At 38.2% G+C, this 72,089-nt stretch overlaps 5 protein-coding genes and 2 non-coding genes across 8 annotated transcripts in view; 5 read left to right on the forward strand and 2 right to left on the reverse strand.

Annotated features, from left to right (window-relative positions):
• Positions 1–2,202: 2,202 nt before the first annotated feature.
• Positions 2,203–8,009, reverse strand: LOC104240958 (probable beta-1,3-galactosyltransferase 14). Of its 2 annotated transcripts, none has more exons than XM_009795865.2 (7): positions 7,508–8,009; positions 5,659–5,811; positions 5,505–5,587; positions 5,304–5,403; positions 4,153–4,266; positions 3,223–3,365; positions 2,203–2,658 (listed from the first exon to the last, which is right to left on the reverse strand). In XM_009795865.2, exons 1-7 carry the CDS (start codon positions 7,861–7,863, stop codon positions 2,570–2,572), a joined length of 1,038 nt encoding a protein of 345 aa, XP_009794167.1. In that variant the 5' UTR covers positions 7,864–8,009; the 3' UTR covers positions 2,203–2,569. The 2 variants fall into 2 exon arrangements, with proteins under 2 accessions (XP_009794167.1, XP_070011630.1); XM_070155529.1 differs by having other exon boundaries at positions 5,505–5,582; positions 5,678–5,811; positions 7,508–7,935.
• Positions 8,010–9,055: 1,046 nt separating this feature from the next.
• LOC104240957 (uncharacterized) lies at positions 9,056–12,094 on the forward strand. Its single transcript, XM_009795864.2, has 2 exons — positions 9,056–9,393; positions 10,982–12,094. Exons 1-2 carry the CDS (start codon positions 9,298–9,300, stop codon positions 11,825–11,827), a joined length of 942 nt encoding a protein of 313 aa, XP_009794166.1. The 5' UTR covers positions 9,056–9,297; the 3' UTR covers positions 11,828–12,094.
• A 9,008-nt stretch (positions 12,095–21,102) lies between these two features.
• LOC104240962 (uncharacterized) lies at positions 21,103–21,441 on the reverse strand. Its single transcript, XM_009795870.2, has one exon. It carries the CDS (start codon positions 21,439–21,441, stop codon positions 21,103–21,105), a length of 339 nt encoding a protein of 112 aa, XP_009794172.2.
• Positions 21,442–34,956: 13,515 nt separating this feature from the next.
• Positions 34,957–35,063, forward strand: LOC138876638 (small nucleolar RNA R71). The gene has a single exon (XR_011401981.1). It is a non-coding gene; the product is annotated as a small nucleolar RNA R71 (small nucleolar RNA).
• Positions 35,064–35,309: 246 nt separating this feature from the next.
• TRNAD-GUC (transfer RNA aspartic acid (anticodon GUC)) lies at positions 35,310–35,381 on the forward strand. The gene has a single exon. It is a non-coding gene; the product is annotated as a tRNA-Asp (tRNA).
• A 16,865-nt stretch (positions 35,382–52,246) lies between these two features.
• On the forward strand, positions 52,247–56,049 carry LOC104244313 (extensin-2-like). Its single transcript, XM_070155581.1, has 3 exons — positions 52,247–53,652; positions 53,983–55,613; positions 55,723–56,049. The coding sequence occupies exons 1-2, from the start codon at positions 52,362–52,364 to the stop codon at positions 55,572–55,574; spliced, it is 2,883 nt and encodes a 960-aa protein (XP_070011682.1). The 5' UTR covers positions 52,247–52,361; the 3' UTR covers positions 55,575–55,613; positions 55,723–56,049.
• Positions 56,050–68,750: 12,701 nt separating this feature from the next.
• Positions 68,751–72,089, forward strand: part of LOC104238332 (extensin-2-like) — a 3,569-nt gene continuing 230 nt past the window's right edge. The window contains exons 1-3 of the mRNA XM_070155599.1: positions 68,751–70,160; positions 70,491–71,884; positions 71,994–72,089. The exon at positions 71,994–72,089 is cut by the window's right edge and continues 230 nt beyond it. Coding sequence (XP_070011700.1) covers positions 68,870–70,160; positions 70,491–71,845 — 2,646 coding nt within the window. The 5' untranslated portion in view covers positions 68,751–68,869 and the 3' untranslated portion in view covers positions 71,846–71,884; positions 71,994–72,089. The remainder of the gene's footprint in view (positions 70,161–70,490; positions 71,885–71,993) is intronic.

The following is a 72,089-nucleotide window of genomic DNA, read 5'->3' on the forward strand; positions in this document are numbered from 1 at the left end:
GTTCACGAGAATCCGTAAACCTTGCATTAGATCCACCCATGATCTTGCGCAAACTTTCCAACATGTTGCCGCACCTATGTTGGATCCTTAAAAAATGTACTATTTTTGAAGGATTTGACACGCATACGATGATATTTTTATAGAGTTCGAGCAACATAGACCTGTGTGCAAGTCATGTACTCATACTTACGTTTCAGTTTATGTGAACGTATTTTCTAATTGTTTTGTTTAAAAAATAATAACTTCTTTTTAAATTTAAAAATAATTTAACTTAAATTTCTTATTTTTCCCTCAAAAGTAAGTGTTTATAGACATACAAATGTTATAACATATTTCAATACCTCAAGCTTTAAACTTTTTTGGGCGAAATACTTAAACAATCCCTTTAAGTTGTCCCCAACGATCAGACAAACACCTTAACTAACCCCTTTACCATTTAGACACTTCAAATAGGCTACTAAGTGTGTCAAGTAAAGACATATTGCTTATGTGGCATATGCGTGTTTACTAACAACATTTTGAGCGTGTGAGTCATTTTTTTAGTACATCATAGGAAGTGTAACTCACGCATATGTTTAGCTGTGCGCGGGTGTTTACTTGACACACTTAGTAACCTATTTGAAGTGTCTAAATGGTAAAGGGGTTAGTTAAAATGTTTGTCTGATCGTTAGGGACAACTTAAAGGAGTCGTTTATGTATTTCGCCAAATTTTTATAACAGATATTCAAGTAATTGAATTGTTTGTGTATTAATTTTGATAATAATTAAAATAAATTACAAATGAATTACAGTAACATAAAGCTATGTGTAATCCTTCTCCAAGAAAGGGGGGAAATTCAAAAATAGCCAAATTTACAATTGGTCGTTCAAAAATAGCCCAGTTTCAAAAGTAATCGAAATTTAGCTACTTTTCATGTAAAAATAAATCTGAGCAAAAACACTGTTCAAAACTCGAAAAATACGCCAGTATATTATACTGGAGTTCCAGCATAAGTAAATATGATGGAGTTCCAGCATAAGTACACTAGAACTCCAGCATAATATACTGGAGTTCCAGCAAGTATAATTGTCCAATATAATATACTGGAGTTTGGAGCACCGGTGCTCCAGTCTCCAGTATATTATACTGGAGTCAGCAAAGTATACCGGTTCAGCATAATATGCTGGAGTTCATACACAAGTGCACCGAACTCCAGTATATTATGCTGGACCGGTCTCTGTTGTAGCAAAATAGTGGTTATTTTTCATTGACTTCGTAAACGCTGACTATTTTTGAATGATCAATCCGAAAACTGACTATACCGTGCTATTTTACCTAAGAAACTAATCACCTGTTTTGCCAGCCCAATAATCATTTTGTTTAGCCCAATAACCAAAGTTGGAGGCCCAATGACCCACTAGAGGATGAAATGTCCAGTCCATAAGAAACCCAATCTTGGAAGTTTCTGTGGGCTTGGCACATTTTGGATCTTGGGTGTTTGCACAAATAGGACACTTTGGTACCATTATTGATTTTTTGATCTCGTTTGACCCATGGGTAGTACTTTAAGTTTAACAAGCATTGACCCTCGCTTGCCCCATGGGCGACGCATTTGATTCTTGACCGTAAATATTTGCCCATGGGCAAGCAGGGTCAAAAAATCAAGACAATCCATTTTCAACGTCACTGAGTGTAATTTGTTATTAGATCTTTAGGCAACTTGGCCAGAGTGTCTGGAATATAAAGGTGGCTGATTCAGTAGGTGTGATGTTTGTAGCTTTATAGCACGTTTGGCGTATTAGCACTTACTATTTGCAAATCATTATGTTCAATCTTGGCTAATACATATAAATATTAAGTAATATTTTCATCTTATAATTTTGTTTCTCATTAGATATTTGGATGTTAACTATACAATGGAACTGAAGGAGGAGCTTTGCGTTGCGATTTGATTAGTTGATCTGAACGGGTGGTGCTGAAGACTATGATGATCGTCTAAACCTCACGTGACACACCATACAAGTAATGCCTCCAAATCTTAAGTGCATGCACAATAGTCGCCAAAAGCTACAGAATCTTAGTCACTTAATATAGGATATACTCAAGCTTTTTGGCAAAGGGACAATTTTTGTTAAGAACTCACATAAAACTTGATTAACATGAATGAGAATTTAAGGCAGACAATATCATGCTCTAAAAACTAGGCACAGAGCCACAGACAGTAACAAATAGAGAATCTCCTTTACTATCAAAATTCTGATCACTTTGTGCAGCAGTATTACAACAACACTACGCCTCAATCCCAAGCAAAGGGGTTGACTATATGAATCATCGATCACTGTCCATGTAACTCCATATAAGTTTTGTGCAACATCGGTGGAAATTTTTTTTTTCTTATATCTACCTCATAAGCAGTGGCCCTTCCCCGGATCCTGCATGAACGCTGGATGCCGTGTGCACCAGACTGCCCCTTTTTTCTTTGTGTACCTCATAAGCAGCTTACAAAATGAATAAATGACTTTCAGTGGAAACTAAAATCCAGCGGTAAACATTGACTAAGCTCATTAGTCCGAGAAAAAGCGGATGGATCTATTCATCATCTGATGGTAGAGTGGGACTTTTCGAGCAGATGTCGTTTGCATGAAGTTCCAACATTTTCTTCTCGGGATTACACAGACCTAAAGGATAAAATCAATGAAAGAATGCTATCAGATAGTCAATGTATGAAATCTTATCAAATTACTTGCAAAGTCATCTAGCTGGTTCTTCAATGGTGCGCTAATCGCACCAGATACCAGGGAAAGTAATGCTTATGGAAAAGGAGTTATACTACCTTGTTGGTTGACCATACTAAACGAATTTTGGGCATCTTGTATAAATGTCATTTAGTGTTTCATAGAATTTCGAGACGAGACAATGTGCAAGCAGAATACAGAGATCAGTGATGAAGAAACCAAGTGTCAAAATAGCCAATATATTTGTACATTAGCCTTGGAACAAAATCACATTATAAGAATGTTGCTAATAGTACATGTTGGATATTCTTTATAGCAATATGTGTACCGTGTATAGGAAATAGACCAAATCAAACAGTTTTTCATCTGAATTGCAAACGCTCGAATTTCATCATCCAGGATGCACCCAAGCGAAAATATTACTGTATTTGCTATGTGTTCCAACACAATTGAACACCACGAAAGCATATTGGATTGGTTCTTTTAAAGAAAGATTAGAGGACAGACCTGAACACTTTGGAATATCCCACACGGCAATAGAAGAAGGTGTACACTCTGGTTCACATAGTTGCTTATTATTCTCATGATTGACGTTCATTGCAAGCATCCAGGCACCAATGGTGACGTCCTCATTGCTAAACATTCGGAAACTGAGAATTCGTAGAAAAAAGGAATAACTAATTAGTGATCACTCCCTTTGACTAGAAACAAGCAGAGGCAGAAGGCTCAATAAAATAAAGAAATGTATCCCAGAAACAGTGATTTGAAATGATAGGCAAAAAAAGTGCATTTGAAAGGATATATCCAGATTTTTACAAATAAAAAACTCGTGCTAAATCTAGTTTAGTACTCTTCCAAAAGTTCATATATATTCCCAACTTAAGAATTAAAACATATCCAGATTTTTACAAATAAAAAACTCCGTGCTAAATCTAGTTTTGTGATCTTCCAAAGGTTCAAATATATTCTCAACTTAAGAATTATAACTGCAAAATGTACTGAAAAATTGTCTGTCTTCGATAATTCTAGTTTTACAGCAAAATCATCTAATCATGTCAAAAAAATTGCCTGCGCATCCTCTTTCAGTCTTTCTTCCCTATATTTTAACAATGCTCGACTTCCAATCAGTAACCTTAGCTCGGATGAAACAAGCTACTCCATTAGTTACATCTTTTAAAATTTCATGTTACCTGCACGGTGAGCTTATTTCAGGACCCTCTTACTCGATAAATACAGAAAGTAATAACCATTACTCAAGTTGGAGAAAAAGAGAAGCAGCAATTTGTGAATAGTTAGCAGATGTTCTTGAATTAAGTTTTACATCATAAACAACAAAAGCTTCCTCCTACTGCTATAGACAGCAAAAAAAAATTTTGGATGACAAAAATTACTTCAGAACAAATGAGTGACAGAAATATTTGAATAAATCGCACTTGCCTGTTGTTCCTCAGGGCAACCAAACTTGCAACGACATCAGCAGAGAGAGCATAAATAGGACCATAAGCATGCAGAAAATACTCCTTCCCCAGAATAGATGAAAGTGGTTCATACCTGTAGTAGTTGTACAGATTCATTGAGACAATACTGAGGATAAGAACAACAATAAACCTGATAATAGACAATACAACAACACATTTTTTATTCACATTTAGTCATTGGTAAGTATTCATCTACATCTTCTTTTTCTCATCATTGTCACAGGCTCCACCGCATCTATTAACATAACAACTGCTAATGATCATATTGTGGGTTGGTTGCTAATGATCATAAATAAATAAGAGGGGGAGAATACCTAAAATGAGAATCATAACTTCAGAAATACAATTTTGGGAATGAACTTGGGCATCTTGTTTTAGGGACATAACATTCGTTAATATTATTTATGCATTTTGTATGCCAAATTGGGAGGCGGGAATCACTTCTAAGTGTAACAAGCTTAAGCTTTCGTGTCTTGATTGTCACTGTGACTTTAGCCCTCAAAGGAAAAAGAAAAAAAAGGAGAAGTGGAAAAGGAAAAGTGAGAAGAATATAGTACATTCTGAACAAAGAAAATACCCACACATCAATAAAAATAGAAAAACCAACATAGAAAAAGGAAGAAAAACTTCTTTCCTATTTCTCTCCCTCTATTTTGTTACCTCAATTGGTTCTGATTTTCCCTGAGAAAGAGAAATACCTTTGTCCTTTACTCAAAGTTTAGTCAGAAAACCTTTTATGTTAAAACTTAAAATTAATGTTTTCATCTCTCAGTCTAAAAGAAAGAAAATTAAGCTTCTTTCCTGTTTTTCTCACTGTATTTTATTACTTCAATTGGTTCTAATTTGCGGTTCAGCCAGAGAAATATCTTTGACATGTACTCAGAACTTTTACCAGGAAACTAATGTTGATCTTTTCCAAGGAATGCTTCTCTCAGTATCAGTCTGCGTACTGATACTGACATAGGAAGTTGATGTTAAGATACGAAGTGAGAACAAGACGTGAAATTGACATCACACTAATAAAGAATACAAAAATGATCCACTGGATTCCATGCAGTACATTTATCTTGCCAATTATATCAGCATATAGTAAGCTCCTCTCAGACTAACCATTTGAGCTTGGGGTCAGTAAAAACTGGACCCTTTTTCATGCAACCAACGTATGTCTGTGAGTGAGACCTCTCTTTGGCCAAGAGCAGTGAAAGCCGATCTGTTCAATGGAATATCAGTTCATCAAATTTCTGTTAATCATTTCACATAGACCTCAAGTAAAGAACAAGAAGAATAACAAAGCTTCATAATTCTAGCTACCTGGCCGTAAATATATGTCATCATCAGCTTTGACGTAGAACTCGGAATCGTAAAGTGCATAGGCTGCTTTGAAGAAAGCTAAGCTGTAAAAGCATCTTGCATAAGTGTAAATCACGAACGGAAGGAAGTAATGAAAAATAATGTTAGAACTAACGTTTTGTATGGGAGCTTACTGTACTCTTCTTCAATATCTAATAGCACAAAATCATCATATTCTGCTACCTCTCTCCTGAGCGCTGACATCTTGGACTTATCACTCGTTTTACCAATAACAAATCTAAAAGCCAAGCCAGTGGATTCTTCTAACCTGCAATAATCATTCAGTCGATTCAGTAAAATATGGTCAAGCAGATTTCACAAATATACATATACAAGTACGTGACAGGACAACTACATATACATATATAGGAGACCTGGTTATTGCAAAAAGCTAGAGATAATATTTCAAAACTCAAGAAGAAGAGCTGAAAAGTGAATAGACAACAGGGTAATTTATTATAGAAAGTAGGAACTTCTGAAAGATTATATCTGGATTTCACGCAACCGTGATTCAAGTGTCTGCAGAAGTTAGTCAAAACATAAACAACTTTCTACAAATTTACTCTCGAAAGTTCTTCCAGCCAGTAAGTTCTTCCTTTTTCGTTTGTCCTTAAACTTAATGACTCTACAGTAAGTACTGTGCCATATTCCTTCCATTTTAGCACACTTTATATAAGCTACTAATCTAAATAGCCAGCACTTGACAAACGATTCAGAAAACTTGAACCTATTTGAAAGAGATTTCATTTTGGTTATAAATACAACAAATAAGTATTCCCACCATATCTTGCCAATATTAAAATATTATACAAGGTGTACTTTCCATTTTTAGAACAACAATATCAACCACATACTATAAGTATTCCTACTGCATCTTCGTTCCTAAAGCTACGTAAGCACAAAGAATCTGGCCTTTTGTTTTCATAAAGAAAATGTAGCTACGTTAGGCTTTCAAAGTAAAAAAGAGAAACCAAAGTTGGAGTAGAGAGAGTTAAAATGTGTCTATCAATCAACCAATAACTGATGTAGCTTGTTAGCTATAGGTTCAACTGAACCCAATATTTTTGACGCTAAACATGAATATAGGGAGTATGTGAAAAGCCACTAAATATTAACACACTATTACATTCTAAAGCCATAGAACTTTAAAAATTGAACTTATCACGTTTAAATCTTGATCCGCCTCTGCAATCAACTACCACTCAACCCAAACTAGTTGGGGTCAACATATTAATCAATTCTGCTCTACTCGCATCCAAGAGCGAGATCTGAAACAAAAATCTTATACCATATCCTCTACATGGAGTATGGATTAAAGAAGAGGTAAGGTTCTATACGCCAACGGTGTAACAAAAATTTACACAGTCAGGTCATTTAACTATAGGTAAATCTCTATAAGCATTAATTAGTAACCAGCTAAAGATTGTAACTAATTTGTTATCATGAGTTAAAATTCACTAATTCAGTTAAAAAATTCTTTAAACTATCATGTCCTCCCTCCGTCCCAATTTATGTGATGTACTTTGACTGGCACGGAACTTATGATCTAAACAACAACAAAAACAACTAGAAGCCCAGTAATTTCCCACAAGTAGGGTATTGGTAGGACAAGATGTACGCAGCCTTAACCCTACCCTAGCCTTACCTCTACCCTAGAAGAACACAGAGGCTGTTTCCGATAGGGGAACTTACGATTTAAAGTGACTATAAATATCTCGTTAAGGGTAAAAAATGAAGAAATGCAGGGTAAGGCTGGGTACTATAGACACTTGTGGCCCTTCCCGGATCCCGCGCATAAGGGAGCTTAGTGCACCGGGCTACCCTTTTCTTTCTAAATATAGAAAGATTTCGTTCTTCTTGGACAAACTAAAAGAGGAACTAAAAAAGGAAATTGCATCACATGAATGTATAACTTAAATCCATTAGAGAATATGTACATTTAGATATAGAAAAAAGGAAATTACTTTTGAAGCCCTCGGTGATCAGAGGGGAACCAAGTCTGCCTTAACGACCGCCGGCGAGCAACCGATCCAAACCCGGTCTGAATTCCAACAAAACCCATAACTTTTTGCCTCTTATATTCTCCATCAGAAAGCCCATTTCCTTCACTCAAAGTTCCATCCCAAAGAACAGAAACAGATCTGGGCTTAGCATATTTACAGTTGTATCCTAAACCCCGCCTCAAAATTACAATAAACCCAGAAAAAAAGCCAGTAAAAATGAGAAGAAAACATAGGATTAAGATTGTTGATCTGCGGGAGTTGGGGAAGTAGTACGAGGAGGATGTTCGGGCCGTGAAATTTTTTGGATATGAAGGCATTTTGAGGTAAAGGATTTTTTTTTGAGAATTGAAATTTAGAAGTTAATTTGAAAATAAAATGGTTATCTGATATTGGTTTTTAAACACTCGCTGTAGTGGAGATTGTCTCTTTGTTTCTGTTCTTTTGTCATCCAACTAAGCTAGTCGATTTTTAAAAAAAAAATTATATGTATAAATAATAAATAAAATTAAAATAATATGTATAAATATAAAAAATAACATTGCTTGAGACGAAGTACCTAGAGTGCAAGTATAATGTAGTGTCAAGGGGAGTAGATATAGACGTGAGGCTTAATCATAAGTCATCTCCAAGAGAGGATGAGGAGATTGACGAGGATATCACACACCTATAGGGGCGGGGTGGATGAAATGGAGGTTAGTATCCGACGTCCTGTGTGACAAGAATACGCCACCAAAACTTAAGGGTTAGTTCTACAAGGCGACGATTAGACCGGCTATGCTGTATGGAGCAGAATGTTGGCTAGTCAAGAACTCCTCCCATATTTAGAAGATGAGCGTAGCCGAAATGAGATACTGCGATGTATGTGCAAGCACCCTAGTCTTGTTGTTGTTATTTATTTGTTCTTGTTCTTCCCCTCAAACCGAGGGTCTTTCGAAAATATTCTCTCTGCCGTCAAGGTTAGGGGTAAGACTGCGTACACATTACCTTCCTCAAATCCCACTTGTAAAATCCCACTGAATTATTGTTGTTTGCTTAGAAAAATTAGTGCATGCGCCACTTAAATTAAGAACATTTGAAGTATGTTTTCCACGCCTTATAGCCTGTTTGGCCAAGCTTCTTTTTGGCCAAAAGTATTTTTTTCGTCAAAAGCACTTTTGGCCAAAAATTGAGGTGTTTGGCCAAGCTTTTGGAAGGAAAAAAGTGCTTTTGAGGAGAAGTAGAGACAGTTTTGGAGAAGCAGAAAAAAGTAACTTCTCTGCAAAAGTACTTTTTTGAGAAAAATATACCTAGAAGCAGTTTTTTAAAGCTTGGCCAAACACTAATTGATGCTCATAAATGCTTTTCAAACTAATTAACCAAACACAAACTTAATTTCTTTAGTATAAGCGAATAACGCACAGAGATAGCTTTTTCTAACTCAATTTTATGGGTAGTCAAATTTTGTCTTTTCGACAACTACAAGATTTAAAAGGAAAAAAAAAAAAACTAAATACTAGAGCTTTTAAAACCATCTTCAAGAATGTTTATGCAACGGACTGACTTTATCCGACTGAGGCCCTCAACGCTGAAAATGGGCGAATCGGGCTATCGAACTGCAAGCCCGAAATTCATTTCAGGCCCAAACATGGATTCGTTTAGCCCTCTCTCCGAGCCCATTTGGGCCCGTTCCGATTCGCACTTCTTCGATCCTCCGTCCTACTAGGGTCTCCAACGCCCGATTTTCAATTCCTTTCGCTTCTAGTTGTCTTCCTATGGCGTCCCCACCAAACCCTAACAACTCGCAGCCCGCCGCCGTTGACCAGCGCCGCCTGCAATTTGTTCCGGTTGATTTACCTCTCTCTTCTCCTGTAAGTACACCTCTTAATTCCTCGCTGTTGCACATCGATTTTGTGAAAGACAAGTAAATGAATGAGCATTTTGAAGAGAAGTTCTCTGTATTATGAATGATTCAATATTCAAAGGAAAAAAGTTGTTATTTTTATGCTTAGTGTAGCTTGAGTTCGTTTGATTTATCTCTGTGCAATCCTTTAGCATACAAACAATGAATTAGCCAATTAGGACACTGATGATTCATAAAAGCTAACTTAAATTTGAATTCAGCTGATTTTGGAGATTAGAGTGATCAGTGATGGATTTTGGATCATATTTTGAGCCTATTCGGGCTTTGATTGCAAAAAAAAAAAAAAGTCATCGACTTAAAAAATAGTACGTAACTTTGAATGGTCACTTGTCGTAGCAGGGGAAACGATAAATGGAAATGAAAAACTTCTTTTTTTGTTTAACCATCCAGTATCCGAAACACACACTGGTATGACTTATCCGTATTCACGCCGGATAAGCCACTATGGGGATAAAGTGCGCTCTACCTAGAAGTTCTCCATGCCCCGGGAAAAAGGGAACGAATAACTAAATAAGTTTAGAAATGGAACGTTGAAAACTTTTGCAAAATTTTCCTCCAGGAAACTACTATAATACACGTTTGATTACAATATTTTTGTTTTATGATTTCCATCTTGCTGAACCGTGGGAATAACATGAAATGAAACAATTATGAATATTAGTACAAGTGAGACATCATCGAGCAGTCCATAAATCAGATCGCTAATGAACACTGACGAAGTAAGTTTAAGAAAATGCTTATCTCTGAGAAGTACAAAAGAAAGCAATGTGCAACTAGTGACATGTCAAGCTTGATCCTTACTTAGATAAAACTTCAAGCCCAACTCTTTAAAGTACACTATAATAGTCAATTTAGTGCCTCACAAGGTATTATAACAACAACAACCCAGTATAATCTCACTTAGTGGGGTATGAGGAGGGTAATGTGTACGCAGATCTTACCCCTACCCTGGGGCAGAGAAGCTGTTTCCAAATAGACCCTCGGCATCCTTCCCTCCAAGAACTTCCCACCTTGCTCTTGGGGAGACTCGAACTCACAACCTCTTGGTTGGAAGTGGAGGTTGCTTACCATCGGAGCAACTCCTCTTGCCTCACAAGGTATTATGCATTCTCAAAAAGGCAATGGTTGGCCACATGGTTTGTGATAGCATGTAGTATCCTCTCTAAAATATGTGCGCAGCTTCCGTTTTTGGTATGTGGTGTTGAGTTATAGGATCTTCTTTGAGGCTTATTTTCATAATAATTTAGCCAAAAATAATAGACCTGTTGTAACTGATATTTTGTTAAATGAATTTATACATGTTTTCAACACTATCCTCCCCAGACCTCACTAGTGGGATTATACTGGGTTGTTGTTGTTGTTGTTTCAACATGGAGTGAAAGTTATTGAGACATGTAAAGAGCTCAAAGTTTGGAGATACACTTGCTTTTGTAATTAAGTATCTTGTGTGCTTGCGTGTTAAATGTTTAACGTACATCAGCTGCTTTGAATTTCCTTTGTTGATTCATATTTGTAATGTGGTTGCTTTTCTTTAGATGGTAGATGCAAGTCCTGACGCCATAGTGGATATAACCAGTCTGACTGAAGCAACCACAGGTGAGAAACGAAAAAGAGAAGGAAGATTAAGATCTATCGTTTGGCAACACTTCACGAAGCTAATAAAGGAGGATGGAACTTGTGAGAAATGCAAGTGTAATCATTGCCATAAACTTTTTACTTCTTCAACCCGAAGTGGAACTACTCATTTGCTTCGTCATATAAGTGAAGGAATATGTCCTGTATTTAAGAAAGTCAAAAAGGAAAACTCGCCAACAGTTTTCAGCTATATGAGTGGTAGCATAGACCGAAAAGTTGGTATTAACCCTTGGAAGTTTGATCAAGAACTGGATCATGCATCCATGGAACAGTCAATTGATGCGCACGATGATTTGTTGTCGGTGGGATTAGATGATATTGAACGTCAAACATGCACTACATCAGAAGGTGACTATGGTCGCCAAACATCAATGCCCGTATCTTATAAACTTCCTCAGCAGCCTGCCATGAAGTCCCAGCCTATTGCAGCATCATGGATGAGTGAGTTGAGGACTTGTGTAGGTAAACTCGTTGAACTCACAAATGAACGAGTGTCAAAGCCTAGCGTGGATAAGACTTGTGTGACTGTTAGCACACCCGATTTATCTATATCTTCTGTTGTGAAGTGCTTGAATGAGATGGAGGATATCCCACAATCAAGTGCAATGTATTTAGATGCGTTGGATATCGTAAGGGATCCAGAAGAAAGAGAGTGTTTCATTTGTTTAAACCCAGAGCCGCGTAGGAGATGGCTGCAAAGGATGTTACATCGTCGTTTTCCCTTACGCTATAGCACCGATGTTTGATCAACTGTAAGTACTCAACAACCAACTGCTAAAAAACAATCAGCTTCTGGGAGAATATCATTTGATAACCGTGACGACTTTACATGAACAGTTGTTTTTGTTGGTTAGAACTGGAAAGATGCTTGACCATGTTTGTTATCAAAGCTTTGGTGCTGTACAATTTCTGTTGTTTCAAATGAGAATACATACTAGAAAAACCGAAAGTATTTGGAAGCTTATTGATTGTGCTATCTGAATATCAAGAATAAAGAAGATTTATTTGCTACATGACTACATCTAATGCTAGGCCCCTAGTTCTTGTTCTTGGTATGAACTCAGTAGCGAGGCTTAGGCTACCAAAGTTCGATCTAGTATGGCGACTTCATTAGTCCATCAACGTTCGTGCAACGACGGCGACGACCCAGTAAAATCCCACAAGTAGGGTCTGGGGAGGGTAGTGTGTACGCAGATCTTGCCCCTACCCCAATGGGACAGAGAGGTTGTTTCTGATATACCCTCGGCTCAGGAAGACGGAAAGAAACGAGAAGAGATAATATATCAGTACCGTCAACAAAAATCATAGAAGTAGTAACAACATCATAAAAATCAGAAAATAGATGACATGCAATAACAATAACCAGTAATTAAGGTCCGGTGCTATGAAAAACAGAAGGGTAGTGTGAACACAACATTAATCACTAGCGGTCTAAGATCAACCCTATCAAACTAGCCTCACCCCCGATACGACGTAGAAAAAAAACCCGACTACAACCCTAGTCGACCTTCACACCTTCCCATTAACATTCGTACAATAATATATTTCTTATGCTTACCTAGAACAACTCATATTAACTAATTAGAATAAAATATTGAACTATGGGTAACTTTGAATTTGACCTTCGTTTTCAAATAATATGATGGTGGCGTCGGAAATCGCGTAAATTCCAGTAGTGAAATATTATTAGCTTTGCTAATGAGAACAACATAATGTTCCCCACGAGCTGCAGTAGGATGAATAGAATTTATCATTCTTAACTAGAAGTCTCGATTCGAACCTGAAAATAGAAAAATCTGATGGGGAGCTGCTTTACACGCGGATCTAGATTAGTTTTGACTAGGGGTGGACATAGTTTGGGCAAAGTGGAAATCCAAACCGAAATCCAAATTTTTTGAATTTTTGGTTTGGATTTTGGATTTAATTTTTAAATTTTTTAAATTTCGGATTGAATATTGGATTTGGTACTTCGAATTTTTGGATATCCGAAAATTCGAAATTCTTATACTTTATATTTAGTCCATTATCCATATGTCAATAGTAATAAGTTCAATATTCTACCCACTAAATATTATCTCATATATTCAATATTAATTACTAAGTTACTGTGGGAATACTTTATATTTGGATATGGTCATACTATTTCTACTTCTTATCGGTCGTATTAATATCTCTATTGTATTTTGTTGATAATAATTTCATTACTTGAATACTTCATTTGGATGATTGCAGTGAGAATGAGGAATTTTTCACGCAATTTAACATGAGTACTTCATTTGGATATTCATTTATGTAAAAGAAGAAACATCTCAACTTATAAGCTCAAAATTGAAAATCCAAAATATCCCAATCGATTAATTCGAAATCGAACTTAAAAATCCGATCCAATTTGAACTTATTTGGATTGGATTTGGATTGTCATTTCTTCAAACCGAAAATCGAAAATCCAAATCGAAATTTTTATATGCAATCCGAACTGTCTGAACGCCCACACCTAATTTCGACTCTATATGCGGATATCAACTACCAAATGGTAAACAAAAAAAATGTGTACATAGACGTGTCATAACATGGTGTAAAAGAAAGGGAGTGCTAATTTTTAATACTTCCTCTCTTTTGCCATTTTGCTTTCATTGTGTTGTCCTTTGATTATTTATTTTATTTTGTAGGATGATAAGCTTATCACGTTATAGTACGATAAAAGGCTGATAATTTAATTTCAAGAAGAAATAATAGTGCTAAGCATTGTGTAATGTTGAATTATAGGGGTATTTGTATCTATACCAGATTTTTGGGTCACCATTTAACTTATATATGCTATGCACAAAAAATTGCAAGTGTACCCACTTTTCAGGTAACTTCAGATATACAGGCCTGAAGTACCAAAAATTTATGTCTGAAGTTTGAACTTCAGAATATTTTGCCTGAAGTGTAGCCTTATCAAAGCAAAACTTCAGATATTTGCCTGAAGTTTGACCTGACTTGCAAAGGCAATCACACAAACTTCAGTTCATAGTGCAAGGGGAAACTTTAGTTCAATTGTGTATGTCTGAAATTTGAACTTCAGAATTCTTTTGCCTGAAGTGTAGCCTTATCAAAGAAAACTTCAGATATTTTTGCCTAAAGTTTGGCCTGACTTGCAAAGGCAATCAGGCAAATTTCAATTCATAGCAAGGGCAAACTGCAGTTCAATTGTATATGTCTGAAGTTTGAGCTTGAGAATTTTTTTGCCTGAAGTGTGGCCTTATTAAAACAAAACTTCAAAATATTTTCACCTGAAGTTTAACCTAACTTGCAAAGGTAATCGGGAACTTCACTTCATAGTGCAAACTTCAGACAAATTAGTCTGAAGTTCTTCAATTTGTAGTGCAAACTTCAGGACAAAATCAGCTTTTATATCTGAACTTCAGAGTGCAAATTCCACATCAATGATGTTTTGAGATTTTCAAATTTTTGCCCAGCAATATATAACATAACCTGGAATTTTGAGAGGGAATTTCTAGAGAACTCCCCTTATACGGCTAGAAACAATAGGTAATGCAAACAACAAAAAAAGAATTCAAGGAAAAACGGTCAGCTCAAAATCACTGACATCCTTCTACACTATTTATCTCAAAGAGCACAACCTCTTTGAAAAGGGAAAAAAATAATAGGTTTGGTCAGATCCTAAACTGAACTGCTCTCGGCCTCATCAGAAAAGAAGAGGAGGAAGAAAGGAGCGCATACGTCAGGAGGAAAAATAGGAGGCGTCTGAAGTTGTTAAAATAAGGGTATTGGTTAAATAATTTTAAAAATATAGGTATAGGTTAAATGGGGGCGACTAAATAGGACGCCCCGTGCAATTTTTACTGAATTATACGGGTGTTTACATTTACAAATAATTACATCAAATTTAGCTTATTAGCCCCAAAAAATAAGTAACGTCGTTAACTCAAACAAGTACCCCATCGTTTTAATTTATACTTCCTTCGTTCACTTTTACTTGTAAACTATACTAAAAATATATTTTTATTTTTACTTGTCAATTTTAACTTATCAAGAGAAACACAATCTTTTTTCTTGTTTTACACTTACCATTAACTACTTATTCCTCAAATCATTTCTCAAATTTTTTTAAAATGTTTTCATTATTATGGGTAAGACCGTAAAATATATACTCTATTTATTTTTTCTTAAAGGGAGTACAGAAATCAAAAGTGAACAGAGGGAGTATTACATGGTAGTAGTTTGCTCACCACGGAGTTTAAAAAAACAAATGAAGAAGACTTTTAAAACAGTGGCAGCTCGATGGACGTGGAGGCCTAAAGCCAAAATATATTAAGAGGCCCTTAAACTTCTTTCACAAAAATCATAAAATAATGAGACACAAAAGAAGTTTACACAACTTTGATTTAGCGGTGAGAGCATAGCACGTGATGTGTGAGTTAAGCACACACTACGATGTCGAACTCTCCCCTACACAATAATATTATATTTAAATGAAAAAGGATAGAAGGGTAAGCCCATTATATATCGGGATAAACGTTACGATCCTTATATTCTTAGTTAAAAAAGACGGGGCGCAAATAATTAAACTTTTTTTTATTTTTTATTATGTATGAAACAATCAAATGTGACAAAAGGTATTACTTAGGAGTAACTATGAACAGAACATAAGTTCATTTGTTTTTTTTTTGGTTTCTTTCTCGGTGTTCGGTATCCGCATTGGAGTCCGATTTTATTCGGATTAGCGCCGTGTAAGGTCCCATTCGGGGGAAAACGCTCCCTATCAAGAATTTTTCCATACCCAAAGCTCGAACCCGAGACCTCTGATTAAAGGCATAGCAGCTCATCCGCTGCACCAGAGTTTGACTTTGTTCCCATAATGTTACGTCTCTTTTTTCAAAAAGCTTTTAATGTTTTATAATTCCGTACGAAGTACTTCGAAATAATTTCTTTTATCGTTCTTCAATTGTCAATTTCGATCAAAACATAAAGGAATATTAGACGTGGACTGATTAACTTTTTAGACATAATATTTACACTTAAAAAACTAAATACAAGACAAATATTGGAAATTATAGTCAAATATTATTTTCTTAAATTCGTAAAGTCACAATCTCTTTAGAATACAAGGTGCTTTTTATACTTATTTCTTGAACTTCTTCTGCATTAAAACTATAAAAAAATTCTTAAACAAGTGATCAGTAGATGGATTTTATTTTAAATGGCTAATCTTAACTAGGTTTGAACGTGTATTTGGTTGGAGTTTTTTTTAATTATTATATATTTCGGAGAAGAGTTGACTCACTTGTTTTTTTTTAAAAGAAAAATGCAGTTAACTTATTGACCATAATTGCTCTTTCTCTTTTCTTTCGTTTTTTAAGAATTAACCTAAATAGTTGTCAACCCTATCGAAATTGAAGCTAAGATGACAGGCCTATCGCCATTATTGGCTAACCTTGAGTTCGCATAGAAAGAAGAAAGGAAGATTCTAAAGAGATGATGAAAATGAGAATTTTTTTTGTGTATATTTCATCAACTAACTTCAATACTTATACATGTATATGAAAAGGAAAACTAACAACGTATAACATGCATATGACAGCTAATTACCAAACTACCCTTGCAACTAACTCAACTCCTAAGCTAACTAACTGACTAACTAACTCTACTGACTAACTAATAAATACAATACAACAATATACTACAACTCCATAATCTCAATACTCCCCTCAAGTTGGAGGTGAGGAACCCATTGCCAACTTGTGAAGAAGATCTGAATGCTTTATCCCTGTGAGAGCCTTTGTAAAATGTCAGCTAACTGATCATGAGTAGAAATATGATGAAGTGTAATCAGACAATCATGTAGCTTGTCTCTCACAAAGTGGCAACCGACTTCTATGTACTTTGTCTTCTCATGGAACACAAGGTTCCTAGCAATGTGGACATCTGCCTAGCTATCACAAAAAACTAGAATAGGATTAGTATATGGAACTGTTAGTTCTTCCAACAACTGCATCCATAGCAATTCTCCAACCACCTTTCTCAATGATCTATACTCTACTTTTGCAGAAGACAATGAGACAATAGTCCGCTTCTTTGATTTCCAACTAATAGGACTGCCTCCAAGGAGTACAAGATACCCACTTACAAATCTCCTTGAATCAGGGCATGCTGCCCAATTCGAGTCACAATAAGCTGTGACTTTGTAAGAGGGATCATTAGACAGAAAATGCCTAGAGTAGGATCAATTCTTCAGGTACCTGAGTACATGTACAACAGCCTTAAGGTGGGGGCTCTCTTGGTGTCTGCATAAATTGATTTAAGTGTTGTACAGTGTATGCAATATCCAATCTTGTGTTTGTGAGAAAGTTGAGCTTCCCAACTAGTTTTCTATAATAAGATGGATCAGAAAGCAAAGTACTTTCTTCAGCCCTCAGTTTGGTTGATGAATCTAGAGGAGATGAAACAATAGAATACCCCAAATAATCATACTCTTTCAATAGGTCACTAGTGAACTTTCTTTGGGAGATCAACACTCCATCATCCTTGTAGAGCATCTCTAGCCCCAAGAAGTAATGTAACTTGCTTAAGTCTTTTATTCTGAACTGATTATGTAAGTAAGTCTTCAGTGCTTTAATTTCCTCAAGGTCAGTCCAAGTGAGGATCACATCATCAACATATACAACTACAAATACTGATGAATCACCCTACTTTTTATAAAATAAGGAGTAATCATTAGTTGAATGTCTGAAACTTCTAGAATACAGGGATTCTATCAACTTATCATACCATTGTCTATTGGCTTGTTTGAACCCATACAGAGACTTCCTTAATCTGCACACAAGCTTTGTGTTTTCTACTATCAGGCCTTGTGAGATTTCCATGTACACTTCTTCATGTAGGTTCCCACGGAGGAATGCATTATTCACATCCAACTAATAAGGATCCCATCCTTTCTTTACTGCAGTACTGATCAGGGCTCTAACAGTGGTCATCTTCACCACTGGAGAAAAGTTTATGTATAGTCAATCCCAGCTTCCTATGTATATCCCAGACTCCTTTGTACCTTTCCACACTTCCATCTTCTTTGTGCTTTATCTTGTACACCCACTTTCACCCTATGACTTTCTTTCCTATAGGTAAACACTTATGTGAAATGTTCTTGACTAGTTGCTGGCTGTCATGGGTCAGTGTATTGAAGGACATAGAATGGTTATTGGAGAAAAGGGAAGGAAGTAAAGTAGAGGCTAGTTGATGTTCAATGTTTGTATTGTTGCTCAAGTGATTGGTTGGTTGTAGGTTGGGTAGTGTATAGACATAGTCCTTGAGGTGTGAGGGTGTGCAGAATGTCCTGCTTGATCTTCTATGTTGTGTGGTATTTGGTTGATTAATATTGAGCTCTTTGTTGTGTGGTACTTGGTTGAAGAAAGTTGTGTGAAACTCTGAATGACCCTCAGGTGAAACATTAAGCTCTGGATCTGGGCTCATGTGTGAAATGTGGTTTGGTGTGCTTGTGGAGTTTGACAATGAATTGGTGTTTGGTGAATGGGTGACTTCAGATATAGGACTGTCAGTGACAAAAGTTGATGCATCTCTATCATGATTACAATGATCATTAGGTGTAATCACTGTAGAATTGGGATATGGAGAATCGTGGTTTATCATATGTAATACAGAAGGAAAAGAAGAATGTTTAGGTGAAATGGCAAAAGGGAAAACATCTTCATGAAACACAACATCTCTAGGCACATGTACACTCTTTGCGGCCAAATCAAGGACCTTATATCCTTTGGTCCCAAAAGGATATCCTAGAAACACATGGGGAGTGGCTCTAGGTTCAAATTTATCTTTATGATTTTTGAGTGTGGTAGTGTAACACAAGAAACCAAAGCTTTTAAGATGTGAATAAGTTGATTTTCTGTTGTAAATGAGCTCAAAGGGGCATTTATTGTTGAGAATTGAAGAGGGCAGCCTATTTATCAAGTATGTAGCAGTTATTATACACTCTCCCCAGTATCTCATTGGCAATTTGGACTGAAAAAGTAAGGCTCTAGCTGTTTCTAATAGGAATTTGTATTTTCTTTCAACCATACCATTATTTTGTGGTGTGTATGGACATGTTTTCTGGTGGATTATACATTTTTCTTGAAATAACAACATAACTTCATTGTTTACAAACTCCAACCCATTATCTGACCTAACAGTCTTGACCGAGGTACTGAACTGATTTTCAATCATGGAAACAAAAGCCTTGATGGCTTGAAGAGTGTTACTTTTACTACTTAAGATATGTGTCCAGGTTGATCTATTAAAGTCATCAACTATGGTAAGAAAATACTTGTAATTGTCATGTGTGGCTATGTGATAAGGACCCATAAATCCATGTGTAAGAGTTCAAGTATTTTGGTGGTGAATGAAGTTCTTTGGCCTAAAGGGCAACCTTGTCTGCCTTGCCATCGGATAGATAGGGCAAGTAAATGGTTGTTTGGGGGAAAAATTAACAGGTATAGTGAAAAGACCTCACATTTTCACAAAAGGTACATGACCTAGTTTGTTATGCCATGTATGCTCAATGCTATATTTACGAGATGTAGAAGACAACATAAGAGAATTCACATTAAAGGAAGGGTTAGTTTTATTGCTTGAATGAATAGTATTTACATTGTTATGTGACTGAGATGACTTATTTATGTTTGACAAGGATTGTAGAGGTAAATTGTGACTCTTTCCTATATTTACAACATTAGTCAATGCAGAAAAACAAGAATGAGAACAAAGATTGACAGGGACAGAAATTGAACCAGACTCTGAACACCCATAACACTTAGGGCAAAGGAAGTACAATATACTCCTTGCCTTACCAATCTCCAGAGGCCTCTTTAATGAAGGGTCTGCATCATACAAAGGTATTTACTGAAGTTAACTATGTAGTTGAGGTAATCTATCAAGGAATGAATAGAGATGAGGTTGTATTTGAAAGTAGACACATACAACACTCTGACTAAGGCTAACATAGGACCAAGAAATGCATCTCCAATTTCTGTCACTTTCATTTTATATCCGTTAGGTAAAGTAACTAGGAAAGGGTAGGACAAAGTTCTAATATTCTTTAAAAAGAATTTTCTATATGTCATATGATTTGAGGCTCCACTATCTAATATCCACAAGTCAGCAACTGATTTAGAACATATACACACGGTTGTTTCAACAATCTCTTTATCAGTAGAACATGCTAGAATACCTGCGAAGTTTGCAGCTCCATAAGTCATGTTGTTATTCGGGCCTTCTCCTATGTTTCTTCCTGGGAATTTCTCCAATAAGCTGAGTAATTGGTTGTACTGCTCCTTTGTCAGGCTCTGAAGTCCCTAACTTTGATTGCTATCTTCCATATCCTCACAATTTGCATGAACATTTGCAGCAGATGCTGCATTTCTCCCTTTTGTGAACTTGAAATCTTGTAGGAAACCATGAATTCTGTAACAGTTGCCCTGGTGTATCCTAGCTTTTTGCAATAGTCACAGAACATTCGAGATTTGGCAGATGGATAGTTTGACTTGTTCGAGTTGTATGAGTTTGGTCCAGTACTGCTTCCCCTATGATTGTAATTGGTTCTGAATTTGGTATTGCCAGGTCCATTTGCACTCAATGAAGTGGAATCCATGACTAATTTGTTATTTGGTCTGACTTCTCTCCGTTTTTCTTCTTGGATAAGGATAGAAAAAGCACGTGCTATGCTGGGCAACAGATTCATCATCAGTATGCTACCTTTCACAACTGTATAAACCTCATTCAGGCCCATTAAGAACTGAATTAGTCTTTGATCCTGCTCAGCTTTGTGCATGTTTGCTTTTACACCACAAGTACATTAGCAATTGCACCGTGCATGTGCATTTAAGATGTTCAATTCCTTCCAAAGTCATTTCATTTTCGTGTAATACCCTGTGATATCCAAAGCCCCTTTACTGAGGTCACTGATCTCCTTTTGTAGTTGATAAAGCTTCGCTCCATTGGTCTGATCATATTTGTCTTCCAACTCCTACCATAATTTCTTAGCATCATTGACATATTGTAGACTATCCGCTAGATCCTTTGAGAGTGAATTCAAAATCCATGATGTAACCATATCATCACAACGAGCCCACTGATCATAAGTTGCTTCATCAGCATTAGGTTTCTTACACTTTCCTGTAATGAAGCCGACTTTGTTCTTCACTAACAAAGCTCTAAGGACTCCTTTTTTCCAGGATCTGTAGCCGATTCCGTCAAAAACCATGGGAACTAGCATCGTTCCGTCACTCTCCGATGGGTGCATATATAGTGGGGTAGTCGAATCGAAATTACTAGTTGTACCTTGAGTTTTCTTATCTCCAGCCATCGATTGAAGTAGATTCTTAGAGAATTAGAGTAACTGATCACTCAATTTGAATAAATTAGATGAAAATTTCAGGAACCTTTCCGTCAAGGTGTGAACTCGTACTTTTTGATTTTGAGAAATGAAAAAGAGAAATTGATGAAATTGAAGAAGGTTTATTTCGATAAATCAGAGCTGAGCTCTGATACCATATCGAAATTGAAGCTAAGATGACAGGCCAACCGCCATTGTTGGCTGACCTTGAGCTCGCATAGAGAGAAGAAAGGAAGGTTCTAGAGAAATGATGAAAATGGGGAAATTTTCTATGTATATTTCATCAACTAACTTTAGTACTTATACATATATATGAAAAGGAAAACTACTAACGTATAACTGGTATATGACAGCTAATTACCAAACTACCCTTACAACTAACTCAACTCCTAAGCTAACTAACTCAACTGACTAACTAATAAATACAATACAACAATATACTACAACTCTATAATCTCAATAAATCCAACTTAAATTAAAAATAGCGGGCAGATGTATAATATAAGTATAATCCATATGTAATATATGTATATTGTATATACTCAGTACATAATTTATATATACTGGATAGATAAAATAAATAATGAGTCTGTCCAGTTATTTGCGTAAAGATCCTTTTTTTTAGCTTTGTGATCCACTAATGAAGACTTGTCATTGTAATAATATTTCTTGAAAATTCATGTGAATTCTCAATTAGATCAACTGCATGTGGAGGCAATAGTTATAAATTTGGAGCTTTGTCTGCTGATCGTGTTGGAAAATAGAGGAACACCTAAAGGCGCATAAATAAGAAGGAAAATGAATTTTTTTCTTTTTACTATTTAACTTCATTTGTTTTATAACCAGTTAATTAAATAAAAACATTACTAATATATCTGTAAATGAGGTGGACAAATATGAAACAACTTCTGTTATGGGAGAGCAGACTCACTCAGGATCTATAAATTAATTTATTTCTTGATAATCTAGTCGTTCAAATGAGGTGTCATAATCATCATTTGCTCGAAGGGAAGCTTTGGTAGAAACAATCAAGTTGTTTTCGTGTGACCTATTGTTCACAGATTCAACCCGTGAAAACAACCACTAATGTTTGATCTATATCGTACTCCTTATAATGCGGGCCTTCTATGAACCTCGCATAAACGTGGGAGCTACCCTTTTTAATAATCAATTTGAAGAAACTATTAAAGTAAACTCTCTATAATTACCAACAGTTGTGGTGGGATGATAAGTATATTATCTATTCTTAATTATAGGTCTTACCATCTTGAGTTCGAGCTCTGAGAACGAAGTCACATTTAATAGGGAATGTTTCACACCATAAGTAGGGTTTTCTAATATAAATCCGAATTAGTCGAGCCTGTTAGGTGTTTGTCCTGATTTTCTTACCATATTTGCTTTTCCTATCTCTTGAAGGAAAGGACAACATATTTTCTTACAATGACCAATCAAGAGTTGCCAAGTGTCTAAAATGACATATCTTGGCCAGTCACAAGCAAGCTTATCACATATCTTGCCAAGTGATAAGTTTGATGATTCACATGAGCCAATCAGAATCAAGCGAGAGAGTTCATATGTAGCTGGACTGTCCATCCTTTACCACTATAAATAGAGGGGTTACATAACTCTCTAGGGAGATTCAGAGTTGGAGAAGAGCGTTCCGCAATTAGTGAAGACATTCGCAAACAGAGAGATCAATCCTCAAGTGCAAAGTTCTTCTACAAATGAGTGGTCAACAGAGTTCTTCTGGGATATTAACCCAAAGCAACAACGTGATCCTTGATTTCTTGACAATTAAATACATCACAAAGAGGTCTACATCATCCTATATTCGAGAAAGACGCTTCTCAAGCCCTCAAATCATGAAGAATTTCATAGAGGAGAATCAGGGGATACAAAGAATTATACTCATAAATATTTATCAATATAATTTCTTCTTCATATTATTTTTGTTGCAGTTTATTTTTCGTACTACGAAAATTTATTGCGAACAAAGGAGCGCATAGATCCAAAGAAGGAGAACAATTCGGAGAAAGAATCAATGGATAAACAGAGTTGTAACCTGCAATGTTTATCAATAAAATCCTTTTTCCTTTATAGCTGTTTGTGATTGTAATTTTATTTTTATGCATAAATTTATTGCAAACAAATTGACATGTACAGTGGGATTTGGTCCGTCCTTCATCTCTTCCTCCTACAAATTAAAAACTATAAGTTTAAAAATCAAACTGATGTGATGGCCTCCAAAAAGATCAATAATATTTCAAGCAAGGACATTACTACAACCACTTATTTCACCACCTGGAGATGACGAAGAAAATCAAATCTCCAATAATGGGGGCAATCTCTAGGGATAAGATCTTGTCTTCTATACCAGTGGTTCCTCGCCAAAGCCGCAAGCTAATAGAAGGAATAACCAAGTAGTCTTGCCATGGACGTGAAATTGCAAAGTGAAGGCACCAAGTAATTCTTCATCAAATTGGTTGCTATGCTTTATTATTTAAATAGACTATGCTTGCAACAAGTGACAAGCATGGTCTCACTTTGCCTATAATATTTTGGTGAATTAAATAAAGAATTCTATGATGTCATAGATGCTGCTCAATTTAAGACTTGACAATCTTTTTGAAATTGGACCGATACGTAAGCATGTTTATTAGGCATATTTACGGGATGAAATTTCTGCAAAAGCTTCATTAAGGACTGGATCCATCTCAAGCTACAGTTCGACGCAACTTTGCATGATCAAGTACTCTTTTGAGAAGATACAAGACGTGAGTTTCTCACGTGAGTACTTCAAGTCCCGTCTTTATGTTTCATCAAGTCTACACGCCGACAACCCTTGATGTGAGGGGCATTTGTAAACATCAAAATTTTAATGGATCAAGCTAAACTCTAAATTCAAGATGCTACAAGAGGATTCTTGCAATTCTAAGAGTCTATTAGGGTTGCTTGGAAGCTACTCTACAAAAACCCTAATTTGGAGGTTACTCTATCCTAACCCTAGGTTACTCCTATAAAAGGATAACATGTTCCCTTTGAAAAGCTCTCTCAAATTGAGGTCTTCTCAAAAAATCCTATAAATTCTCGGGATATTCACAAAGAAATCAAGGCATAAAATAATATCGTGATCAATAGATGTTCTTCTTGATAATCAAATACTTCAAGAAGAACATTCAAACAATGATCGATTTTCATGGAGATAAAATAATCCAGAGATGTCCGCATCATTGTACGTTCGAGAAATATATCGCTAGAGCCCTCGAATTACGAAGAACAATTGATCACGCCCAACTATGCCTTATAAAAAGGACACGCGGACGTTGCTAATATAATCTGAGTATTTATCCTAGAGTCAAACCTACAAGGAATTAACCTATCAATTACTCTCGTTAGACTTACTGAATTCTACGGAATCAACTTCCCAAACGTTCTGAATAACAATTGAGGATGTTTCTGCTAACTAAGAATGAATGTAAATAAGCAACTGAAAACTAACTATGATTAAGTTGTAAACAATTAAGAGAAGGTTCTAAGGTTATGATTTTCCCTATTGATGGATTCCCTTTCGGTTATGTTTCACTTAGATTTGCCTAATCGTCTCTATCAATCATGAGCACTCTTATTACCGTAAATCTCTCCCGAGTAATCACAATAATTTACTAGACGCACTCTCCCGAGATACGCTAGCTGACTTTATTTATTTCAGCTCCCTTTAGATTGCACCCAAGGCTTCGTTATCCCTAAACCCGCCTTTAAACCCTCAGTTATTGATACCTCATATACTTTGAGAGTGGTGTTGTTCAACAATTACCTAAATATGCACTCTCTCCCGAGTTATGCACACTAAATAGGCACAACTAATTGAAGATCCTGTCAATTAACTACAACAAGAACGTAGTTGAAAAAATAGAGATTAAACCAGACAACTATATTAACATAACAAGAAGTTCATTCTTCAATAGGTTCCATCAAAACCTTAGACTAAATATTTAGCTATTCATACTAGGGTTCATCATAACAATATTCAAATTCATCACAAATCGTAAAAACACAAGAAAGAAAGGAAGAACGCGATGTTGAATTATCCTCCTTGCCTCTCCTAGCCTTGAACTAAGCTATGAAAAACTTGATAATGATCTCTTGGGAGAGCTAGACCTTCTATAGGTTAAGTTGATTTGCCCCCGAACTTCCAATTTTACCCCTGCAATTTACTCTTCCGGAACTGGGCTAGCGTGGTCGCGCTAATGGACGCGCTAGTGACCGCGCATATGCCCTACCATTCTGCCTCGACCATATGGGCTAGCGTGGTCGCGCTAGTGGCCGCTCTAGTCCAGGTCTTTATTTCATCTCTTCTTTTTCTCGTCTTCTCATGTGCTCGGCTCCTAGGGGCTTTTTTTACTTCAATTTAGCTCCAATCGCAGCTTTAAGGCCTCATACATGCTACTCACTCCTGCAACGTGTGAACTTCACAATTAGAGCCAATTTATCATTATTTAACTATATTATCATAGTGAAACATAATCAAGCTGGGGCATAAACAATCGCCAAATTACATAAATCTAGCCTATTATCAACACCCCACACTTAAATCATTGCTAGTCCTCGAGCAATCCACCATACTCTATAGAGGTTCCTTCATCTAAGCATTATTCCCTAACACATCACACCAAGAACATATCACAAAAGTTACGCCTAGTAGTGAACAATCTTCGCCTCAAAAGTCGACTCTCATGTGCCGTGCATTATTCATAGTTACTCAAATTACTCTACATAAACGTCAAAACTTGCCTTTCCTTCGTGAATCACATGCCCTCACATCACACAAGAGAGTAGTTCTACATATAATGATATTTAGAACAATTAGGAACTTAGATAGACAAAATTCGCTCACTCTCAAAAAGAACATTCACATGCCACAAAGATGCACCATAGGCTTGCCCGTAGTGTACTACTCTACTAATCGAGCCCACTCAATCTAAGATTAATAGGACTTCACTTGGTTGTAATGTAGGCTAAGAGACGGGTAGGATATATTTGGATATAGTGACTAACCTCCCTAAGTACTTTTAATAAAATTACATTAACCTTCAAAACCATACTTATGTCAACCAAACACTCCACCACTTTTTTATTTACAACAACCTCATCCATTAGGTTCAATTATAACACACCACCACTTATCGATTACTACATTTACTCATTTTTTTTCGTGGTGCTTATTCTTTTACTTTTTCAAACACTGAACCTTTTCTCTATTTCAACGGTTCCACTCAAAAACCAAACCACCACCCCACACTTTTTCTTTTGCATAATTTCAATACCATTCAAGTGCTTATGGGAGGTAACGGGTTCAAACAGAAGGCTATTCAAATAATTGGGTAAGGTTCACAATGTGGTTGCCAAAAAAACGTGCTTATAGGCTCAACGGAGTTAACTACGATGTATTACAGTTAGGTGGGTTTAATTTATATGTCTGGATCAACAAAGAAATACCTATATCACTTCTAAAACTGAATGAAACTACTATTTCGCTTTGCAAACACACGTAGCAAGTTCTAGGCATCAAATGTGAATCATGAAATACATTAAAACTCATACACACATGGCATATGACTCATTCTAGATTGACTTATCAAGACACTCTCTTCTGAGTATTTAAGTCAGTGACAAACATATAATTTTAAGGCACTTTAGCAAGAATCAACCACTGAGACTAAGCGTTACACTCTAGTGTCTATTGTGTTCACGTGTATCAACGTTAAGGGTTTCTCTTTCGATTTCAGCTCGTAGCACATTAATCCTAACTAAAAAACTAAAAAAAAAAACAAAATAACCAAAAACTACCTACACCCGGTTCAAGCTAAACTCTTGGAAAAGAACCGTGGCCCAAAGAAAAACCAAGGGGGAGTTACTACACTACCTAAAAATAAAAAATCTTTTTGGTCTTTTCTCTAGACTTACTTCCCTCAAGAAAATTGTCTAAAGGATCCGTCATCAGGAAGGGTCTCCATATTCCCCTTTTTTTAATCGACTTAGTCCCTCAAGAACCCCGCCGAAAGAGATCTGTTGTCGGACAAGTCACTTACCTACTTTAAAATTACCTAATGAAACTATTACTCAAAATACCAAAAACAATCAAAGATAAACAAAGAAACATCACCAATTTGCTACATATACATATATACATCGAAGTATCCCCCACGCCACACTTAAAATGTAGACATGTCCTCATGGCATAAAAAGTTAAAGAACAGTGAGGTAAAGGAACTTCCCTGAAATATCACTCCTGATCGGAGTCAATGTCTGGGTTCACATTGCAAGCACGACCCAGAGCTCTCAGCCAGCCTAAGAATTTCTTTTCCGACTTCACCTTCCGGTCAGCTACCACGTCAATGCGGGCACCCAAATCAGTGACTGAGGTACACAACCCAACCATCTCTTGCTCCAAAGCGGTGAAACAGGACACCCGGGGAGCTCTAGAAGATGTTGCAATGCCAGATGGTACTGCAGCTACTGCGCTTTGCTCATGGGCCTGTGGTTTGGCCCCCACGTCCTCCTGCCCAACCTCCTCGTCCTTCAAGTCATCAGAGCCACTACTATCCTCTCCACCTGCTGCCGCTGGCTCCTTACCCGTGGTTACCTTGTCAGCCCAAAACTTGCGGTCTTTTGGCACCAGCCCATCCACCGCCAGATTTTCCGGCACCCGAGCTTGCCTGCAAAGGTTAGTGACCAAAGAAGGGAAAAAGAATCCATACCTTTTGATTGGACAGCGGATGAACATCTCCTCATGGATCACTTTGGCCACATCGAAGTTGTAACCATTGATGAAACACCAAATCAAGGCCGCTCGGGGGCCATTCACTTCTGTAGTGTTGAGGGACGGGATCAGACGATTGTTGATAATATACAACCAGCACTTCCCTTCAAAGGTTAGTGCCGAGGAGTGAAGTTTCTCACCATACTTCATCCAGATCACCACCTTCCCGGGTACACAGATCGTTTCAAAGAACCTCTCCCACGGTGTGTGTCCTCGGCCATACCCCTCATAATAGTCATCATAAGGGTCCACAGGAGGGGGCAACTGGTAGGTCGTCCGTATAGCTTCAACATAGGCATTCACTACCTTTCGGCGCACCATGACTACGCCATTGTCATGCTCCTTCACATTGGCGTATAACTCTCTAACAACTATTACATTGCCCTCGCCCGACTCGTTAATGAAAGTTTGCAACCCTCGCCTCACCAGCTCAGTATACATGTGAGGGCAGTGTAGCTGGACCGATCCTATGCCAATACCCCTCTCCGGAATTGGCTTTCTATAGGCCTTATCCGCAAAGAGGTCCTAAACCTTGGCAGAGACAAATTTGTTACTATCAAAGGGGTGTGCAGGGGCTACCCCGCGCACCCTTGACGAGCCAGCTTGGCTGCTAGAAAAGGCACCTGTGGCGCGGTATTTCCGAGATAGAGCCATAGTGTTTGAAAAATGGGAGCACATTAGCACAGCCCAACACAAAATTGTGACGCAATGCGGTTACTCAGACTTCACACGCATAAGTGGTCACAACTACACAATTACGTTCACTGAGGCATTTATACAAACACCTTGTGGACATTCTACACTCATACCCCATTACACACATGTTACAATCTCAACCCACCACAATATCTTCCAAAATCACAAGTCAAGGGAAACAACACCCCACCAATCTCACCACCCACAAACACTATAACATATGTTACCAATTCTACTAATCAAAAACAAAGAAAAACAACTACATAAATGCACACTAAAAACAACGAAATGCTGAAAAAAATATAAAAAGAAAATAGAAAAATAGGACAAGGGACTCATACTTGTAGTGATAGAGGGTGGGGAGCAGAGAAGAAAGGTAGAAGGGAATGTGGTTTGAGACTTGGGGAAAAATTGAAAAAGATGGAAATTTGTTGAAGAAGGGAGTTGAAGGAGAAAGAGGATCGCTGAAGAGAAGGGGTTGGGGAGGTTTTTCTGATTTTATTTGATTTGGGCGGTGGGTTTGGGATTAAGGGGGGGGGGGTGTTATTAGAAAGGGGGTAATTTAGGCTGCTAAAGAAAAATTATCATAAAAAAATAAATAAAAAAACAACACAAAACTTACGGATGTGGGCGGAACTAGCGCGGTGCGAGCGCGACCGTGCTAGCCCAGGCAGAACACAATGCAATATGCGTGTCCACTAGCGCGATCGCGTTAGTAGCGCGGGCGCGCTAATATTTTTGAGCCCAGGCAGAATGTTTGCCCATATGCGCGGCCACTAGAGCGGCCTGTAGCGCGAGCGCGCTCTTGGGAGAATTTTTTTTTCTTTATGTTTTTCACCTATTCTTACCACTTTCGATGGCCTTATCACCCGCCCATTGTCACCTGCATTGGTTAGCACGTCCTAAAAACTCACAATTAACAACTGCTACTATCGTTAGGTTGCCTCCCAACCAGCGCCTTAGTTAATGTCGTGGCATGACGATTACAACAATTCAATGGGTTTCCTCCCATGCAACTCTTGATTTAACGTCGCGGCACGACGCAGACAAGCACATTTAAGGCTCGCTCGACCTCTGAAGTTCTGTCAGGTGGATCTTTAACACTTCCTTTGGTTCTTTCATGCCTATGTATAGTTTCAATCTCTGCCCATTGACTCTAAATATGTGAGAGTCTGTCTTTGAGGCAATCTCCACAACCCCTTAAGGGAATACTTCAACCACTCGAAACAGACCATCCCATCGTGACTTAAGCTTACCCGGGAATAACCTTAATCTTGAATTATATAGCAGTACCATGTTCCCGGGCTTGAAATGTCACTCAACAATGTTCTGATCGTGCAACCTCTTCATTCTTTCCTTGTACAACTTTGTGCTCTCAAAAGCAAGATGTCAGAACTCGTCAAACTCATGTAATTCAGTGATTCCCGTTGTGCCCGTAGCCTCAATGTCTAGGTTCAGCTGCTTCAGTGCCCACCAAGCTTTATGTTCAAATTCCACTGGCAAGTGACAGGCTTTCCCGAATACCAACTTATATGGTGACATACCAATTGGTGTTTTAAAAGCAGTTCTATAAGCCCAGAGTGCATCATCTAACTTTTTCGCCCAATCAGTTCTTGTGGCGTTCACTGTCTTGGTCAATACACTCTTTATCTCTCTATTAGACACTTCCACCTGTCCACTTGTATGCGGATGATATGGTGTTTCCACCTTGTGACGCACATCATACTTTGCTAGCAACTTCTCAAAGGCTCGATTACAGAAGTGGGTGCCTCTGTCACTGATAATAGCTCTCGGTGTCCCAAAACGGGTGAATATGTTCTTATTCAAAAACCCCACCACTACTCTTGCATCATTAGTGGGAAATGCTGCAGCTTCTACCCATTTGGACACATAATCTATAGCAACAAGTATGTACTTATTGCCAAAGGAGCTGACGAAGGGTCCCATGAAGTCAATCCCCCAAACATCAAACACTTCCACCTCTTGAATCGGGTTCATGGGAATCTCATGGCGACGGGAAATGTTCTCGGTTCGCTGACATTCATTGCAGCCCTTCACCCATTGGTGCGTATCTTTGAACACTGTTGGCCAAAATAAATCGGCCTCTAGCACTTTCGCCACTGTCCTGACTCCTCCAAAATGCCCTTCATACGCCGATGCATGACATGCTTGCAAAACAGAAGATTGTTCTATCTCGGGGACGCACCTCCGGATCATATTGTCAACACATATTCGAAACAGGTAAGGTTCATCCCAATAATACATGCGGCAATTACGATAAAACTTTTTCTTTTGTACAGAGGAGAGGTCATAGGGAACTATACCGCTTGCCAAGTAATTTGCAAAGTCTGCATACCATGGCACTTCCTCAAGACTAGTAGCTAACAGTTGCTTGTCCGAAAATGTTTCCAGAATATCCTCAACCTCAACTGAGTTTTCAGTTCCCTCAAGTCGTGGTAGATGGTCAACGACTTGGTTTTCTGTTCCGTTATAGTCACGAATTTCGAGGTTGAATTCTTGAAGTAGTAGCACCCAATGAATCAGGCATGACTTAGACTCCTTCTTCTCAATCAAGTACTCGAGAGCTGCATGCTCAGTGTATATAATTACCTTAGAGCCAATCATGTATGATCTGAACTTGTCAAAAGCAAACACCACAGCTAACATCTCCTTTTCAGTCATAGTGTAGTTCACCTGGGCTCCACTCAGAGTTCTACTAGCATAGTAGATTGGATGCATTAGTTTGTCTTTCCGCTGTCCCAGTACTGCCCCCATTGCTTAGTCACTAGCGTCACACATGAGTTCGAACGGTTGCTCCCAGTTGGGGAAAACAATGATGGGTGCTGTGACTAGCCTCTTTTTCAACTCCTCGAATGCTACCCTGCAATCATCAGAAAACAAGAAAGGGTGATCTTTTTCTAACAACTTACAAAGAGGATTGGCGATTTTTGAGAAGTCTCTTATGAATCTCCGGTAGAAACCGACATGCCCAAGGAAGCTCCTGATTGCTTTGACTGAAGTTGGAGGTGGCAGCTTTGCTATCACGTCAACTTTAGCGCGATCCACCTCAATTCCTTTACTTGACACCCGGTGCCCCAAGATTATGCCCTCTTGTACCATGAAATGGCACTTCTCCCAATTAAGAACCAGGTTAGTTTCAATATACTGTTTCAGCACACGAGTTAGATTTATAAGGCACTCATCAAATGAGTTCCCCACCACTGAGAAATCATCCATGAATACCTCCATTATGTCCTCTACCATGTCAGTGAATATTGCCATCATGCACCTTTGGAATGTGGCGGGTGCATTGCATAGGCCAAAGGGCATCTTCCGAAAGGCATAAATGCCATATGGTCAAGTGAAGGAGGTCTTCTCTGTGTCCTCTGGTGCAATAAAGATCTGATTGTACCCTGAGTACCCATCCAGAAAACAAAAGTGTGACCTCCCTGCCAATCTGTCTAGCATCTGATCAACGAAGGGAAGTGGGAAGTGGTCCTTTCGGGTGGCTAGATTTAGCTTTCTATAGTCTATGCAAATTCTCCAGCCCATGACGGTTCTTGTTGAGATCAGTTCATTGTTATCATTTTTTATCACCGTCATGCCACCCTTCTTAAGCACACATTGCACCGGGCTGACCCAGCTACTGTCAGAGATTAGGAAAATAATTCCTGTATCTATCCACTTTATCATTTCTTTCTTCACCACTTCATTCATGTTGGGGTTCAGCCTTCTTTGATGTTCCTTGGAAGGTTTGTGTCCCTCTTCCAGTAGGATTTTATGCATATAGTAGGCGGAGTTGATCCCCTTTATGTCTGCCATGGTCCACCCAATGGTAGTCTTTCACTCATTGAGTGCCTGCAAGAGTTGTTGTGCCTGCACATCTAACAAACTAGATGAGATAATAACAGGTAATGTGCAGTTAGGTCCAAGGAACTCATACCTGAGATAGGCGGGCAGTGGCTTCAAATCTAGCTTTGATGGTTCTTCAATGAATAGATTGGCTGGAGGAGTTTCTCTATTTTCTAAGTGCAAGGGCTCAAATTCAAGAGTTCTATCCCAGAACCCTCTGCCTTCTAACGCCAATACCCATTCTGCCAGTTCTTCTCCATTCACCACATCTAAATTCATCAGATATGCAGCAAGAGGGTCCTCAATAGTCAGCATCTCATCATCAGTTTCTACGATTACATCCACGATATCAATAAGAGAGCAATTGGCGAATTAACTTGGTCGTCTCATAGATTTCTGCACATTGAATGTTATCTCTTCGTCGTTCAATCTCATCTTGAGCTCCCAGTCTCACAGTCAATGAGAGCTCTCCCAGTGGCCAAGAACGGACTTCCCAAAATTATGGGAATTTCTTCATCCACCTTGAAGTCTAAGATCACAAAATCTGCAGGGAACACAAATATCCCTACTTGAATCAACACATCATCCAAGATACTAGAGGGTCTTTTCACAGTCCTGTCAGCCAGCTGCAACAACATAGAAATGGGTCTAGCTCTTCCAATCCCTAACCTCTTATAAATCACCAAGGGCATAAGATTTATGCTAGCCCCTAGATCACAAAGTGCCTTAGCAAAAAGCAAAATTACCAATGGTGCAGGGAATTGTGAAATTCCCCGGATTAGACAGCTTCTCAATAATTGGTCTAGTCACCACTGCACTGTAGGTCTGAGTAAGAGTCACTGTGGCCACGTCTTGGAAATCGAATTTTCGGAACATCAAGTCCTTTATCATTTTTGCATACCTAGGCATCTCTTTCAAAGCATCTATCAATGGAATATTTACCTGGATTTGTTTCAATATCTCCAAGAATTTCTTATATTGCTCCTCTTTTTGGTACTTAGCCAGCCTCTAAGGGAATGGTGCGGGAGGTCTCTTCTTCCCAATGATTTGGGACTGCTCCTTATCATCTGCCACCTCAACTACCTATTCCTGGGCTGTCTCAGCTTTTTTCTCAGTCTCAATCTGAATGTTATGTTCTTCCTAGGCAGGCTGGACTGTCACCTCTGTTAGTTTCGTTGACTCATCTAGCTCAATGGGCATTGGTATGAGTGTCTCAGCCTATCTGCTTTCTCGAGCCCTCTCCTGCTCCACGTCAAAATCTCTGCCATTCTGTAGACTCACTGCCATCAGCTGCTTGGGGCCTTGATCTTTTGGGTTTATTTGAGTGTCTGCAGGTAATGTCCCATGAGGACGATTGTTTAGAGACATCAAAATTTGGCCCATCTGCACTTCAATATTCTTGATAGTTGAATCATGTGCATCTACTCTTTCACTAATTTTTGCATTAGACCCAATAACCTGCTGCATCATTGCCTCAAGTCTAGCAAACCCATCTTCCTGCCATCCACCATGCTGCTGCTGAGGAGGGTGATACCCCTGCTGCTGATTTTGATTGTTATATGCCCGTGGCCTTGGGTAAGGTGCCATATTGTTAGGAGGTCTTATACCTCCCATGTTCCCATTGTCGAAATGTGGCTGGACTGGCCTGTATGGCTAATTTTGCTGGCCCTAATTCTGACCACCCTGTCTCTAGCCTCCATAATTAGACACATAGTTCATGTCTTTAGGGTAGTGATGATGATCATGTTCTGCATTCCACTGGTTACCAATTGGCTGACTAATACAAGACGTGCACAAGCCCCCATTGGTAGTATCTACGATGTGTACCTGCTGCTTCTACCCTGACTCTTACACCTTTTTGGTGAGTATATCCGTATCAATAAGGTGACCATATTTTCAGCCATAGAGTTGGATGGATCTAAGGGCACTAAGTGAACCACGGAGTGATAGGTGCATTCCTGGTTGTCCATCCTGAATTTTGTGCCATCTTGTCAAGCACACTCTGGACTTCTCTCCATGTTTTGCTCAAAAATGCTCCACCAGCTAAAGCATCAACAATGTTCTTCACTCTATCTGATAATCCCATGTAAAACCGTTGCCCCAACATCAGATCTAGAATACCATGGTGTGAACATATAACCAACAACCCTTTGAAACGTTCCCATGTTTCATGCAGTGTCTCCATTGGTCTCTGTTTAAAACTCAAAATTTCATCAATTTGTTGAGCAGTCTTGTTGGGTGGGTGGAACTTGTCCTCCCAAGTTGTTATGGAATTAATGGGGAGTGAGTTTAGCCAGGTCTGGGCAGCTCCTGTCACTGAGAATAGAAACAGTAACAACTTGATTACTTCTGGAGTTACGTTGGGCTGCCTTTGGGTTTTGCAGATTGACAGGAAATTCTTCAAGTGCTGTTGAGGATCTTCGACTTGTATCTCCAAAAATAGTCCCTTGTTCTCCAACAAGTGCAGCATGTCGTTGTAGTATAGTGGTGAGTATTCCCGCCTGTCACGCGGGTGACCCGGGTTCGATCCCCGACAACGGCGCCAAACTTTGATCAGGCCAACTATGCCTTATAAAAAGGACACGCGGACATTGCAAATATAATTTGAGTATTTAGCCCAGAGTCAAACCCACAAGGAATTAACCTATCAATTACTCTCGTTAGACTTACTAAATTCTACGGAATCAACTTCTCAAATGTTCTGAATAACAATTGAGGATGTTTCTACTAACTAAGAATGAATGTAAATAAGCAACTGAAAATTAACTATGATTAAGTTGTAAACAATTAAGAGAAGGTTCTAAGGTTATGATTTCCCCTATTGATGGATTCCCTTTCGGTTATGTTTCACATAGATTTGCCTAATCGTCTTTATCAATCATGAGCACTCTTATTACCGTAAATCTCTCCCGAGTAATAAAAATAATTTACTAGACGCACTCTCCTGAGATACGCTAGCTGGCTTTATTTATTACAGCTCACTTTAGATTGCACCCAAGGCTTCGTTATCCCTAAACCCGCCTTTAAACCCTCAGTTATTGATTCCTCATATACTTTGGGAGTGGTGTTGTTCAACAATTACCTAAATATGCACTCTCTCCCGAGTTATGCACACTAAATACGTACAACTAATCGAGGATCCTGTCAATTAACTACAACAAGAACGTAGTTGAATAAATAGAGATTAAACCAGGCAACTATATTAACATAACAAGAAGTTCATCCTTCAATAGGTTCCATTAAAACCTTAGACTAAATATTTAGCTACTCATACTAGGGTTCATCATAATAATATTCAAATTCATCACAAATCGTAAAAACAAAAGGAAGAAAGGAAGAACTCGATGTTGAATTATCCTCCTTGCCTCTTGCCTCTCCTTGCCTTGAACTAAGTTATTAAAACCTTGATAATGATCTCTTGGGCGAGCTAGACCTTCTATAGGTTAAGTGGATTTGCCCCCGAACTTTCAGTTTTACCCCTGCAATTTACTCTTCTGGAACTGGGCTAGCGCGGTCGCGCTAGTGACCGCCCATATGCCCTACCATTCTGCCTCGACCATCTGGGCTAGCGCGGTCGCGCTAATGGACGCGCTAGTGGCCGCGCTAGTCCAGGTCTTCATTTCATCTCTTCTTTTTCTCGTCTTCCCACGTGCTCGGCTCTTAGGGGCTTTTCTTGCTTCAATTTAGCTCCAATCACAGCTTTAAGGCCTCTCATGCTACTCACTCCTTGCAACGTGTGAACTTCACAATTAGAGCCAATTTATCATCATTTAACTATATTATCACAGTGAAACATAATCAAGTTGGGGCATAAACAATCGTCAAATTATATAAATCTAGCCTATTATCAACAATCCGGAGGAAGAATCAAGGGATAAACAGGATTGTAACCCGCAATGTTTATCAATAAAATCTTTTTTTCTTTATAGTTGTTTGTGATTACAATTTTTTTTCTGTACAAATATATTGCAAACAGTAATATATGGAACAAACAAATATAACAAAAGAAATTAGTAGTTGATTATAAGCTTAACATAAGTTCATTTGTTTATTCAGTTGACTTTGTTCCCATACTGTTACGTCTCTTCTTTTAAAAAGCTTTTAATGTTTTATAATGCCGTACGAAGTACTTCGAAATAATTTATTTTCTTGTTCTTCATTTCAGTTTTAGTTACTGTTTCCACGTCTTAATCTTTTATTATATTTCCTTAATCAAACGTCAGTTCCGATCAAAACATAAATGGAATATTTGACGTGGATAGCTGATTAACTTTTTAGACATAATATTTACACTTAAAAAAATCTACAAGACGTATAAATTTTGAAAATTATAGTCAAATATTATTTTCTTAAATTCGAAATGTCGCAATCTCTTTAGAATATAAGGTATGTCTTTTACTTATTTCTTGAACTTTTTCTGCATTAAAACTTAAAAAAGTTGTTAAACAAGTGATCAGTAGATGGAATGTTTTTAGGTAAGTTATACATTTGGCCTGTCAGCAAAAAGTAATTACATTCACTAATCAATATACAAAAAATATATATTGATTATATATAATATATATATATATATATATTGTCTGTTATTATTTTTTAAGGCGCTTATACTGTGTAGGTTTTCCAATTTTTTTTAAATGGCTCAACTTAACTAGGTTTTAGCGTGTATTTGGTAGGAGGGTTGTCTTTTTTCTTTTTCTATTTTTAATTTTGGAGGAGAGTTGACTCACTTATTTTTTTGGAAGAAAAATGCAGTACTTAACTTATTGTCATTATTGTAAATTTGTAATAATATTTCTTGAAAATTCATGTGAATTCTCAAAGATGAGATCAATTGCATGTGGAGGCAATAGTTATAATTCTTTGGAGCTTTATCTTCTCAATACGAAGAAAATATTACGAAAAATTACACTGTATATATAAGTAAAATATTAAATTTTAAATGTATATAACATATATTGAATACTCTTTGTTGAAAGTTTTTTTAATAACTTTTTTTTAACTCAAAATACCCTTGAACCTTAGGGAAAATTTCTGACGTCGCCCGGATCGTACCCTTTGTGGCCTTTCCAGACCGTGAACATGGAAGCTGCCCTTTTTAATCATTCACAATATGAAGAGAATATTAAAAGTATTTTACCTACTGTCCACGTAGAAAGTTACTGCCTCTAAGCTAGGTGATGTTTGGTTGGTACTAGACAGCAGTGAAGAAAATAATCTCCGCAAAAAGTTTTAAATTTTAATACGTATGTTGGTTTCACTTTTGTAAAACTCTCTATAACCACCAATAGTTGTGGTGGGATGTTAAGTACATCATCTATCTATCACGATCTAAAATCAACCATTGTGATGACACTTATTGTGAATCTAGGCCAACCTCTACTCAACATCACAACACGATAAAAACTTTGAAAATAAAAATAGAAGCAGTTAATATTAAAGAAAAGCCTTTTTGAAAACAGAATAATCCGAAATATGATACAATCTATCTCAAAACCGGGGTGTCATCGAGTACATGAGCGCCTAAACCAGAATACAGTCTACTACAATGTTTAGGGAATAAAAACTGAAATACAGATGGAGATAAGGAAGGAGAGTCAAGGTCTGCGAATGCCATGCAGCTACCTCAATAGTCTCCGGGATCTGGCTCCTCCAATCAACAACCGCCGTGACCAGACACGCATGGATCTGCACACGAGGTGCAGGGAGTAATATGAGTACAACCAACTCAGTAAGTAACAAGTCCAACCTTTGGACTGAAAGGTAGTGACGAACTCAACCGGTACAGTTAAAATAGAAATAACTGTGCAGAAACGTAGGTATACGTTCAAGTTAAATAGATAGTTTCAAACAGTAAAGTAGATCAAGTCTAAACAATGTGAAAAATATAACTCTTCTACTTCTACATGCCAATGCACATGCTGTATGGGATGCACTATGCTGACAGCCTCATGTGCTCATGCTCTCAAATGCTTAACCACTCGGTACCGCATATGACCCGTACGGCCAAGGGAAGATCCATCCCGAAATATATACATCACTGACTATCAGTCACCCAGTACTGAGGAAGATCAATCCAGCCCTATGGTGAAGATCCATCTCCAGGTATCAAGTACTTCGGACAAGATCCACCCCTCAATAATATCAACCGCACTCACTGGGGATGTGTACAGACTCCGGAGGAGCTCCTACAGCCCAAACGCTATCACAAATCAGTATAACCGCTGCGGCATGCAGCCCGATCCTATAACTGTCACTCATAATCAGGCTCTCGGCCTCACTCAGTCATCAATCTCTCCAGTATCACTCACGGGCTCACAATGTCATGAAAACTAGTCTGAAATAATGATATGATGTATCAATGAATAATAACTGAGACTGAGATATGATATGAAATGAATGAATATGACTGAGTACGAAATTGTTACACCCCATGTTTTCTTACGTGAAAGTACACCCTAAGTAAATTGATATAAGCTCGGAAATGAGATGTTACATTCCGTATTTTCGTACGTTAAAATTTCGTCATAAGCTAATCGACGTAAGTTCGGGAATGAGATTATTTGGAGGTTATAAGCATTTATGCTATTTAAAAACAAGTGATAAGTAAATTCGTGAAGGTGAGAGGGTAAGCGAATTGAAGAAAATTAGTTTCATCGAAGTTTGATATTTGGGATAAAATACGGCCCGAGCTATAATACTCGGTGTTTATGGACTAGTTCCGTACAAGGTACCACATGACCATGATAGTAAGGTGTATAAGGCGTGTTAAAAGTGAGAGGTATTTTAAGTAATTTGAGATAATTCTTAATTATGTAGATAATTGGGTAATTATTGATTTGAATGGAAGTTAACAATTAATTAGAAGTTGTGGATAATTATTTTGAAATTTGGATAATTATTGAGGGGGCAACTATCCACGTGGAGGGTATGGAAGTGTGGCAACAAATTGCTAACTAATCGAGCCTAAGGAGGTGGTGGCACAAAATAAACCAAACTTGAATATTGGACTCATTGCCGGACCAACTATTGGGAATAAATATATTTTCCAATTATGAAAGTTGGATGCATGAGTTATGCATCAAAAAGGACTCCAAAAATTAATGATTCATCCAAGCCAAAATATGATATCTTGTAATCAAAGACAAATCCCGTAGTGACCAAGAACGCAAGTGATAGCAACGTGAAATTGCTTCGAAAAATTCATACAAGATCCGATTATGCGTAGGATGCAATTCTAATTGCATTCTAAGGAAGCACGGTATAATATTTCTCAAGAATATCGTACGGATTTTTTTCTACTTCGATCCGTCGTTACGTGTTGTCGCGATTGACATGTGTTAAGGCTATCCCTTCTATCTTTTGGGCACGATCTATACGATACGAACAAAATGAGCAAATGCACAACTTCCATAAATGACTCTATTCATAGAAGTATTAGAGGTTCCTATGTTCTTGAATTCCCATATGTCTTATTATTCTATCGTCTGTTCATGGGTCTCAGAAAATATGTAAGTTGATAAAGTTTATTTCATGATATTAATCAAAGGTATAATGATGTTATGACGTTCCAAGAGATTTTATTGATGTACTTCTCATGCATTGCATTCATTTATACATGTACATTGACCCATGACCAGAATACATTATATACGTATATATATATATATATATATATATTATATGGGATATGAGAAAAGGTTATGGCGTTATATATGTACCACCACCTGATCAACTGGTATACATTGATGATTTTGCCCATAATGACCGAGATTATATGATGGGATGCCCTTAGATGCTTGATGATGTTATGAACACATGTACTTATGCACGACATGACATTTATATGCATATGCATGGCCTTATTCATATTAATGATTCATAGAGTTATTCAGACTCACATGTCGAGTCTTTTACTCCATGTTTCTCTCATGTCTATTATTTACTGATTTTTTATTTTTTACATAGTCGGTACATTATTTGTACTAACGTACCTTTTTGCCTAGGGACATTGTGTTTCATGCCCGTAGGTCCCGATAGACAGGTTGAGAGTCCTCCAAGTAGGCTGTCAGCTCAGCAGAAGGTGTTGGTATGCTCCATTTGCTCTGGAGTTGCTTATTTGGTTAGTATGATTTGTACATGCATTGATTGGTATGGCGGGGCTATGTCCCGACCTTTAATATTGTGTACTCTTAGAGGCTTGTAGACCTATGTCATGTATATGAAAGATTGTATGGCCTTGTCGACCTATGTTCAGTGTACGAGTGATTATTTTGTCCTTATAGGCCTGTATGTCACATGCATAAGTTGTTATATTAGGTTGGGTCATCCTATATTGAGTATTCCCTTATGTTTATTCTGGTTAGCCCATGACGACCCATTTGGCTAATTTTCCAATGAGAGTACGATAAGGAAGATATGTATGTTGGTTCTCGGTTGAGTAAGGTATCAAGTGCCCGTTGCAACCCATAAGTTTGGGTCGTGACAAAAGTGGTATCAGAGCAATTCTATCCTAGAGAGTCTACAAGCCGTGTCTAGTAGAGTCTTGTTTACGAGTGTGTTGTGCACCACACTTATAAGCAGGAGGCTACATGGCATTTAGGACTGTCACTCTTTCTTCTTACTCTAGATCGTGTGGTAGAGCTCAGTTGTAAGAACTCAATTTCCTAAGCTCTATTTTATTCATAATAAAATGATGCCTTCATCCAAAAGACAACGGTAAGAGATTGAATGTGGCTGTAGAATAGTTGAGTTAGCGGAATTCGATTTTGCATCATGCTTATGATGAATAATTGTGAGGTCTTAAGCAGAACATGTGTGTGCTAAGACGTGTAAGCTTCTTAATAAGGAGCCTTAAGGAAAGAATATCTATTCACTCGTATGGTAAAAAGGAATAAGAGAATCAGAAGATAGACACAAGTTTCAGCATGTAAAAGAAGCAAGGTGAAGAAGGTACGAGGTACCCAATTAATGAAGATTAACAGTATTTATAATTCAAGCAGAGAAATATAAGCATTTTGAGATACCTTCAATTGTAACAGAGGTCTGTATAATTGGCCACACCCGTCTCATTTATGACTTGTGAAAGCTAAAAGAAGTAGTATAAGAGAAGGACGGATATCAGGATCCGCATGGGCTTAAAGTGACCCAAAATGATGGATAGATTGTTTGCGTTAGTTGACATTTCCGAAGGATATTGCAAATGTGCTATTAAATTGTCACAACCCGGATTTTCCACCCTCAGAAGTCATGATGGCGCCTACTAATGTGAGCTAGGCAAGCCGACTGTTTGAACAAATTACCTTTTTACCCATTTTATTTTCTTTAACAATTATAAAGCAATAACATATAGACAACGGAAATTACAATAAGCGGAAGAAATGTAGTAAACTATCTGAAATATGTATCTAATACAACTGTTTGAGCCTCGCCACCCAGAATTGGTGTCATAGTTTCACAGACGATCTAAGAATACTACATACAAAGTTTGAAAGATAAAAGATACACTGTTTCTGAACTAAGAAAATGAAACAGGAGTAAAGGGATAAAGGGAGACTCCAGGGCCTGCGTATGCCTGCAGGACTACCTTGGATCTCCGCGTGAACTGAAGGTAGCCACCCAATCTACGGTCCAAAAGCTGCTGCTCTGGGATCTGCACACAGTGCAAAGTGTAGTATCAGCACAACCGACCCCATGTGCTGGTAAGTGCCTATCCTAACCTCGGCGAAGTAGTGACAAGGCTAGGACCAGACTACCAAATAACCCCGTGCAATTTAACTAAATACAGCGGAAAAGAAGAATAGTAATATACAGTTAAGTATGGGAGGGGTATCATGCTGCGGGGAACTATCAATTTGGAATAGAAAAACAATAGGTAATTAAAAGAAACAACATATCTCAGATATCAACAAAGAATCAGGAATCAATAAGTGCACGGCATCACCCTTCGTGCTTTTACTCTAGTCCTTACCAAAGCAATCAAATAATGGAAATGTGCACGGCATCACCCTTCTTGCTTTTACTCTCGTACTCACCATATAATCAATATAATCGGTACGGAATGGTACATCGTGTGGAACGACATCACCCTTCGTGCTTTACACTCTTTCCTCACAAATCATACACGACATCACCCTTCATGCTTTCACACTCTCTCACCAAAAAAATACACGGCATCACCCTTCATACTTTAACACTCTTCCTCACCCAAACAATAATCACAAACAATAGGGCAAGGGAATAAATGAAATTACGATAAGAATCCCAGCGAGGGAACAATAGTAACAATCAAGTCCCGACAAGGGAACAACATCAAAAGAAACATCAACATCCCGGCAAGGGAGATAACATCAAAAGCAACAATATCCCGGCAAGGGAGGCCACGTAATAATTCTCTTCTTTTTCTCAATTTTACTTCACAACTCACTTCACAACTTGAACCAATGCTCTAAATGATTCAATTACCACTTATACTTTCACATTTCATTGTACAACTTGAGCCAACGCTCCTCAATGTTCAAATGTCACAATTATTTCCACAAACTTTGCCCAACAACAGAAATCATCATCAAAGCATGAATAATACAACGAAGCCATAATAATTACAATATAAGACTCAAGGTCATGCTTGACACCAACGTATAGATACTCGTCACCATGCCTATACGTCGTACTCGACAAATACCACATAGCAAATAGGACTCAACTCCTAATCCCTCAAGCTAAGGTTAGACCAAATAATTACCTCGATGCCACGAACACAATTCAAGTCTCTACTATCGCTTTACCTCTTGATTCCACCACCAATTCACTCATATCTAGCCATAAGTTACTTAATTACATCAATAAATGCTAAATGAATCAATTCTAATGCATGAAAATAAATTTTCTAAAGTTTTACCCAAAAAGTCAAAAATCACCCTCGGGCCCATATGGCCAAAAACCCGAGGTTCAAACCAAAACCCGATTACCCATTCCCCCACGAACTCAAATATATATTTTGTTTTGAAATCGGACCTCAAATCAAGATCCAAATCCCCAATTTTTAAAAAACCTAGGTTCTACCCAAAACACCCAAATTCCCCCATGAAAACCATGTGAAAAGATGTAAATTATTGAAGGAATCGAGTTAAAATTGACTTACAATTGATTGGGAAGAAGAGTTGTCTTTGAAAAATCGCCCAAGAGTGTTTTGGTTTTGAAAAAGTGTGAAAAATGAAAGATTTTCGGCTAAGTTATAAAATTGAAGGTTGCAGGTGTCGCATTTGCGACCAGGGTTCGCAATTGTAAACCCATACTTCTTCTAAGTTCGCATTTGCGAAGTTCTTGCATTTGCGAGTAGGTAATTGCGAACAACTTGTCGCATTTGCGACGACTGGCTAAAATGGGGGGGGAGGGGGGATCACATTTGCGATAAAATCCTCGAAATTGTGAGGTAGGTTGGCCTGGGCTACATTTCTCATTTGCGACATGGCCCTCGCATTTGTGAGCTAGGTTTCGCAAATGTGAAGCCTGCATTGAAATAGCTGAAGCCTGCAATTCCTCAAGTCCAAAAATCCACCCTGTGGCCTATCCAAAACTCACCCGAGCCCTTGGGGCTCCAAACTAAACATGCACAATAACCTAAAAACATCATACGGACTCGCTCGTGCATTCAAATCACTGAAATAACATCAACAACTATGAATTTAGCATCAAAATCATGAAATTTCTTAAGACTTATCTTAAATCACATATAAGACCTGTACCGAGCGCCGAAACCAAAATACGGGCCCGATACCATTAAGTTTTAAACACATTTAACTTTCAAAAACTCATAAATATTTCAGAAAATAATTTTCTTCAAAAATTCATTTCTCGGGCTTGTGACCTCGGAATTCGATTTCGGGAATACGCCCATGTCCTATATTTTCCTACGGATCCTTCAGGATCGTCAAATCATGGTTCCGGGTCCATTTACCCAAAATATTGACTGAAGTCAAATTAATTCATTTTAAAGTCAAAATTCATCATTTTTCAAAAAAATTCACATAATGGCTTTCCGGCTATGCGCCCGGACTGTGCACGCAAATCGGTGATGTTGAAAGAGGTTTTTAAGGCATCCATCTCTAAAACAATCGTTCGTCCTCAAACGGACAGAAGAAGGAAGTACCTGAGTCGCGGAAAAGATGGGGATAACAACTCCGCATATCGGACTCGGACTCCCAGGTCGATGCCTCAACGGGCTGACCTCTCCATCGAACACGAACAGAAGGAAAACTTTTCGATCTTAACTAATGAACCTGCCAGTCTAGAATATCTACCGGCTCCTCCTCATAAGACAAGTCCTTGTCCAACTGGATAGTGCTGAAATCTAACACGTGGGATGGATCGCCGTGATATTTTCGAAGCATGGACACATGAAACACTGGATGCACGTCTGATAAGCTCGGAGGCAACGCAAGTCTATAAGCCACCTCTCCCACTCGATCAAGAATCTCAAATGAACCTAGGGCTAAGCTTGCCCTTCTTCCCAAATCTCATTACGCCCTTCATAGGTGACACTCGAAGCAATACTCGCTCACTGACCATGAATGCCAAATCACGAACCTTGCAGTCAGCATAACACTTTTACCTGGAATGAGCTGTACGAAGCCTATCCTAAATGATCCTGACCTTGTCCATCGGAGTGTCACTAGTCATGAGCATCTACCTCATGAAATTTGAAGCTGATTATCAAAATTCAAAAGGCAAGTCTATTGCATGTATACACATACTAATTAAGGGGTCGTTTGGTTCAGAGATGAGTTACACAGAGATTATGTAGATATTAGTTATGTAAGAACATGGTGGAGCAGCCAATTCAATATGGTTCGGCCGATCCGAATTACTTTTATGCTAGTATATATATATATATATATATATAAAGAGGTAAAATCTAACCAAATATTATATAAGTCATGCAGATTTTATACGAAAATTAAAACACCAACCAAACATAGTAATAAGTTATGCTGATTTTACATAGTTAGACATGGATTAACTCTTTTGAAAGGTCAACCAAATGACCCCTAAGGAACCATGTTTTACAAATATGCTGCAAATAGAGTATTATCAGTGCAAATAGAATTGTAATTGTGCACGTGGCTTATTTAATAGGCAGATTATTAGTTAGTTAGGTGGTTATTAGCTGTCATTAATTGGGTAGTTAACTTGTATATATGTTTGCTTACTATAGCTGAAGCAATGTAACAATATCATTTTCTCAAAATCCCATTCTCTCTTCTCTTCTCCATCTTTCTCTCTAAGCATTCCCATGGATGAACACTGTTATCATCCATAATTTAACATGATATCGAAGCTGCTGATGCTGTTTACTCGCGCAATTTGATTTCAATTTGTCCTCTCAGCACATATTTCTTCTACTTCTTCATTTTCTATTTTTTGTGGTGCAACAATGGTGACTTACTTGAGAACTGAGGAGCAAACACTTGTATACACACATCCACTTTACCTTGGACCTTCTGACACTTCTGGCATAGTTTTGATTTCGATTAAGCTTACCAGATCTGAAAAATATGGGCTTTGGAGTCGAACGATAAAGATCACTCTTTTGGGGAAAAGGAAGCTAGGGTTCATGAATGGTACTTGCACAAAGGAGACCTTCAACACAGAATTGGATGAGCAATGGGAGACTTGTAATGCCATTGTACTCTCATGGCTGATGAATATTGTATCCACTGAGCTTTTGAGTGAAATTGCATATGCTACAGATGCTCACCTGGTTTGGGAGGATTTGAGAGAGACATTTGATAAAGTCAATCGCATGCGCATCTTCCAGCTACATAGAGCCATCAACACTCTGTATTAAGGTACTGACTCTGTATCCACTTATTTCACGAAATTAAAGAGTTTATGGAGTGAATATAATGCTATGGTGCTAACTCCCAATTTATAAGACTATGTAGATATATGCAGCAACAAAGGTTATTACAATTTCTTAGTGGCTTAAATGATTCGTATGATCCAATAAGCAGACAGATTTTGCTGACGTCTAGTGTTCCCTCACTTAATCAAGCATATGCTATGATTATTGAGGATGAAACTCACAATTCACCTAGTCTAAATGCAACAAGAATTAAATCAGATCTGATGGCTATGTAGATTAGTCAAGGATAGGGTTACAAAGGCAAACGACCTTTTATGCAATGTGAATATTGCAAACTAAAAAGACAAACTAAGGAGAATTGTTATAAGCTAATATGGTATCCTACAGACTTCAAGAGTAAGAAGATGTTTGGACAGGGTGCTAGTAGTTCTGGGACTCAGCAAGGGGGTTAGTACAGGAGACCACAACAACAACAAGCTTTAGCAGCTATGAATAGTATATCTGGGAATAGGGATGGTCAATTGTCAACACATCAATACTCTGAGGGAAAGGAACCTATTGCAGGCAAATTTTTCATTGTTGAGTAGTATCAGCAGATTTTAGCATTGCTAAACAAGGACACTGGAGACCGTCATGTAAATTTGGCAAGTAATGCTACCTGTTTCATGTCATAGATTTAGAAAAATGACTGGATTGTGGATTCTAGTGCTACACACCATATAGCTGCATGCAGTTTGGATATAATATTAAATGGCATTAATGTAGATGCCTCACTAAGGGATAAGGTTAGCTTACCTACTGGAGATAAGGTGGACATAACCTATACTGGTCAGACATCTATTTTCAAAGGAGAGATGATATCCAATGTTCTTACCTGATTTCTGTATATTTTAGGATCTATGCAATAGTCAGATGAAGGATATTGGTAAGGAGTTAGCTGGTCTATACATTTTCAGGTCCGAGGATGACAAGAATAAGTTTCAGAAGCATATTATGGTAGCAACTACAAACAAAGAAGATTACAGATTATGACATATGAGGCTAGGGCACCCCTCTATTACTGTTATGAAGAGTATGAGTTTACTAAGTCACAATGTAAATAGTTCACTTCTGAATAATTGTCCAGTCTCTCCTTTGACTAACCAGACAAGGCTGAAGTTTCCTATAAGCAAATCTAGAGCTATAACAGCATTTCATCTTGTACATATGGATCTATGGGGACCCTATATAAATCCTACTTTTGATAAGAAATACTATTTCTTGACCATTTTGGATGATCACAGTAGATTTACTTGGGTTTTTCTATTGCAATTGAAAACTGAAGTCATAGTTGTTATAACTAAATACCTATTGTTGATCAGAAATCAATTTTTAAGCAGCATATATCCCATAGCCAACTATCTATCCTACAACAATACTACCACTCAATATAAGTCCTATTTGGCTAAGTCCTCTAATCTAGTGGAACCTCAAACTTTTAAGCAGGCATCCAAAGATGAAAGATGGATAGAGGCCATGAAGCAAGAGATCAAAGCTCTAGAGGATATCCATACTGGGGAAGTAGTACTACTACCTCAAAGGAAACATGTAGTGGGATCTAAGTGGGTATATAAAATAAAGTATCATGCTAATGTTGAAGTTGAAAGGTTCAAGGCAAGGCTAGTAGCCAAAGGGTATAGCCAACAAAAAGGTTTGGATTATCATGATACATTTTCACTTGTTGTGAAGATGGTCACTGTAAGATCAGTGATAGCAAGGATGAAACTTATGTCAAATGGATATTTACAATGCCTTCTTACAAGATGACATTTGTGAAGAAGTCTACATGAAAATACCCGAGGGATTCAAAAATCAGGGGGAGAAGAAAGTGTGCAAGTTGAGAAAGTCCCTATATGGACTCAAATAGACCTCTAGGCAATGGAATATCAAGCTCACAGATGCTCTATTGAGTGCAGGTTTTGTTCAAAGCACTCATGATTACTCTCTATTCACCTTGAAGAAACATGGAGACATAGTGATTATCCTTGTCTATGTTGATGACTTGCTGATCACTGACAGTAATATACAGCTAACCACTGAAGCCAAAGAAGTCTTGCATCATCAGTTCAAGATGAAGGACTTAGGGGATCTGAAGTGCTTAGATCTAAATTTGGCATAATGCTAAATGAGAGGAAATATGTGCTGGAGTTAATCTCTGCGCTGGGGTTAAGTGGAGCCAAACTAGTCAATATACCTCTTCAATCAAACCTAAAACTCATCATAGTAGAGTTTGATACTGCCACATGAGCTACAGATGATACACTTTTAGAGGATGCAAGTCTCTACCAAAGGCTTGTTGGGAAGCTAATGTATGTGACTATCACTAGGCCTGGCATCAGTTATGCAGTTCAAACCTTGAGTCAGTTTATGCAAAGACCTAAGAAGTCACACTGGGAGGATGATACCAGAGTTGTAAGATACCTGAAATGTTCACTAGGACGAGGAGTATGGCTTAAGGCAGAACCTAGTAATACTCTAACATGCTGGTGTGACTCAGATTAGGCTGCTTGCCCAAACACCAGAAGATGTGTAACAGGTTATGTTATCAAGTTTGGAAGCTTCTTGATCTCCTGGAAGTCCAAGAAACAATACACTGTGTCTAGGAGTTCGGCTGAAGCAGAGTATAGAAGCATGACCTCAAGTGTGCAGAAGTCACTTGGCTGCTTGGATTGTTTCAGGAGTTGGGAGTTCAAATCCTTCAACCTGTAGCTATGATAAGTGATAGCAAAACTGTTATGCAAATAGCTGCTAATCCCATTTTTCACGAAAGGACAAAACATATCGAGATCGATTGCCACTTTATTCGAGACAAGATTAAAGGGGGAATGGTACAGACATTCTATGTGCCTACCAGGGATCAACTAGCTGATTTGTTGACTAAGGGCTTAGGACAACAACAACACTTGCATTTGTTAGGCAAGCTGGGTGTGCTCAACATATTGCACCCTCCAGCTTGAGGGGGAGTATTATCAGTGCAGATGGAATTGTAATTGTGCACGTGGCTTATTTAATAGGAAGATTATTAGTTAGTTAGTTAGGTGGTTATTAGTTGTCAATTAGCTGTCATTAATTGGGTAGTTAACTTGTATATATGTACGCCTACTATAGCTGAAGCAATGTAACATTATCATTTCTCAAAATCCATTTCTCTCTTCTCTTCTCCAAGTTTCTCTCTAAGTATTCCCATGGATGAACACTGTTCTCATCCACAATTTAACATAGTGCTCCCACTATTCCAATTTACTTAAGAGTTGTTTGGTATGAGGTATTAGGAAAAATAATGCAAACATTAGCTCTATGCAATACTAATACCTTGTTTGATATATTTTTTCAACTTGTGTATAACTAATACTTGCATTAGCTCTATGCATTACTAATACCTTGTTTGGTACATTTTTTTAACTTGTATTAGTTATACATCATACTTGGCATTATCCTATGCATAAGTAATGCATAGAAAACCATGACATTAGTAATACCAATGCTTTAATGCATGCATTAGCATAATTAAAGACAAAATTATCCTTAAAGTCCCTTAAAGCTAGAGAATATGGAGGGCATTTTTGTAAGCAACTATTTTTCTTAAAAATTATGCAATGCATTATAATTTTAATACACCACACCAAACAGTAGATAAAAAATAATATTTGCATAACTAATGCTTGCATTACTAACCCATGTGTTACTAATCCATGCATTACTAATACATAGGAGTGGCAAACGGGCGGGTCGGGTTGGATATGGTTCGGGTCGAAGACGGGTAATGAAAAAACGGATCAATTATCCAACCCGACTCATATTTAATACGGATAAAAAACGGGTTAACCGGCGGATAATATGGATAACCATATTATCCATGACTTCTTGCATATGATCACTTTTGGGAGAATTCTTAGTCTCCCTAACTTGAGAAATCCCCAATTTGAGGCTTTACAAATATAAAAGTTAGGCCCATCAGTTATCCAGTGGTTACCCATTGGTTATCCATTTTCTAAATGGATAATATGGTTCTTATCCATATTTGACCCGTTTTTAAATAGTTCATTATCCAACCCATTTTTAGTGGATAATATGGATGATTAACTGTTTTCTTTTAACCATTTTGCCACCCCTACTAATACACCTTATTCCGCACTATTCTTATACACCCTACCAAGCGACCCCTTAATTTGACTCTTATACGAGGTTTAAAAAGGAACAAAATCTTTTGTATTTTTTTTTAAACATATATTCTCCATGAAGAATGGCTAGGATCAATGAAGTAGACAATTAATCAACCAAATATAGTGTAGCACATGGTAATGAGGTATTTGTCCTCTTAGTTTAGCAACTCCATCACGTAGTTACCTTAAAATAGGGCTTTAAAAACTCATCTACTCTCTCACAAACAATCATTCTCTCATTTAAGAGGGAATTTTGGCCCAAAAAAAAAAAAAAAAACTAAGATATGAATCTAAGTAATTAGTTGTGCTTCTGACTTAGTATTAAGTGGCGTTTGAAATATATACTAAAACTAATAGCCGCCTTTCACATTTCACAAGCTGTAATTTTCTTTATTTAGTAACACAAAATGCAGTGAGAGTTTCATTTGGAACTGCTGAAACATATCAATATTAAATAAAATGTTCATTTCCAGTTGGCAACAAGTAATTTCTTTAGCCATCACCTCTGATCCGAAAACAAAAATTCCATGTAGTTTGCAAAAGAAAAGTACTACTAAAAAATAAGAATTAGCGACGGACAAATTCTCTAGTTAAACAGTAAAATCCGTCATTAATATTAGGATAGAAGGCTAGGTAGTCGAGTGTTTTCCTTATTCGTGCTAGTAATAGCAGTGTTAGTCTTGTATTTTCCTATTCGTAGATTTCTATAACTATTTGCTATTTCTTTCGATTCGGTTTTCATGTTGGATTGCTGGTATTACTGCTTGTTGTTACGAATTCTTTTTCATCTTTCCTTGAGCCGAGACTATTCCGAGGGTCTATCCGGAATAGCCTCTCTACCTTTATCCAAGGTAGGGGTAAGGTCTTTATACACATCGATCCCAAATCCCACTTCTGAGATTATACTATGGGTTTGTTGTTATTGTTGTCGTCGTCGTCGTAAATCGAAAGTCAACCACAGAACTTTACTAGTTAGGGATGTATATAGAAATAACGAGGAAACAAACAAAACTACCAATAATTGTATGATATCTAAGTGTTCATGAAAACTAATACTGGCAAGAGAGTGGAAATATTAAAAAATAACAATCACACTTTGCTTTACTCCATTTTCTGTGTAGCAGGTAACAACTACTTGTTAAAAAGATACTATGGAAATATTCAAAGTGATCCAGAAATGGACTTTAATTAATAAGATGATAATTTGTAGATCCAGCTGTTAAGAGTTGTTATAAATTTTAGTCTTTGATTATCAATCAGACCAATTGAATTGGTCCTTTAAACAGCTCTTTAGAAGCAATTGCTTCCCTAGGAACGTGACTATAAATACATTGGCCATTGATCCATTAAAGGCATCATCTTTCAACACTGTTTCCTTTCTTCTTCTACTCCTTCAAAGTTTTTGGAGATTTCACTAGCCATATTTGGAAGGCTAGGGCAGGAATTTGCCGGCGAAATGAGTCGGTTTCACGGTGGCGGCCCTGCCAAGGGTCGTCGCTATTTGCCACAAATCTTACTGGCGTTGGCCATATTGGCAGTTGCTAATGTAGTGTCAGCAGATACTTATATATATTCTTCTCCACCACCTCCAGCATACGAGTACAAGTCACCACCACCTCCTTCTCCTTCTCCGCCACCACCTTATGTGTATAAATCTCCACCTCCCCCATCACCTTCTCCCCCACTACCATATGTTTATAAATCACCTCCACCTCCTTCTCCATCACCACCTTCACCATATGTGTATAAGTCTCCTCCACCCCCATCATCTTCACCCCCACCACCTTATGTGTATAAATCATCACCTCCTCCTTCGCCATCTCCCCCGCCCCTGTATGTGTACAAATCTCCTCCTCCACCATCACCTTCACCACCACCTCCATATTATTATAAGTCGCCACCTCCACCTTCACCATCACCTCCACCACCATATTATTATAAATCTCCGCCACCACCCTCGCTATCACCACCTCCACCTTACTATTATAAGTCTCCACCGCCACCTTCTCCTTCACCTCCTCCACCATACTACTATAAATCTCCACCACCTCCTTCACCTTCACCTCCGCCACCTTATTATTACAAGTCTCCGCCTCCTCCGTCACCATCACCACCACCACCATACTATTATAAGTCCCCACCACCACCTGCTAAGTCACCTCCTCCCCCATACTACTACAGTTCTCCACCACCACCACTAAAGTCTCCTCCTCCACCATATTATTATTCCTCACCGTCACCACCAAAGAAATCACCCCCGCCACCATATCACTATACTTCCCCACCACCACCAGTTAAGTCTCCTCCTCCACCATATTACTATTCCTCACCACCACCCCCAAAGAAATCACCTCCTCCCCCATATCACTATAGTTCCCCACCTCCACCAGTTAAGTCTCCTCCTCCACAATATTACTATTCCTCACCACCGCCCCCCAAGAAATTACCTCCTCCACCATATTATTACTCTTCTCCACCACCACCAAAGAAATCACCACCGCCACCATATCACTACTCTTCCCCACCACCACCAGTAAAGTCACCTCCAACTCCATACTACTACACCTCCCCACCACCTCCAAAGAAGTCTTCTCCCCCACCGTACTATTACGCTTCACCACCACCACCTACTCAGTACTATCCTCCATATCATCATTTGGTGGTCAAGGTTGTCGGAAAGGTCTACTGTTTTAGATGCTATGATTCAAAATATCCAGAGAAGTCTCATGGCAAGAAACACCTGCAAGGTACAATACTTTTTATTACACATCCACTCTTTTTATTAACTTTAATTTATCACCAAAAATTGATTTAACTATATATTCGCCTTTTTGTTGCTTTATTCGTTAAGCTCTTACCAAAATACCCAAAAATGTGCTAGTAAAAAATTTGCGCGCATCACAATCACTAGATTTTCCTTTTTGAAAAATAAGATTTTAAAATATCAAAAATATTTACAACGTAGTAACTATAAATATTTTTGTAACTATGGAGTAAAATATTGAAAATGACATATGTTAGCAGCTCAATAACTTTAGTGTTAATTAATATATTAATTCTTTTTTCACATGAATTAGGTGCTGTTATTAAGGTGACTTGTAAGGCTGGTGACAAGAAAATTGTGAGTTATGGTACCACAAGGATCAACGGCAAATTCAGCATTACTGTTAAAGGATTTGAATATGCCAAATATGGAGCAAAGGCTTGCAAGGCTAAACTACACAATGCTCCAAAGGATTCTAATTGTGACATTCCTACAAACCTTTACTGGGGAGTAAAGGGCGCTAACCTAAAAGTGAAGTCAAAGAACCATTATGAAGTTGTACTTTATGCAAAACCATTTGCTTATGGCTCTAAGACACCTTATGCAAAATGCACAAAACCTCTGCCTACGCCTGCTCCATACTACTACAAATCTCCTCCACCTCCATCGCCGATTTATATTTACAAGTCACCACCTCCAACAACCCCGACATATGTTTACAAATCTCCACCGCCACCAACTAAGTCTTCACCATCTCCTTATTACTACAAGTCTCCACCTCCACCATCACCAAAACCTGCTCCTGTATACTATTATAAATCACCACCACCTCCATCAACATTGCCTCCACCTACTTACTATTATAAATCTCCTCCACCACCATCACCTTCTCCTCCCCCTCCATATTATTACAAGTCGCCACCACCCCCGTCACCATCGCCTCCACCACCATACTACTATAAGTCACCACCCCCACCATCCCCATCACCACCTCCGCCCTATTATTACAAGTCTCCACCTCCACCATCACCAAAACCTGCACCTATATACTATTATAAATCACCGCCACCCCCGTCACCATCGCCTCCACCTCCTTACTATTACAAATCTCCTCCACCACCATCGCCTTCTCCTCCTCCTCCATATTACTACAAGTCGCCACCACCCCCGTCACCATCGCCTCCACCACCATACTACTATAAGTCACCACCCCCACCATCCCCATCACCACCTCCGCCCTATTATTACAAGTCTCCACCTCCACCATCACCAAAACCTGCACCTATATACTATTATAAATCACCGCCACCCCCGTCACCATCGCCTCCACCTCCTTACTATTACAAATCTCCTCCACCACCATCGCCTTCTCCTCCTCCTCCATATTACTACAAGTCGCCACCACCCCCGTCACCATCACCTCCACCACCATATTACTATAAGTCACCACCACCACCATCCCCATCACCACCCCCATCCTATTATTACAAGTCTCCTCCTCCGCCATCTCCATCACCACCCCCGCCCTATTACTATAAGTCTCCCCCTCCACCGGCTCCGTCACCACCCCCGCCCTATTACTACAAGTCTCCTCCACCACCATCACCATCTCCTCCACCACCCTATTACTATAAATCACCACCACCTCCATCGCCATCACCTCCACCTCCATATTACTACAAGTCTCCACCACCGCCATCTCCATCACCGCCACCACCCTATTACTACAAGTCTCCTCCTCCACCGTCGCCTTCTCCTCCACCTCCATACTATTACCACTCTCCACCCCCTCCAGTAAAGTCTCCTCCTCCTGCCTATCACTACAGCTCACCTCCTCCACCCGTGAAATCACCACCTCCACCAGTATACATTTATGCTTCTCCGCCACCTCCAATCCACTACTAAGTATTTCTAAGAGCTCAGCCATTCTCCACAATCAATCAAGTGAGTTGCTGTTTGAATTGTGTATTCTTTTTTGCCATATGAAATCAACTTTTTATTTTTATTTTCTTTGAATTAAGTTCTGATCTTCTATTTTATTGTTTCTTTTCAGATTTTAGTTTGAAGCACTAAATAAATGGCGGCTTCTTGAGGAAAAGATTCAAACGTCAATGGCACAAAGCAATTAATTTATGGAATAAAATATACAACTTTTTAACTGAAGGAATGATTCTTATTGCACACTGTTCTCTAGTGCATTCACGTGGACAAGGGTACAATAACTTTGATTCTTCATATATAGAGTTTGTTTTTTCCGTAATTTATTGGTGTATTGAGGATGTCCTCGTTTTATTCATTGCTTATTAGTTATTGCAAGTTGTTTTCTTGTAATACCTTGGTGTACTTTGTGCACAAATCAATAAGAAGATCAATTTCTTTATATTCACTGTTTTTTTCTTTTTGCTTTTTCCACTCGGTAAACAAAAAAATAAGTCTTATCCTTATATAAAAAATTGAAAATGAGAATACCAATAATTATTTTAAGATCTTTAATAGTTTTAAGGTAAAAGAAGTTCAAGACATATATAAGTAATACACGTATCTCTCGTGTACTTTTATATTTAAGATTTTTTAAAATAAAGCAAAATCCTTTGTATTATTCCCAGGGATGTACAAAGGAAACCGACAAATCGCACCAACCCGATAATCCGAGTCAAACTGAGAAAAAAACCCGACTATGGTTTGGTTTGATTTGGTTTGGTGTTGGAAAAACCCGACCATAATTGGTTTGATTTGGTTTTAACTAAAAAAAGTCAAACCGAAACCAAACCAACCCGACATTACATATATAGAAATTTTGTGATGACCCGATAGGTCATCTCATGTTCTAGAACTAGATTCTGTGTTTCGAATCCTTGAATATCTTATTTTAGCCTTATTCGATTTGCGTGCGTGGTCCGGGTACTTTTCCGGAAGGCTTATATGTTAAATTTTGATAAAAATAAGAATTTTCGCCTTAAAAGTTAAATTGAGTTGACTTCGGTCAACTATTTAAGAAAATGGACCCGGATCTATATTTCAATGGTCCCGGTGGATCCGTATCATAATTTGGGACCTGGACGTATGTCCGGAATCGAATTCCGAGGTCTCTAGCTCGAGATATGGATTTTTTATGAAAAATTAAAGTTTGAAAGTTTAATGATTTTAAGAATTGACTAATGTTTGGCCTTGTTGATACCGGATCCGTATTTTGGTTTTGGAGCCCCGTACAGGTTTATTATTATATTTATGACTTGTGTGTGAAATTTGGTGAGAAGCGAAGTTAGTTTGACGTGGTTCAGACGATGTCCGGTTGTGAAAATAGAAGTTTTAAAGCTTTCTTGAAAATTTCATTTGATTCGGTGTTCAATTCGTAGTTCTAGGTGTTATTTTGGCGATTCGATTACGCGAGCACGTTCGTATGATGTTTTAGGACTTGTGTGCATTTTTGATTTGGAGCCCCGAGGGCTCGGGTGAGTTTCGGATAGGCTACCAGATGATTTGAACTTAGAAAATCTGGTGTTTTTGTTGCAGCTGGTGTTCTAGTGGGTTGTGTTTCGGAATCGCGAAGCCATTCTTGCAATCGCAAAGGGGATCTGGGCTGGGGAAGGATTTTACACTACTCGAACGTGAGACCATGATCGCGAACGCGGAGCACTAGGAGATTACACTACGCAAACGCGACCCGTCACACGCGAACGTGTAGCATTAGCTAGGCTGGGCAGAAGGAGTTGAGGTAACTCTACGCGAACGCGTAGGTCGGGGGGCTAGACCTTCGCGAACGCGTACAGTTACTCGCGATCGCGTAGGCCACTTAGGTCCAACTTTTCGAGAACGCGTCAGTGTTCAAGCGAACACGATAAACACTAGCGCCCGGTGATAAAACAATCCCATTATGGGTTTTTTGCCATTCATTCAAATTTTCAAAAGCTAGAAAGCCTAGAGACAATTTTTTTCAAGATATTTTCTTCCCTAATTTGTTGGTAAGTGATTCTAATGCACTTTCTTTCAATTACCCATTATATTTCATGAGTTTTCAACCTAGAATCTAGGAATTTCATGGTGGAAATTGGGGGTTTGGGTAGAACTAGGAGTTTTTCTATAATTAGAATATAAACCTCGAATTGAGGTCGGATTTCGAAACAAATTACATAATTGGGCTCGACGTTGAATGGGTAAATGGATTTTGGTCCAAACCTCGTTTTTTGACCAAGCGCGTCCGTGGTCGATTTTTGAATTTTTGGGGAAAAGTTTGGGAAATCAAAATTTATGCATTGTAGTTGATTCGTTTAATAGTATTTGATGTTATTGAATTAATTGTGGCTATATACAAGTAGTTTGGAGGCGAATTCTAGGGGAAAGACCCCGGTAGAGCTTTGAATTGACTGCGAAGTGAGCTAAGTATTGTGTCTAACCTTGACTTGAGGGAATTAGGAACCCTCGGACTATGTGCTATGTGATTCTCATGTGAGCGGCGTATATGCGACGTGACGAGTGCTTATACGCCTCAAAATTATCTATTTTTTCCCGATTTACCGCTTTTCCTTAATTGTTTCCTTTTCTATCTTAGCTATTATATGGTCTAAATACTTTCCATGCCTAACTGCTACCTGTTAATTAATATCTTCCCCTGTTAATGATGTTAGTTCTTTTCATAGTTTTATGAATTCCTGCTACTCCCTCCGTTCCAATTTATGTGAACCTATTTGACTAGGTACAGAGTTTAAGAAAAAATGAAGACTTTTGGAATTTGTGATCTTAAACAAGTCAAAAAGTGGCCCAGAGTATTCATGTGGTTATAAAAGCTTCTCATTAATGGTAGAATTATAAGTTTATGATAAATTGTTACCAAATTTAGAAAAGGGTCATTCCTTTTGGAATGGACCAAAAAGGAAATAGGTTCACATAAACTGGAACAGAGGGAGTATTTGCTTAAATAGACTTGTTTGCACCTTCTAATTTTAAATTGCTGGATTGGTCTCGCTGTGTAATATTACTTGTGTAGATTCTATATTGTGCAAGGTTTCCTTTTGGTTCGGTTTGGCGTGTAGTTTGAACTATTGTTTTGACTGTGCTTTGAGTATTTGGTACTGATATGGTGGAATCGGGTTGCATGCTGCAGCAGGTATAATAAGGGTGGATTGTTATAGTGGAATAATTGTGAATATATTCTATGCGGTGGGATTGGGTTGTACGCCGCAACAGGTGGAATAAGGGTGGATTGATATGGTGAAATAAGGCTGATTTATAATACTGTATTGATATATGGTGGGATCGGGTTGCGCATCGCAACATATTTACATATATTATCTCTGTTATTGATGCTATTTCGGTGAAATAAGGGAGGATTTGTGTTGTCTAGTGGGATCGAGTTGCGTGCCGCAATAGCCTATATGTTTCCATTTCTTGAGCTTTGTTGGTTTTTACGATATTTATTTGAACTGCTAAAGATTGGTAATTCTGGACGGTACTGGTTTATTCTTGAGGCTGTGGTCATTATTTTCAGATTATTGTTTAATTCTGTTCAGTATTTCTATTATTCTATCAATTATTATATATGATGCGTTGTAATGACCTGGCCGGTCGTTTCATAAGTTATAACTCTGTCTCCTCCATTTATGCTTCCTTGTGTGTTGTTCAACTATATTTCATCATATCTTGTTGGTTGTGTTATGTTCGGAGTGGTCGTAGAGTGGAATGGGACACCTAGTCTCCGATTTGGAAGCTTAAGTTGGAAAAAGTCAACTGGATGTTGACTTATGTGTAGAAGATCTCGGATGCGAATTCTGATGATTCGGATAGCTTCGTTAGGTGATTTTGGACTTAGGAGTGTGTTCGGAATGTAATTTGGAAGTTCGTGGTAGATCTAGGCTTGAATTGGCGAAATTGGAAATTTGGCGTTTTTCGGCCAGTAGAGAAAATCTTGATATCAGGGTCGGAATGGAATTCCGGAAATTGGAGTAGGTCCGTTGTGTCATTTGTCATGTGTGTGCAAAATTTCAGGTCATTCGGACGAGGTTTGATAGGTCTTGGCATCATTTGCGGAATTCAGAAGTTTGAAAATCCTTAGGCTTGAATCCGAGAATGATTTGATATTGTGATGTTATTTTGAGTGTTCCGAAAGTTGGAATAAGTTGGAATGGTGTTATGTGATGTGTTGGTATATTTGGTTGAGACCCCAAGGGGCTCAAGAAGATTTCAGATGGTTAACGGAGAAGTATGGAAGTGGGATTTTGCAGCTGAAGATGTTGTTTTTGTTGTTTCCGCACCTGCAGAATTTGTCGCAGGAGCGGAGGATTTGACCGCACCTGCGAGCCCGCAGGCACGAGGTCTGGGGCACAGGTGCAGAATCTGGAGACTTAAGTGAAATGTGCAGATGCGGCGTATGGACTGTAGGTGCGTAAATTGGGCTACATATGCGGAATCCCTTGGGCAGAAAGTTTAAATTGACCCCTTTCGCGAATTTTGGTGATTCTTTACAATTTCAACTCGGTTTTTGGAGCTTTTTGAGAGTTTTAAAGAGGGATTCAAAGGGAAACTCGTTGAGGTAATGTTTTTGAGCCTAAAACTCGATTCTATAGTGATTTTCAGTTGATTAAGCATGAAATTTGTGGGATTTAAGGGTGAAAATTAGGGAAATTAGGGCTTGAAATTGGAGAGTTTAAATTGGAGATTTGAGGGGCCATTTGAGGTCCGATTTTGATGATTTTGGTATGTATAGACTCGGGAGTGAAATGAGTTTCTAGATTTGTGATTTTTGTTGGATTCCGAGACGTGGTCCCCGGGGTCGGGTTTGGCCAATTTCGGTATTTTTGAGCTAATTTGATAATTTTGGCATGGGCTTTATTCCTTTAGCATGTATTAATGATGTGATACCGATTTTGATTAGATTCAGAGCATTTGGAGGCCGAGTCAAGAGGCAAGGGCATCGCGGGCTAGAGTTTTATCCAGGTTTAGATAAGTAATGACGGTAAATCTTATCCTGAGGGTATGAAACCCCAGATTTCTCATTGTTTTGCTACTTTAAGGTGTCGCGCACGTTAGATGACGAGCATGCCATTGGGTATTGTGACTTGGTCCGTCCCGTACGACTATTAGTCGCATATTTGACTTAAAACTATTTGTTAATTATGTGTTTTGGAAAGAACTACTATAACTTGGGTTGAATGCCATATCTGGGCCTTGTGCCAAGATGTTTGGACCCTTAGGGGATTTTTACTACCGTTCCTCACTGTTTTGATTTAATATCTATACTCAGTGATGCTATATTTTACTGATTTCATAATTCAACCTCATTTACTCCGTTTTGATACTATGTGTCACGACCCAAAAACCGACCCGATCGTGATGGCACCTATCGTGAAACTAGGCCAGCCGACACAACTCTCGAATCAGCCATTTTCCGGTAAAAGTTATTTTTATACCATTTATAAACCAATAATATCATAATGAAAATTTAAAAGAAAAGTGCAGAATAATTACACAAGCCCGACATCGGAGTGTCACTAGTCATGAGCATCTACCTCATGAAATTTGAAGCTGATTATCAAAATTCAAAAGGCAAGTCTATTGCATGTATACACACACTAATTAAGGGGTCGTTTGGTTCGGAGATGAGTTACACAGAGATTATGTAGATATTAGTTATGTAAGGACATGGTGGAGCAGCAAATTCAATATGGTTCGGCCGATCCGAATTACTTTTATGCTAGTATATATATATATATATATATATATATATATATATATATATATATATATATATATATATATATATATGAGGGGTAAAATCTAACCAAATATTATATAAGTCGTGCAGATTTTATACGAAAATTAAAACACCAACCAAACATAGTAATAAGTTATGCTGATTTTACATAGTTAGACATGGATTAACTCTTTTGGAAGGTCAACCAAATGACCCCTAAGGAACCATGTTTTACAAATATGCTGAAAATAGAGTATTATCAGTGCAAATAGAATTGTAATTGTGCACGTGGCTTATTTAATAGGCAGATTATTAGTTAGTTAGGTGGTTATTAGCTGTCATTAGTTGGGTAGTTAACTTGTATATATGTTCGCTTACTATAGCTGAAACAATGTAACAATATCATTTTCTCAAAATCCCATTCTCTCTTCTCTTCTCCATCTTTCTCTCTAAGCATTCCCATGGATGAACACTGTTATCATCCATAATTTAACATGATATCGGAGCTGCTGATGTTGTTTACTCGCGCAATTTGATTTCAATTTGTCCTCTCGCACATATTTCTTCTACTTCTTCATTTTCTATTTTTTTGTGGTGCAACAACGGTGACTGACTTGAGAACTAAGGAGCAAACACTTGTATACACACATCCACTTTACCTTGGACCTTCTAACACTTCTGGCATAGTTTTGATTTCTATTAAGCTTACCAGATCTGAAAACTATGGGCTTTGGAGTCGAACGATAAAGATCACTCTTTTGGGGAAAAGGAAGCTAGGGTTCATGAATGGTACTTGCACAAAAGAGACCTTCAACACATAATTGCATGAGCAATGGGAGACTTGTAATGCCATTGTACTCTCATGGCTGATGAATATTGTATACACTGAGCTTTTGAGTGAAATTGCATATGCTACAGATGCTCACCTGGTTTGGGAGGATTTGAGAGAGACATTTGATAAAGTCAATCGCATGCGCATCTTCCAGCTACATAGAGCCATCAATACTCTGTATTAAGGTACTGACTTTGTATCCACTTATTTCACGAAATTAAAGAGTTTATGGAGTGAATGTAATGCTATGGTGCCAACTCCCAATTTATAAGACTATGTAGCAACAAAGGTTATTACAATTTCTTAGTGGCTTAAATGACTCGTATGATCCAATAAGCAGACAGATTTTGCTGACGTCTAGTGTTCCCTCACTTAATCAAGCATATGCTATGATTATTGAGGATGAAAATCACAATTCACCTAGTCTAAATGCAACAAGAATTAAATCAGATCTGATGGCTTTGTAGATTAGTCAAGGATAGGGTTACAAAGGCAAACAGCCTTTTATGCAATGTGAATATTGCAAACTAAAAAGACAAAACTAAGGAGAATTGTTATAAGCTAATATGATATCCTACAGACTTCAAGAGTAAGAAGATGTTTGGACAGGGTGCTAGTAGTTCTGGGACTCAGCAAGGGGGTTAGTACAGGAGACCACAACAACAACAAGCTTTAGCAGCTATGAATAGTATATCTGGGAATAGTGATGGTCAATTGTCAACACATCAATACTCTGAGGGAAAGGAACTTATTGCAGGCAAATTTTTCATTGTTCAGTAGTATCAGCAGATTTTGGCATTGCTAAACAAGGACAGACCGTCATGCAAATTTGGCAAGTAATGCTACCTGTTTCATGTCATAGATTTAGAAAAATGACTGGATTGTAGATTCTAGTGCTACACACCATATAGCTGCATGTAGTTTGGATATAATATTAAATGGCATTAATGTAGATGCCTCATTAAGGGATAAGGTTAGCTTACCTACTGGAGATAGGGTGGACATAACCTATATTGGTCTGACATCTATTTTCAAAGGAGAGATGATATCCAATATTCTTACCTGATTTTTGTATATTTTAGGATCTATGCAATAGTTGGATGAAGGAGATTGATAAGGAGTTAGCTGGTCTATACATTTTCAGTTCCGAGGATGACAAGAATAAGTTTCAGAAGCATATTATGGTAGCAACTACAAACAAAAAAGATTACAGATTATGACATATGAGGCTAGGGCACCCCTCTATTACTGTTATGAAGAGTATGAGTTTACTAAGTCACAATGTAAATAGTTCACTTCTAAATAATTGTCCAGTCTCTCCTTTGACTAACCAGACAAGGCTGAAGTTTCCTATAAGCAAATCTAGAGCTATAACAACATTTCATCTTGTACATATGGATCTATGGGGACTCTATATAAATCCTACTTTTGATAAGAAATACTATTTCTTGACCATTTTGGATGATCACAGTAGATTTACTTGGGTTTTTCTATTGCAATTGAAAACTGAAGTCATAGTTGTTATAACTAAATACCTATTGTTGATCAGAAATCAATTTTGCTTAATGTTAAAACAATAAGATCAGATAATGGCACTGAATTCTTCAATTCACAGTGCACTAAGCTATTTGAGGACTTGGGAATTATACATCAAAGCATTTATGTGCATACTCCACAACAGAATGGCATTGCGGAAAGAAAGCATATGCATATACTGGATGTGGCTAGGGCCTTGAGATTTCAAGACAACTTACCCATCAGATACTGGGGAGTATGTGTACAAGCTGCAGTCTACCTATTGAACAGACTAGCTTCTACTGCTACACAAGGAAAGAGTCCTTTTGAACTCTTATATAGAAGACAAGCATCCCTATACATTTGAGAGTGATCAGTTGTTTGTGCTATGCAATAGTGATTCCCAAAGATGACAAATTTGCTAAAAGAGCCAAAGCCTGTGTGTTTATGGACTATTACAGCACACAAAAGGTTTATTTGTTGATGAATTTGTCTACCAAACATTTCTTTGTGATCAGAGATGTTGTCTTCAAGGAGTCAGTCTTTCCCTTTACACACTCACAGACTTCTAAATCTCCTTTAATTACTGACTTTCTTATGCAGGAACTTAAGGTATTTTCTAATACACAGATTCCTATTGTTGTTCCCACTCAACCAATTGCAGAAGCTACATTACCATTTGTAGATCAACATGCTAGTAACACAGTTGATGCTGATGCGGTTGAAGATCCCCTTCATGATTCTCATGCTGAAGCCAACAGTCATGGAGAATCTCATGATGTTCCAATGAACAACTTGCCAAACATAGGTGTTGGGAAAACTTCACATACATATTCAGGATATTTTGTAGAAGAAGAAGCAGGCACTTCCTCAGCTTTAGAAAACCCTTCCATACTCAGAAAATCAAAGAGGCAATGTGTTCAACCAATATGAATGAAAGACTATGTATCAACTAGGAATAATACCAGCATATATCCCATAGCCAACTATCTATCCTACAACAATACTACCACTCAATATCAGTCCTATTTGGCTAAGTCCTCTAATCTAGTGGAACCTCAAACTTTCAAGCAGGCAGCCAAAGATGAAAGATGGATAGAGGCCATGAAGCAAGAGATCAAAGCTCTAGAGGATATCCATACTTGGGAAGTAGTACTACTACCTCAAAGGAAACATGTAGTGGGATCTAAGTGGGTATATAAAATAAAGTATCATGCTAATGGTAAAGTTGAAAGGTTCAAGGCAAGGCTAGTAGCCAAAAGGTATAGCTAACAAAAAGGTTTGGATTATCATGATACATTTTCACTTGTTGTGAAGATGGTCACTGTAAGATCAGTGATAGCAAGGATGAAACTTATGTCAAATGGATATTTACAATGCCTTCTTACAAGATGACATTTGTGAAGAAGTCTACATGAAAATGCCCGAGGGATTCAGAAATCAGGGGGAGAAGAAAGTGTGCAAGTTGAGAAAGTCCCTATATGGACTCAAATAGGCCTCTAGGCAATGGAATATCAAGCTCACAGATGCTCTATTGAGTGCAGGTTTTGTTCAAAGCACTCATGATTACTCTCTATTCACCTTGAAGAAACAGGAAGACATAGTGATTATCCTTGTCTATGTTGATGACTTGCTGATCACTGGCAGTAATATACAGCTAACCACTGAAGCCAAACAAGTCTTGCGTCATCAGTTCAAGATGAAGGACTTAGGGGATCTAAAGTGCTTAGATGTAAATCTGGCATAATGCTAAATGAGAGGAAATATGTGCTGGAGTTAATCTCTGCGCTGGGGTTAAGTGGAGCCAAACTAGTCAATATACCTCTTCAGTCAAACCTATAACTCATCATAGTAGAGTTTGATACTGCCACATGAGCTACAGATGATACACTTTTAGAGGATGCAAGTCTCTACCAAAGGCTTGTTGGGAAGCTAATGTATGTGACTATCACTAGGCCTGACATCAGTTATGCAGTTCAAACCTTGAGTCAGTTTATGCAAAGACCTAAGAAGTCACACTGGGAGGATGATACCAGAGTTGTAAGATACCTGAAATGTTCACTAGGACAAGGAGTATGGCTTAAGGCAGAACCTAATAATACTCTAACATGCTGGTGTGACTCAGATTGGGCTGCTTGCCCAAACACCAGAAGATGTGTAACAGGTTATGTTATCAAGTTTGGAAGCTTCTTGATCTCCTGGAAGTCCAAGAAACAATACACTGTGTCTAGGAGTTCGGCTGAAGCAGAGTATAGAAGCATGGCCTCAAGTGTTGCAGAAGTCACTTGGCTGCTTGGATTGTTTCAGGAGTTGGAAGTTCAAATCCTTCAACCTGTAGCTATGATAAGTGATAGCAAAACTGTTATGCAAATAACTTCTAATCCCATTTTTCACGAAAGGACAAAACATATCGAGATGGATTGCCACTTTATTCGAGACAAGATTAAAGGGGGAATGGTACAAACATTCTATGTGCCTACCAGGGATCAACTAGCTGATTTGTTGACTAAGGGCTTAGGACAACAACAACACTTGCATTTGTTAGGCAAGCTGGGTATGCTCAACATATTGCACCCTCCAGCTTGAGGGGGAGTATTATCAATGCAGATGGAATTGTAATTGTGCACGTGGCTTATTTAATAGGCAGATTATTAGTTAGTTAGTTAGGTGGTTATTAGTTGTCAATTAGTTGTCATTAGTTGGGTAGTTAACTTGTATATATGTACACCTACTATAGCTGAAGCAATGTAACATTATCATTTCTCAAAATCCATTTCTCTCTTCTCTTCTCCAAGTTTCTCTCTAAGTATTCCCATGGATGAACACCGTTCTCATCCACAATTTAACATAGTGCTCCCACAATTCCAATTTACTTAAGGGTTGTTTGGTAGGAGATATTAGAAAAAATAATGCAAACATTAGCTCTATGCAATACTAATACCTTGTTTGATATATTTTTTCAACTTGTGTATAACTAATACTTGCATTAGCTCTATGCATTACTAATACCTTGTGTGGTACATTTTTTCAACTTGTATTAGTTATACATCATACTTGGCATTATCCTATGCATAAGTAATGCATAGAAAACCATGACATTAGTAATACCAATGCTTTAATGCATGCATTAGCATAATTAAAGACAAAATTATCCTTAAAGTCCCTTAAAGCTAGAGAATATGGAGGGCATTTTTGTAAGCAACTATTTTTCTTAAAAATTATGCAATGCATTATAATTTTAATACACCACACCAAACAGTAGATAAAAAATAATATTTGCATAACTAATGCTTGCATTACTAACCCATGTGTTACTAATCCATGCATTACTAATACATAGGAGTGGCAAACGGGCGGGTCGGGTTGGATATGGTTCGGGTCGAAGACGGGTAATGAAAAAACGGATCAATTATCCAACCCGACTCATATTTAATACGGATAAAAAACGGGTTAACCGGCGGATAATATGGATAACCATATTATCCATGACTTCTTGCATATGATCACTTTTGGGAGAATTCTTAGTCTCCCTAACTTGAGAAATCCCCAATTTGAGGCTTTACAAATATAAAAGTTAGGCCCATTAGTTATCCAGTGGTTACCCATTGGTTATCCATTTTCTAAATGGATAATATGGTTCTTATCCATATTTGACCCGTTTTTAAATAGTTCATTATCCAACCCATTTTTAGTGGATAATATGGATGATTAACTGTTTTTTTAACCATTTTGCCACCCCTAATACACCTTATTCCGCACTATTCTTATACACCCTACCAAGCGACCCCTTAATTTGACTCTTATTCGAGGTTTAAAAAGGAACAAAAGCTTTTGTATTTTTTTTAAACATATATTCTCCATGAAGAATGGCTAGGATCAATGAAGTAGACAATTAATCAACCAAATATAGTGTAGCACAAGGTAATGAGGTATTTGTCCTCTTAGTTTAGCAACTCCATCACGTAGTTACCTTAAAATAGGGCTTTAAAAACTCATCTAGTCTCTCACAAACAATCATTCTCTTATTTAAGATGGGAATTTTGGCCCAATATTAATATTAAATAAAATGTTCATTTCCAGTTGGCAACAAGTAATTTCTTTAGCCATCACCTCTGATCCGAAAACAAAAATTCCATGTAGTTTGCAAAAGAAAAGTACTACTAAAAAATAAGAATTAGCGACAGACAAATTCTCTAGTTAAACAGTAAAATCCGTCGTTAATATTACTTAACGATAAATTATCAATAAACGAGCTTTCGTAGTTAATTCTGTTTTTTTACTAGCTTGATGAAATTGAAGAAGAAGAAAAAGTTCTTAATATTAGAAGAAAACATGCATTGTTTAATTTTCCTTCTTCAAATCAATTAGGAAGGCATGAAGGTCGAGAATATTAGGATAGAAGGCTAGGTAGTCGAGTGTTTTCCTTATTCGTGCTAGTAATAGCAGTGTTAGTCTTGTATTTTCCTATTCGTAAATTTCTATAACTATTTGCTATTTCTTTCGATTCGGTTTTTCATCTTTCCTTGAGCCGAGACTATTCCGAGGGTCTATTCGGAATAGCCTCTCTATCTTTATCCAAGGTAGGGGTAAGGTCTTTATACACATCGACCCCAAATTCCACTTCTGAAATTATACTGTGGGTTTGTTGTTGTTGTTGTCGTCGTCGCCGTAAATCGAAAGTCAACCACAGAACTTTACTAGTTAGGGATGTATATAGAAATAACGAGGAAACAAACAAAACTATCTAAGTGTTCATGAAAACTAATACTGGCAAGAGAGTGGAAATATTAAAAAATAACAATCACTTTGCTTTACTCCATTTTCTGTGTAGCAGGTAACAACTACTTGTTAAAAAGATACTATGGAAATATTCAAAGTGATGAAGAAATGGACTTTAATAAATAAGATGATAATTTGTAGATCCAGCTGTTAAGAGTTGTTATAAATTTTAGTCTTTGATTATCAATCAGACCAATTGATTTGGTCCTTTAAACAGCTCTTTAGAAGCAATTGCTTCCCTAGGAACGTTACTATAAATACATTCGCCATTGATCCATTAAAGGCATCATCTTTCAACACTGTTTCCTTTCTTCTTCTACTCCTTCAAAGTTTTTGGAGATTTCACTAGCCATATTTGGAAGGCTAGGGCAGGAATTTGCCGGCGAAATGAGTCGGTTTCACGGTGGCGGCCCTGCCAAGGGTCATCGCTATTTGCCACAAATCTTACTGGCGTTGGCCATATTGGCAGTTGCTAATGTAGTGTCAGCAGATCCTTATATATATTCTTCTCCACCACCTCCAACATACGAGTACAAGTCACCACCACCTCCTTCTCCTTCTCCGCCACCACCTTATGTGTATAAATCTCCACCTCCCCCATCACCTTCTCCCCCACTACCATATGTTTATAAATCACCTCCACCTCCTTCTCCATCACCACCTCCACCATATGTGTATAAGTCTCCTCCACCCCCATCATCTTCACCCCCACCACCTTATGTGTATAAATCACCACCTCCTCCTTCGCCATCTCCCCCGCCCCCGTATGTGTACAAATCTCCTCCTCCATCATCACCTTCACCACCACCTCCATATTATTATAAGTCGCCACCTCCACCTTCACCATCACCTCCACCACCATATTATTATAAATCTCCGCCACCACCCTCGCTATCACCACCTCCACCTTACTATTATAAGTCTCCACCGCCACCTTCTCCTTCACCTCCTCCACCATACTACTATAAATCTCCACCACCTCCTTCACCTTCACCTCCGCCACCTTATTATTACAAGTCTCCGCCTCCTCCGTCACCATCACCACCACCACCATACTATTATAAGTCCCCACCACCACCTGCTAAGTCACCTCCTCCCCCATACTACTACAGTTCTCCACCACCACCACTAAAGTCTCCTCCTCCACCATATTATTATTCCTCACCGCCACCACCAAAGAAATCACCCCCGCCACCATATCACTATACTTCCCCACCACCACCAGTTAAGTCTCCTCCTCCATCGTATTACTATTCCTCACCACCACCGCCAAAGAAATCACCTCCTCCCCCATATCACTATAGTTCCCCACCTCCACCAGTTAAGTCTCCTCCTCCACAATATTACTATTCCTCACCACCGCCTCCCAAGAAATCACCTCCTCCACCATATTATTACTCTTCTCCACCACCACCAAAGAAATCACCACCGCCACCATATCACTACTCTTCCCCACCACCACCAGTAAAGTCACCTCCAACTCCATACTACTACACCTCCCCACCACCTCCAAAGAAGTCTTCTCCCCCACCGTACTATTACGCTTCACCACCACCACCTACTCAGTACTATCCTCCATATCATCATTTGGTGGTCAAGGTTGTCGGAAAGGTCTACTGTTTTAGATGCTATGATTCAAAATATCCAGAGAAGTCTCATGGCAAGAAACACCTGAAAGGTACAATATTTTTTATTACACATCCACTATTTTTATTAACTTTAATTTATCACCAAAAATTGATTTAACTATATATTTTCCTTTTTGTTGCTTTATTCGTTAAGCTCTTACCAAAATACCCAAAAATGTGCTAGTAAAAAATTTGCGCGCATCACAATCACTAGATTTTCCTTTTTGAAAAATAAGATTTTAAAATATCAAAAATATTTACAACGTAGTAACTATAAATATTTTTGTAACTATGGAGTAAAATATTGAAAATGACATATGTTAGCAGCTCAATAACTTTAGTGTTAAGTAATATATTAATTCTTTTTTCACATGAATTAGGTGCTGCTATTAAGGTGACTTGTAAGGCTGGTGACAAGAAAATTGTGAGTTATGGTACCACAAGGATCAACGGCAAATTCAGCATTACTGTTAAAGGATTTGAATATGCCAAATATGGAGCAAAGGCTTGCAAGGCTAAACTACACAATGCTCCAAAGGATTCTAATTGTGACATTCCTACAAACCTTCACTGGGGAGTAAAGGGTGCTAACCTAAAAGTGAAGTCAAAGAACAATTATGAAGTCGTACTATATGCAAAACCATTTGCTTATGGCTCTAAGACACCTTATGCAAAATGCACAAAACCTCTGCCTACGCCTGCTCCATACTACTACAAATCTCCTCCACCTCCATCGCCGATTTATATTTACAAGTCACCACCTCCAACAACCCCGACATATGTTTACAAATCTCCACCGCCACCAACTAAGTCTTCACCATCTCCTTATTACTACAAGTCTCCACCTCCACCATCACCAAAACCTGCTCCTGTATACTATTATAAATCACCACCACCTCCATTACCATCACCTCCACCTCCTTACTATTATAAATCTCCTCCACCACCATCACCTTCTCCTCCTCCTCCTCCATATTACTACAAGTCGCCACCACCCCCATCACCATCACCTCCACCACCATACTACTATAAGTCACCACCACCGCCATCCCCATCACCACCCCCGCCCTATTATTACAAGTCTCCACCTCCACCATCACCAAATCCTGCACCTGTATACTATTATAAATCACCACCACCCCCGTCACCATCACCTCCACCTCCTTACTATTACAAATCTCCTCCACCACCATCGCCTTCTCCTCCTCTTCCATATTACTACAAGTCGCCACCACCCCCATCATCATCATCTCCACCATCATACTACTATAAGTCACCACCCCCACAATCCCCATCACCACCCCCGCCCTATTATTACAAGTCTCCTCCTCCACCATCTCCATCACCACCCCCGCCCTATTACTATAAGTCTCCTCCTCCACCGGCTCCTTCACCACCCCCGCCCTATTACTACAAGTCTCCTCCACCACCATCACCATCTCCTCCACCACCCTATTACTATAAATCACCACCACCTCCATCGCCATCACCTCCACCTCCATATTACTACAAGTCTCCACCACCACCATCTCCATCACCGCCACCACCCTATTACTACAAGTCTCCTCCTCCACCGTCGCCTTCTCCTCCACCTCCATACTATTACCTCTCTTCACCTCCACCAGTGAAGTCTCCTCCTCCTCCCTATTACTACAGCTCACCTCCTCCACCCGTGAAATCACCACCTCCACCAGTATACATTTATGCTTCTCCGCCACCTCCAATCCACTACTAAGTATTTCTAAGAGCTCAGCCATTCTCCACAATCAATCAAGTGAGTTGCTGTTTGAATTGTGTATTCTTTTTTGCCATATGAAATCAACTTTTTATTTTTCTTTTCTTTGAATTAAGTTCTGATCTTCTATTTCATTGTTTCTTTTCAGATTTTAGTTTGAAGCACTAAATAAAAGCTAGCTTCTTGAGGAAAAGATTCAAACGTCAAATGATACAAAGCAACTAATTTATGGAATAAGATATTC

Source organism: Nicotiana sylvestris, chromosome 8, assembly GCF_000393655.2.
Source record: "Nicotiana sylvestris chromosome 8, ASM39365v2, whole genome shotgun sequence".
In the NCBI taxonomy this organism is placed as follows: domain Eukaryota; kingdom Viridiplantae; phylum Streptophyta; class Magnoliopsida; order Solanales; family Solanaceae; genus Nicotiana; species Nicotiana sylvestris.

Bases quoted from the DNA above. Each gene is read 5' to 3' on its own strand.
- LOC104244313 (XM_070155581.1), top strand. From the start codon at position 52,362: ATGAGTCGGTTTCACGGTGGCGGCCCTGCCAAGGGTCGTCGCTATTTG. The intron at 53,653-53,982 runs GTACAATACTTT...CACATGAATTAG, and splicing joins TGGCAAGAAACACCTGCAAG to GTGCTGTTATTAAGGTGACT.
- LOC104240962 (XM_009795870.2), bottom strand. From the start codon at position 21,441: ATGGCTGGAGATAAGAAAACTCAAGGTACAACTAGTAATTTCGATTCG.
- LOC104240958 (XM_009795865.2), bottom strand. From the start codon at position 7,863: ATGCCTTCATATCCAAAAAATTTCACGGCCCGAACATCCTCCTCGTAC. The intron at 5,404-5,504 runs GTAGCTAGAATT...TCCATTGAACAG, and splicing joins TGACATATATTTACGGCCAG to ATCGGCTTTCACTGCTCTTG. The intron at 2,659-3,222 runs GTCTGTCCTCTA...TTTATCCTTTAG, and splicing joins GGATATTCCAAAGTGTTCAG to GTCTGTGTAATCCCGAGAAG.
- LOC104240957 (XM_009795864.2), top strand. From the start codon at position 9,298: ATGGCGTCCCCACCAAACCCTAACAACTCGCAGCCCGCCGCCGTTGAC. The intron at 9,394-10,981 runs GTAAGTACACCT...GCTTTTCTTTAG, and splicing joins ATTTACCTCTCTCTTCTCCT to ATGGTAGATGCAAGTCCTGA.